Source organism: Alosa sapidissima, chromosome 21, assembly GCF_018492685.1.
Source record: "Alosa sapidissima isolate fAloSap1 chromosome 21, fAloSap1.pri, whole genome shotgun sequence".
In the NCBI taxonomy this organism is placed as follows: Eukaryota; Metazoa; Chordata; class Actinopteri; order Clupeiformes; family Clupeidae; genus Alosa; species Alosa sapidissima.
Genome location: NC_055977.1, coordinates 26,710,920 through 26,783,008, shown reverse-complemented (window position 1 = coordinate 26,783,008; position 72,089 = coordinate 26,710,920). Strand labels below are relative to the sequence as shown.

The window sequence follows — 72,089 nt, the reverse complement described above, 5'->3', positions numbered from 1 at the left end:
GTTATGGGCAGAGGGGGGTACTGGTAACCATACCTGAAAATTTGAAGAGTTTTGGAGTTACGGTTTAGGCTGCAGTATGACTTTTACAGAATTTTGGCCAAAAATGAACGGTACAGAAACAATAGGGGTCCTGCAGCTATGCTGCTCGGACCCCTAATAAATATAGCTGCAAGCAGCAATGAGGGGGCCAAGCAGGCAGTTCAGCAGTCCAGAAGTCCAGATTTGCCATGCAACTCAATGCCGTGGCATCAGGCATATAACATTAAGCAGTCACAACAAGTTCCATGTCAAACAACCCAAGATTGGCTGAGTTACAAGGTCAAGTTTCACATCAAAACATAACTGATTTTGTGGGGCTGAACCAGGGCTGAGTGTCGCCGCCCCCTCACCCAGCCAACCCACCGCCGCAACCGCCCCTGCCCGTCCCACCCCGCCCCACCCTTGCACGCACGCATTAGAATTAACTGGATGGAACTCGCTGTCATCAGTTTCACATCAAAAATAAAAGATTGACTGAGATATGATCACACTTGCTGTGATTTAAACATAGAGGTCAACAATTGACGTCATAGGGTGTGTTGAACTCGGCTTGGCCCAAGGATTCCAATGATACCTCATTTTGCCATTCGGGTCAACAGGTCAAAAGTTACGTCCGTAAACACAAGTCCAACTTTGGCCTGTTGGTGGCGCTAGAGCGCTTGAGGTGCCGGCATGAAACTTGGTGAAATGAATTATTGGACTGTCCCCAATTAGTGTGCAAAATTGTATAACTTTTTACCAGACGGTTCTATGGGCTGCCATTGACTTCCATTGCAAAATAATGCGCATCAGCAACTACTGGCCAAAATGCATTTTTGTCAATTACGGTGCCCCCTAGAGGTCAAATGTCACCAAATTTCTTGAGCGTCCTCCCGGTGGGGTCTGAGGTACATGTACTAAATTTGGTTTTGATACATGAAAGCGTTGCTGAGATATGAAATCACTTCCTGTTTGGCGGCTTCGCCGCAAATTTCGATTGGCTGGTACAGGTCAATGCTTCTGTCAATTGTTCCAGAAAGCAATGCACTCATCAGGCATGGTCTGAAGATGGTCTCTACCAATTTTGGTGAAGAACAGATGAAATTTGTGACCTGCGAAAACTTGTACGTGTTTTTGATTAAATCCAATATGGCGGCCGAATCAGTTACGATGACATCACAAGTTGGCTTGGGTCGACCTAAGGACCTCCAACAGTATTAACAGACACCACTAGTGCATTTTAATTCTAAACACAACTGCAGCTACAGGCCAAAAGGCATGTTTCTTAATTACAGCGCCCCCTAGAGGTCAAAGGTCACCAGATTTCTTGAGCGTCCCCCTGATTGGGTCCTGAGTACATGTACTAAGTTTGGTTATGACAGATGAATGGGTTGCTGAGATATGAGCTCACTTCCTGTTTGGCGGCTTCGCCGCAAACTTCGATTGGCTGTTACGCGCGAACGGTTTTAGTTCCGAAGACAAAAAACAATGCATTAATGAGGCATGGTCTGAAGATCATGTGTGTCAAGTTTGGTGACGATCGGACAAAATTTGTGACCTGTGAAAAATTAGTTTCACTTTCACTAAAATCCAATATGGCGGAAAATCCATCATGGCGGAAAATGACGTCATAGAGTGCGTTGAACTCGACTTGGTCCAAGGATTCCAACGGTACCTCATTTTTCAAAATCGGATCAACAGGTCAAAAGTTACGTGCGTGAACGCACGTCCAACTTTGGCCTGTTGGTGGCGCTAGAGCGCTGGAGGTGCCGGCATGAAACTTGGTGCAATTAATTATTGGCCTGTCCCCAATCAGTGTGCCAAATTTCACAACTTTTTACCAGACGGTTCTATGGGCTGCCATAGACTCCCATGGCGGAAGAAAGATGTTAAATAATAATAAGAAATCATAGAAACACAATGGGTGCTTCGCAGCTTCGCTGCTTGGCCCCCAATAATAGGGAAGAAAACATAGAATCACTATGGGTTGCCTCGCAGCTTCGCTGCTTGGCCCCCAATAATAAGAAAACTAACAAACACAATGGGTGCCTTCGCAGCTTCGCTGCTTGGCCCCCAAATATAGCTGCAAGCAGCAATGAGGGGGCCAAGCAGAATAGGCCGGAGTAGCTACGGCGACAAGATAGAATTCAGCAGACACCCGCGATCAACAGGGCTGAAAAAGGGCTGAGTATTGCCACGCCTCCGCCAACCAGCCCCCCCCCACCTAATCACCCCAGCCCGTCCCACCCCGTCCTGCCATGCCCTTGCATGCACGCATTAGAATTAACTGGATGGAACATGAGGTCATCAGTTTCACATCAAAAAATAAAAGATTGATAAAACACATCAGCAACTACACATCAAAATGCAATATTGCTAATTGCAGCACCTCCTACAGGTCAAAGGTCACCAAATTTTTTGAGCGTCCTCCTAATGGGGTCATGAATCCATATAGTAAGTTTGGTTATGATACATGGCAGGGTTGTTGAGATATGAGCTCACTTCCTGTTTGGAGCTTCGCCACCAATTTTGATTGACTGTTACAAGCGAAAGCTTTTGCCAATTGTTCCAGAAAGCAATATATTGATAGATTATGGTCTGAAGATGGTCTCTGCCAATTTTGGTGAGAATCCGCTGAAATTTGTGACCTGTGAAAACTTGTACGTGTTTTTGATTAAATCCAATATGGCGGCCGAATCAATTACGATGACATCACAAGTTCACTTGGGTCGGCCTAAGGACCTCCAACAGTGTTACCAGACACCACTAGTGCATTTTAATTCCAAACACAACAGCAGCTACAGGCCAAAAGGCATGTTTCTTAATTACAGCGCCCCCTAGAGGTCAAAGGTCACCAGATTTATAGAGTGTCCCCCTGATTGGGTCCTGAGTCTATGCACCCAGTTTGGCTTTGATACATGCAAGGGTTGCTGAGATATGAGCTCACTTCCTGTTTGGCGGCTTAGCCGCAAATTTCGATTGGCTGTTACAGCCGAATGCTTCTGTCAATTGTTCCAGAAAGCAATGCACTGATAAGGCATGGTCTGAAGATGATCTCTGCCAATTTTGTTGAGGATCCACTGAAATTTGTGACCTGCGAAAATTCGTACGTGTTTTTGATTAAATCCAATATGGCGGCCGAATCAATTACGATGACATCACAAGTTGGCTTGGGTTGGCCTAAGGACCTCCAACAGTATTACCAGACACCACTAGTGCGTTTTAATTCTAAGCACAACTGCTGCTACAGGCCAAAAGGCATGTTTCTTAATTACAGCGCCCCCTAGAGGTCAAAGGTCACCAAATTTCTTGAGCGTCCCCCAGATTGGGTCCTGAGTCCATGGAATAAGTTTGGTTATGATAGATCAATGGGTTGCTGAGATATGAGCTCACTTCCTGTTTGGCGGCTTCGCCGCATATTTCGATTGGCTGTTACGGGCGAACGGTTTGAGTTCCGAAGACGAAAAAGAGTATCTTTTATGAGGCTTGGGCTGAATATCATGTGTGTCAAGTTTGGTGACGATCGGACAAAATTTGTGACCTGTGAAGTTTTAGTTTCACTTTCACTAAAATCCAATATGGCGGAAAATCCATCATGGCGGAAAATGACGTCATAGGGTGCGTTGAACTCGGCTTGGTCCAAGGATTCCAACGATACCTCATTTTTGACAATCGGGTCAACAGGTCAGAAGTTACGTGCGTGAACGCAAGTCCAACTTTGGCCTGTTGGTGGCGCTAGAGTGCTTGAGGTGCCATCATGAAACTTGGTGACATTAATCATGGGACTGTCCCTAATCAGTGTGCCAAATTTCACAACTTTTCACCAGACGGTTCTATGGGCTGCCATTGACTTTAATGGCGGAATAATAATAATAATAATAATAATAATAATAATAAGAACAAATAGAAAAACAATGGGTGCCTTCGCAGCTTCGCTGCTTGGCCCCCAATAATAATAATAATAATAATAAGAAAAAATAGAAACACAATGGGTGCCTTCGCAGCTTCGCTGCTTGGCCCCCAATAATAATAATAATAAGAAAAAATAGAAACACAATGGGTGCCTTCGCAGCTTCGCTGCTTGGCCCCCAATAAATATAGCTGCAAGCAGCAATGAGGGGGCCAAGCAGTGAGATCAGCAGGCCAGATTTGCCATGTAAGTCAATGCCGTTGCATCAGAAATATAGCCTTAAGCAGTCACAGCAAGTTCCATGCCATACAACCCAAGATTGGCTGAGTTACAAGGTCAAGTTTCACATCAAAACATAACTGATTTTGTGGGGCTGAACCAGGGCTGAGTGTCGCCACCCCCTCCCCCAGCCAGCCCACCGCCGCAACCGCCCCTGCCCATCCCATCCCGTCCCACCCTTGCACGCACACATTAGAATGAACTAGATGGAACTTGCTGTCATCAGTTTCACATCAAAAATAAAAGATTGACTGAGATATGATCACACTTGCTGTGATTTAAACACAGAGGTCAAAAATTGACGTCATAGGGTGTGTGGGGGTGTGAACTCAGCTTGGCCCAAGGATTCCAATGATACCTCATTTTGCCATTCGGGTCAACAGGTCAAAAGTTACGTCGGTGAACAGAAGTCCAACTTTGGCCTGTTGGTGGCGCTAGAGCGCTTGAGGTGCCGGCATGAAACTTGGTGAAATGAATTATTGGACTGTCCCCAATTAGTGTGCCAAATTGTATAACTTTTTACCAGACGGTTCTATGGGCTGCCATTGACTTCCATTGCAAAATAATGCGCATCAGCAACTACTGGCCAAAATGCATTTTTGTCAATTACGGAGCCCCCTAGAGGTCAAATGTCACCAAATTTCTTGAGCGTCCTCCCGATGTGGTCTGAGGTACATGTACTAAGTTTGGTTTTGATACATGAAAGCGTTGCTGAGATATGAGCTCACTTCCTGTTTGGCGGCTTCGCCGCAAGTTTCGATTGGCTGTTACAGCCGAATGCTACTGTCAATCGTTCCAAAAAGCGATGCACTGATAAGGCATGGTCTGAAGATGTTCTCTGCCAATTTTGGTGAGGATCCGCTGAAATTTGTGACCTGCGAAAATTCGTACGTGTTTTTGATTAAATCCAATATGGCGGCCGAATCAATTACGATGACATCACAAGTTGGCCTGGGTCGGCCTAAGGACCTCCAACAGTATTACCAGACACCACTAGTGCGTTTTAATTCTAAGCACAACAGCAGCTACAGGCCAAAAGGCATGTTTCTTAATTACAGCGCCCCCTAGAGGTCAAAGGTCACCAGATTTCTTGAGCCTCCCCCTGATTGGGTCCTGAGTCCATGCACCAAGTTTGGCTTTGATACATGCAAGGGTTGCTGAGATATGATCTCACTTCCTGTTTGGCGGCTTCGCCGCATATTTCGATTGGCTGTTACGGGCGAACGGTTTGAGTTCCGAAGACGAAAATGAATAACTTTTGTGAGGCTTGGTCTGAAGATCAAGTGTGTCAGATTTGGTGTCGATCGGACAAAGTTTGTGACCTTTGAAGACTTTTTAGTGTTTTTGATGAAATCCAAAATAGCGGAAAATCCATCATGGCGGAAATTGACGTCATAGGGTGCGTTGAACTCGGCTTGGTCCAAGGATTCTAACAATACCTAATTTTTGACAATCGGATCAACGAGTCAAAAGTTACGTGCGTGAACGCACATCCAACTTTGGCCTGTTGGTGGCGCTAGAGCGCTCAAGGTGCCGGTATGAAACTTGGTGAAATTAATCATGAGACTGTCCCCAATCAGTGTGCCAAATTTCAGAACTTTTCACCAGACGGTTCTATGGGCTGCCATTGACTTCAATGACGGAAGCGTAATAATAAATATAGCTGCAAGCAGCAATGAGGGGGCCAAGCAGAATAGGCCGGAGTAGCTACGGCGACAAGATAGAACTCAGCAGACACCCGCGATCAACAGGGCTGAAACAGGGCTGAGTATTGCCATGCCTCCGCCAACCAGCCCCCCCCACCTAATCACCCCAGCCCGTCCCACCCCGTCCTGCCATGCCCTTGCACGCACGCATTAGAATTAACTGGATGGAACATGATGTCATCAGTTTCACATCAAAAAATAAAAGATTGATAAAACACATCAGCAACTACACATCAAAATGCAATATTGCTAATTGCAGCACCTCCTACAGGTCAAAGGTCACCAAATTTTTTGAGCGTCCTCCTAATGGGGTCATGAATCCATATAGTAAGTTTGGTTATGATACATGGCAGGGTTGTTGAGATATGAGCTCACTTCCTGTTTGGCGGCTTCGCCACCAATTTTGATTGACTGTTACAAGCGAATGCTTTTGCCAATTGTTCCAAAAAGCAATATATTGATAGATTATGGTCTGAAGATGGTCTCTGCCAATTTTGGTGAGAATCCGCTGAAATTTGTGACCTGTGAAAACTTGTACGTGTTTTTGATTAAATCCAATATGGCGGCCGAATCAATTACTATGACATCACAAATTCGCTTGGGTCGGCCTAAGGACCTCCAACAGTATTACCAGACACCACTAGTGCATTTTAATTCCAAACACAACAGCAGCTACAGGCCAAAAGGCATGTTTCTTAATTACAGCGCCCCCTAGAGGTCAAAGGTCACCAGATTTATTGAGTGTCCCCCTGATTGGGTCCTGAGTCTATGCACCCAGTTTGGCTTTGATACATGCAAGGGTTGCTGAGATATGAGCTCACTTCCTGTTTGGCGGCTTTGCCGCAAATTTCGATTGGCTGTTACAGCCGAATGCTTCTGTCAATTGTTCCAGAAAGCAATGCACTGATAAGGCATGGTCTGAAGATGATCTCTGCCAATTTTGGTGAGGATCCACTGAAATTTGTGACCTGCGAAAATTTTTACGTGTTTTTGATTAAATCCAATATGGCGGCCGAATCAATTACGATGACATCACAAATTGGCTTGGGACGGCCTAAGGACCTCCAACAGTATTACCAGACACCAGTAGTGCGTTTTAATTCTAAGCACAACAGCAGCTACAGGCCAAAAGGCCTGTTTCTCAATTACAGCGCCCCCTAGAGGTCAAAGGTCACCAGATTTCTTGAGGGTCCCCCTGATTGGGTCCTGAGTCCATGTACTAAGTTTGGTTATGATAGATGAATGGGTTGCTGAGATATGAGCTCACTTCCTGTTTGGCGGCTTCGCCGCAAACTTCGATTGGCTGTTACGCGCGAACGGTTTTAGTTCCGAAGACAAAAAGCAATATATTAATGAGTCATGGTCTGTAGATGATATCTCTGAAATTTGGTGTCGATCGGACAAAATTTGTGACCTGTGAAGACTTTTAAGTGTTTTTGATGAAATCCAATATGGCGGAAAATCCATCATGGCGGAAATTGACGTCATAGGGTGCGTTGAACTCGGCTTGGTCCAAGGATTCCAACGATACCTCATTTTTGACAATCGGCCATACGGGTCAAAAGTTACATGCGTGAACGCAAGTCCAACTTTGGCCTGTTGGTGGCGCTAGAGTGCTTGAGGTGCCATCATGAAACTTGGTGACATTAATCATGGGACTGTCCCTAATCAGTGTGCCAAATTTCACAACTTTTCACCAGACGGTTCTATGGGCTGCCATTGACTTTAATGGCAGAGGAATAATAATAATAATAATAAATATAGCTGCAAGCAGCAATGAGGGGGCCAAGCAGGCAGTTCAGCAGTCCAGAAGTCCAGATTTGCCATGCAACTCAATGCCGTGGCATCAGGCATATAGCATTAAGCAGTCACAACAAGTTCCATGTCAAACAACCCAAGATTGGCTGAGTTACAAGGTCAAGTTTCACATCAAAACATAACTGATTTTGTGTGGCTGAACCAGGGCTGAGTGTCGCCGCCCCCTCACCCAGCCAGCCCACCGCCGCAACCGCCCCTGCCCGTCCCGTCCCACCCCGCCCCACCCTTGCACGCACGCATTAGAATTAACTGGATGGAACTCGCTGTCATCAGTTTCACTTCAAAAATAAAAGATTGACTGAGATATGATCACACTTGCTGTGATTTAAACATAGAGGTCAACAATTGACGTCATAGGGTGTGTTGAACTCGGCTTGGCCCAAGGATTCCAATGATACCTCATTTTGCCATTCGGGTCAACAGGTCAAAAGTTACGTCCGTAAACACAAGTCCAACTTTGGCCTGTTGGTGGCGCTAGAGCGCTTGAGGTGCCGGCATGAAACTTGGTGAAATGAATTATTGGACTGTCCCCAATTAGTGTGCAAAATTGTATAACTTTTTACCAGACGGTTCTATGGGCTGCCATTGACTTCCATTGCAAAATAATGCGCATCAGCAACTACTGGCCAAAATGCATTTTTGTCAATTACGGTGCCCCCTAGAGGTCAAATGTCACCAAATTTCTTGAGCGTCCTCCCGATGGGGTCTGAGGTACATGTACTAAATTTGGTTTTGATACATGAAAGCGTTGCTGAGATATGAAATCACTTCCTGTTTGGCGGCTTCGCCGCAAATTTCGATTGGCTGGTACAGGTCAATGCTTCAGTCAATTGTTCCAGAAAGCAATGCACTCATCAGGCATGGTCTGAAGATGGTCTGTACCAATTTTGGTGAAGAACAGATGAAATTTGTGACCTGCGAAAACTTGTACGTGTTTTTGATTAAATTCAATATGGCGGCCGAATCAATTACGATGACATCACAAGTTGGCTTATGTTGACCTAAGGACCTTCAACAGTAGTACCAGGCACCACTAGTGTGTTTTAATTCTAAGCACAACTGCTGCTACAGGTCAAAAGCCATGTTTCTTAATTACAGCGCCCCCTAGAGGTCAAAGGTCACCAAATTTCTTGAGCATCCCTCTGATTGGGTCCTGAGTCCATGTACTTAGTTTGGTTATGATAGATGAAAGGCTTGCTGAGATATGAGCTCACTTCCTGTTTGGCGGCTTCGCCGCATATTTCGATTGGTTGTTACGGGCGAACGGTTTTAGTTCCGAAGACAAAAATCGATAACTTTTGTGCGGATTGGTCTGAAGATCATATGTATTAAGTTTCGTTAAAATCGGACAAACTATGTGAGGCGTGAAACTTTAGTTTCACTTTCGATAAAATCCAATATGGCGGAAAATCCATCATGGCGGAAAATGACGTCATAGGGTGCGTTGAACTCGGCTTGGTCCAAGGATTCCAACGATACCTCATTTTTGACAATCGGACAAACGGGTCAAAAGTTACGTGCGTGAACGCACGTCCAACTTTGGCCTGTTGGTGGCGCTAGAGCGCTGGAGGTGCCGGCATGAAACTTGGTGCAATTAATTATTGGCCTGTCCCCAATCAGTGTGCCAAATTTCACAACTTTTTACCAGACGGTTCTATGGGCTGCCATAGACTCCCATGGCAGAAGAAGGTATAATAATAATAAGAAAAGATAGAAACACAATGGGTGCCTTCGCAGCTTCGCTGCTTGGCCCCCAAATATAGCTGCAAGCAGCAATGAGGGGGCCAAGCAGAATGGGCCGGAGTAGCCACGGCGACAAGATAGAACTCAGCAGACACCCGCGATCAACACTTGCAACAAGTGTCACATCAAAACATAGCTGATTTTGTAGGGCTGAAACAGGGCTGAGTATTGCCACCGCCTCCGCCAGACAGCCTAATCAGCCCTGCCCGTCCCACCCCGTACTGCCCCGCCCTGCCCTTGCACGCACGCATTAGAATTAACTGGATGGAACATGTTGTCATCAGTTTCACATCAAAAAACAAAAGATTGATAAAACACATCAGCAAATACAGATCAAAATGCAATATTGCTAATTGCAGCACCCCCTACAGGTCAAAGGGCACCAATTTTTTTGAGCGTCCTCCTAATGGGGTCATGAATCTATGTTGTAAGTTTGGTTTTGATACATGGCAGGGTTGCTGAGATATGAGCTCACTTCCTGTTTGGCGGCTTCACCGCAAATTTCGATTGGCTGTTACAGGCGAACGCTTCTGTCAATTGTTCCAGAAAGCAATGCACTCATCAGGCATGGTCTGAAGATGGTCTCTGCCAATTTTGGTGAGGAACAGATGAAATTTGTGACCTGCGGAAATTCGTACGTGTTTTTGATTAAATCCAATATGGCGGCCGAATCAATTACGATGACATCACAAGTTGGCTTAGGTCGGCCTAAGGACCTTCAACAGTAGTACCAGACACCACTAATGGGTTTCAATTCTAAGCACAACTGCTGCTACAGGCCAAAAGGCATGTTTCTTAATTACAGCGCCCCCTAGAGGTCAAAGGTCACCAAATTTCTTGTGCGTCCCCCTGATTGGGTCCTGAGTCCATGGACTAAGTTTGGTTATGATAGATCAATGGGTTGCTGAGATATGAGCTCACTTCCTGTTTGGCGGCTTCGCCGCAAATTTCGATTGGCTGTTACGCGCGAACGGTTTTAGTTCCGGAGACAAAAAGCAATGCATTAATGAGGCATGGTCTGTAGATGATATCTGTGAAGTTTGGTGTCGATCGGACAAAATTTGTGACCTCTGATACGTTTTAAGAGATTTTGATGAAATCCAAAATGGCGGAAAATCCATCATGGCGGAAAATGACGTCATAGGGTGCGTTGAACTCGGCTTGGTCCAAGGATTCCAACGGTACCTAATTTTTCAAAATCGGATCAACAGGTCAAAAGTTACGTGCGTGAACGCACGTCCAACTTTGGCCTGTTGGTGGCGCTAGAGCCCTCGAGGTGCCGGCATGAAACTTGGTGAAATTAATCATGGGCCTGTCCCCAATCGGTGTGCCAAATTTCACAACTTTTTAACAGACGGTTCTATGGGCTGCCATAGACTCCCATGGCGGAAGAAAGATGTTAAATAATAATAATAACAATAAGAAATCATAGAAAAACAATGGGGCTTCGCAGCTTCGCTGCTTGGCCCCCAAATATAGCTGCAAGCAGCAATGAGGGGGCCAAGCAGTGAGATCAGCAGGCCAGATTTGCCATGCAACTCAATGCCGTGGCATCAGGCATATAGCATTAAGCAGTCACAACAAGTTCCATGTTAAACAACCCAAGATTGGCTGAGTTACAAGGTCAAGTTTCACATCAAAACATAACTGATTTTGTGGGGCTGAACCAGGGCTGAGTGTCGCCGCCCCCTCCCCCAGCCAGCCCACCGCCGCAACCGCCCCTGCCCATCCCACCCCGTCCCACCCTTGCACGCACACATTAGAATGCACTAGATGGAACTTGCGGTCATCAGTTTCACATCAAAAATAAAAGATTGACTGAGATATGATCACACTTGCTGAAACACAGAGGTCAAAAATTGACGTCATAGGGTGTGTGGGGGTGTGAACTCGGCTTGGCCCAAGGATTCCAATGATACCTCATTTTGCCATTCGGGTCAACAGGTCAAAAGTTACGTCCGTGAACACAAGTCCAACTTTGGCCTGTTGGTGGCGCTAGAGCGCTTGAGGTGCTGGCATGAAACTTGGTGAAATGAATTATTGGACTGTCCCCAATTAGTGTGCAAAATTGTATAACTTTTTACCAGACGGTTCTATGGGCTGCCATTGACTTCCATTGCAAAATAATGCGCATCAGCAACTACTGGCCAAAATGCATTTTTGTCAATTACGGAGCCCCCTAGAGGTCAAATGTCACCAAATTTCTTGAGCGTCCTCCCGATGTGGTCTGAGGTACATGTACTAAGTTTGGTTTTGATACATGAAAGCGTTGCTGAGATATGAAATCACTTCCTGTTTGGCGGCTTCGCCGCAAATTTTGATTGGCTGGTACAGGCCAAAGCTTCTGTCAATTGTTCCAGAAAGCAATGCACTCATCAGGCATGGTCTGAAGATGGTCTCTGCCAATTTTGGTGAGCGACAGATGAAATGTGTGACCTGCCAAAACTTTTTTGTGTTTTTGATTTAATCCAATATGGCGGCCGAATCAATTACGATGACATCACAAGTTGGCTTGGGTCGGCCTAAGGACCTTCAACAGTAGTAGCAGACACCACTAGTGGGTTTCAATTCTAAGCACAACTGCTGCTACAGGCCAAAAGGCATGTTTCTTAATTACAGCGCCCCCTAGAGGTCAAAGGTCACCAAATTTGTTGAGCGTCCCCCTGATTGGGTCCTGAGTCCATGGACTAAGTTTGGTTATGATAGATCAATGGGTTGCTGAGATATGAGCTCACTTCCTGTTTGGCGGCTTCGCCGCAAATTTCGATTGGCTGTTACGCACGAACGGTTTTAGTTCCGGAGACAAAAAGCAGTGCATTAATGAGGCATGGTCTGTAGATGATATCTGTGAAGTTTGGTGTCGATCGGACAAAATTTGTGACCTCTGATACGTTTTAAGACATTTTGATGAAATCCAAAATGGCGGAAAATCCATCATGGCGGAAATTGACGTCATAGGGTGCGTTGAACTCGGCTTGGTCCAAGGATTCTAACAATACCTAATTTTTGACAATCGGATAAACAGGTCAAAAGTTACGTGCGTGAACGCACATCCAACTTTGGCCTGTTGGTGGCGCTAGAGCGCTCAAGGTGCCGGTATGAAACTTGGTGAAATTAATCATGAGAATGTCCCCAATCAGTGTGCCAAATTTCAGAATTTTTCACCAGACGGTTCTATGGGCTGCCATTGACTTCAATGACGGAAGCGTAATAATAATAATAAATATAGCTGCAAGCAGCAATGAGGGGGCCAAGCAGTGAAAATCAGCAGGCCAGATTTGCCATGTAAGTCAATGCCGTTGCATCAGACATATAGCCTTAAGCAGTCACAGCAAGTTCCATGCCATACAACCCAAGATTGGCTGAGTTACAAGGTCAAGTTTCACATCAAAACATAACTGATTTTGTGGGGCTGAACCAGGGCTGAGTGTCGCCGCCCCCTCCCCCAGCCAGCCCACCGCCGCAACCGCCCCTGCCCATCCCACCCCGCCCCACCCTTGCACGCACACATTAGAATGAACTAGATGGAACTTGCGGTCATCAGTTTCACATAAAAAATAAAAGATTGACTGAGATATGATCACACTTGCTGTGATTTAAACACAGAGGTCAACAATTGACGTCATAGGGTGTGTTGAACTCGGCTTGGCCCAAGGATTCCAATGATACCTCATTTGGCCATTCGGGTCAACAGGTCAAAAGTTACGTCCGTGAACACAAGTCCAACTTTGGCCTGTTGGTGGCGCTAGAGCGCTTGAGGTGCCGGCATGAAACTTGGTGAAATGAATTATTGGACTGTCCCCAATTAGTGTGCAAAATTTTATAACTTTTTACCAGACGGTTCTATGGGCTGCCATTGACTTCCATTGCAAAATAATGCGCATCAGCAACTACTGGCCAAAATGCATTTTTGTCAATTACGGTGCCCCCTAGAGGTCAAATGTCACCAAATTTCTTGAGCGTCCTCCCAATGGGGTCTGAGGTACATGTACTAAATTTGGTTTTGATACATGAAAGCGTTGCTGAGATATGAAATCACTTCCTGTTTGGCGGCTTCGCCGCAAATTTCGATTGGCTGGTACAGGTCAATGCTTCTGTCAATTGTTCCAGAAAGCAATGCACTCATCAGGCATGGTCTGAAGATGGTCTCTACCAATTTTGGTGAAGAACAGATTAAATTTGTGACCTGCGAAAACTTGTACGTGTTTTTGATTAAATTCAATATGGCGGCCGAATCAATTACGATGACATCACAAGTTGGCTTGGGTCGGCCTAAGGACCTCCAACAGTATTACCAGACACCACTAGTGGGTTTCAATTCTAAGCACAACTACAGCTACAGGCCAAAAGGCATGTTTCTTAATTACAGCGCCCCCTAGAGGTCAAAGGTCACCAAATTTGTTGAGCGTCCCCCGGATTGGGTCCTGAGTCCATGGGATAAGATTGGGTATGATAGATCAATGGGTTGCTGAGATATGAGCTCACTTCCTGTTTGGCGGCTTCGCCGCAAATTTCGATTGGCGGTTACGCGCGAACGGTTTTAGTTCCGAAGACAAAAAGCAATGCATTAATGAGGCATGGTCTGTAGATGATATCTATGAAGTTTGGTGTCGATCGGACAAAATGTGTGACCTCTGATACGTTTTAAGTGATTTTGATGAAATCCAAAATGGCGGAAAATCCATCATGGCGGAAAATGACGTCATAGGGTGCGTTGAACTCGGCTTGGTCCAAGGATTCCAACGATACCTCGTTTTTCAAAATCGGATCAACAGGTCAAAAGTTACATGCGTGAACGCACGTCCAACTTTGGCCTGTTGGTGGCGCTAGAGCGCTTGAGGTGCCATCATGAAACTTGGTGACATTAATCATGGGACTGTCCCTAATCAGTGTGCCAAATTTCACAACTTTTCACCAGACGGTTCTATGGGCTGCCATTGACTTCCATGGCGGAAGAAGGTATAATAATAAATATAGCTGCAAGCAGCAATGAGGGGGCCAAGCAGAATAGGCCGGAGTAGCCACGGCGACAAGATGGAACTAAGCAGACACCCGCGATCAATACTTTCAACAAGTGTCACATCAAAACATAACTGACTTTGTAGGGCTGAATCAGGGCTGAGTATTGCCGCTGCCTCCGCCCGCCAGCCAGCCCCCCCACCTAATCACCCTTGCCCGTCCCACCCCGTCCTGCCACGCACACATTAGAATGAACTGGATGGAACATATTGTCATCAGTTTCACATCCAAAAATAAAAAATCGATAAAACACATCAGCAACTACAGATCAAAATGCAATATTGCTTTTTGAAGCACCCCCTACAGGTCAAAGGTCAACACATTTTTTGAGCGTCCTCCTAATGGGGTCATGAATCTATGTAGTAAGTTTGGTTATGATACATGGCAGGGTTGCTGAGATATGAGCTCACTTCCTGTTTGGCGGCTTCGCCACCAATTTCGATTGGCTGTTACGGGCGAATGCTTCTGTCAATTGTTCCAGAAAGCAATGCACTGATAAGGCATGGTCTGAAGATGGTCTCTGCCAATTTTGGTGAGGATCCGCTGAAATTTGTGACCTGCGAAACGTGTACGTGTTTTGATTAAATCCAATATGGCGGCCGAATCAATTACGATGACATTACAAGTTGACTTGGGTCGGCCTTAGGACCTCCAACAGTATTACCAGACACCACTAGTGCGTTTTAATTCTAAGCACAACTGCAGCTACAGGCCAAAAGGCATGTTTCTTAATTACAGCGCCCCCTAGAGGTCAAAGGTCACCAGATTTCTTGAGCGTCCCCCTGATTGGGTCCTGAGTCCATGGACTAAGATTGGTTATGATAGATGAATGGGTTGCTGAGATATGAACTCACTTCCTGTTTGGCGGCTTCGCCGCATATTTCGATTGGCTGTTACGGGCGAACGGTTTGAGTTCTGAAGACGAAAAGGAATAACTTTTATGAGGCTTGATGTGAATATCAAGTGTGTCAAGTTTGGTGTTGATCGGACAAAATTTGTGACCTTTGAAGACTTTTTAGTGTTTTTGATGAAATCCAATATGGCGGAAAATCCATCATGGCGGAAATTGACGTCATAGGGTGCGTTGAACTCGGCTTGGTCAAAGGATTCCAACGATACCTAATTTTTGACAATCGGCCATATGGGTCAAAAGTTACGTGCGTGAACGCACGTCCAACTTTGGCCTGTTGGTGGCGCTAGAGTGCTCTAGGTGCCATCATGAAACTTGGTGACATTAATCATGGGACTGTCCCTAATCAGTGTGCCAAATTTCACAACTTTTCACCAGACGGTTCTATGGGCTGCCATTGACTTCCATTGCAAAATAATGCGATCAGCAACTACTGGCCAAAATGCATTTTTGTCAATTACGGAGCCCCCTAGAGGTCAAATGTCACCAAATTTCTTGAGCGGCCTCCCGATGTGGTCTGAGGTACATATACTAAGTTTGGTTTTGATACATGAAAGCGTTGCTGAGATATGAAATCACTTCCTGTTTGGCGGCTTCGCTGCAAATTTTGATTGGCTGGTACAGGCGAAAGCTTTTGTCAATTGTTCCAGAAAGCAATGCACTCATCAGGCATGGTCTGAAGATGGTCTCTGCCAATTTTGGTGAGGAACAGATGAAATTTGTGACCAGCCAAAACTTTTTTGTGTTTTTGATTTAATCCAATATGGCGGCCGAATCAATTACGATGACATCACAAGTTGGCTTGGGTCGGCCTAAGGACCTTCAACAGTAGTACCAGACACCACTAGTGGGTTTCAATTCTAAGCACAACTGCTGCTACAGGCCAAAAGGCATGTTTCTTAATTACAGCGCCCCCTAGAGGTCAAAGGTCACCAAATTTCTTGAGCGTCCCCCTGATTGGGTCCTGAGTCCATGGAATAAGTTTGGTTATGATAGATGAATGGGTTGCTGAGATATGAGCTCACTTCCTGTTTGGCGGCTTTGCCGCAAATTTCGATTGGCTGTTACGCGCGAACGGTTTTAGTTCCGAAGACAAAAAGCAATGCATTAATGAGGCATGGTCTGTAGATGATATCTATGAAGTTTGGTGTCGATCGGACAAAATGTGTGACCTCTGATACGTTTTAAGAGATTTTGATGAAATCCAAAATGGCAGAAAATCCATCATGGCGGAAAATGACGTCATAGGGTGCGTTGAACTCGGCTTGGTCCAAGGAGTCCAACGGTACCTCATTTTTCAAAATCGGATCAACAGGTCAAAAGTTACGTGCGTGAACGCACGTCCAACTTTGGCCTGTTGGTGGCGCTAGAGCGCTCGGGGTGCGGACTTGAAACTTGGTGAAATTAATCATGGGGCATTGCCTAATTAGTGTGCCAAATTTCACAACTTTTCACCAGACGGTTCTATGGGCTGCCATAGACTTCAATGGCAGAGGAAAGATGTGTAATAATAATAGGAAAAGCTAGAAACACAATGGGTGCCTTCGCAGCTTCGCTGCTTGGCCCCCAATAAGAAAAGCTAGAAACACAATGGGTGCCTTCGCAGCTTCGCTGCTTGGCCCCCAATAATAATAAGAAAACATAGAAACACAATGGGGCTTCGCAGCTTCGCTGCTTGGCCCCCAATAATAATAAATATAGCTGCAAGCAGCAATGAGGGGGCCAAGCAGTATAGGCTGGAGTAGCCATGGCGACAAGATAGAACTCAGCAGACATCCGCGATCAACACTTTCAACTAGTGTCATATCAAAACATAACTGATTTTGTAGGGCTGAAACAGGGCTGAGTATTGCCACCGCCTCCGCCAGCCAGCCCCCCACCTAATCACCCCTGCCCGTCCCACCCCGTCCTGCCCCGCCCCGCCCTTGCACGCACGCATTAGAATGAACTGGATGGAACATGTTGTCATCAGTTTCACATTAAAAAATAAAACATTGATAAAACACGTCAGCAACTACAGATCAAAATGCAATATTGCTAATTGCAGCAACCCCTACAGGTCAAAGGTCACCGAAGTTTTTGAGCATCCTTCTAATGGGGTCATGAATTCATGTAGTAAGTTTGGTGATGATACATGGCAGGGTTGCTGAGATATGATCTCACTTCCTGTTTGGCGGCTTCGCCACAAATTTCGATTGGCTGTTACGGGCGAATGCTTCTGTCAATTGTTCCAGAAAGCAATGCACTGATAAGGCATAGTCTGAAGATTGTCTCTGCCAATTTTGGTGAGGATCCGCTGAAATTTGTGACCTGCAAAAACTTCTACGTGTTTTTGATTAAATCCAATATGACGGCCGAATCAATTACGATGACATCACAAGTTGACTTGGGTAAACCAAAGGACCTCCAACAGTATTACCAGACACCACTAGTGCGTTTTAATTCTAAGCACAACTGTAGCTACAGGCCAAAAGGCATGTTTCTTAATTACAGCGCCCCCTAGAGGTCAAAGGTCACCAAATTTCTTGAGCGTCCCCCTGATTGGGTCCTGAGTCCATGGAATAAGTTTGGTTATGATAGATCAATGGGTTGCTGAGATATGAGCTCAGTTTCTAAGCACAACACCAGCTACAGGCCAAAAGACATGTTTCTTAATTACAGCGCCCCCTTGAGGTCAAAGGTCACCAGATTTCTTGAGCGTCCCCCTGATTGGGTACTGAGTCCATGCACCAAGTTTGGCTTTGATACATGCAAGGGTTGCTGAGATATGAGCTCACTTCCTGTTTGGCGGCTTCGCCGCAAGTTTCGATTGGCTGTTACAGCCGAATGCTTCTGGCAATTGTTCCAGAAAGCAAAGAACTGATAAGGCATGGTCTGAAGATGATCTCTGCCAATTTTGGTGAGGATCCGCTGAAATTTGTGACCTGCGAAAATTTTTATGTGTTTTTGATTAAATCCAATATGGCGGCCGAATCAATTACGATGACATCACAAGTTGGCTTGGGTCGGCCTAAGGACCTTCAACAGTAGTACCAGACACCACTAGTGGGTTTCAATTCTAAGCACAACTGCTGCTACAGGCCAAAAGGCATGTTTCTTAATTACAGCGCCCCCTAGAGGTCAAAGGTCACCAAATTTCTTGAGCGTCCCCCTGATTGGGTCCTGAGTCCATGGAATAAGTTTGGTTATGATAGATCAATGGGTTGCTGAGATATGAGCTCACTTCCTGTTTGGCGGCTTCGCCGCAAATTTCGATTGGCTGTTACACGCGAACGGTTTTAGTTCAGAAGACAAAAAGCAATACATTAATGAGTCATGGTCTGTAGATGATATCTCTGAAATTTGGTGTCGATCGGACAACATTTGTGACCTGTGAAGACTTTTAAGTGTTTTTGATGAAATCCAATATGGCGGAAAATCCATCATGGCGGAAATTGACGTCATAGGGTGCGTTGAACTCGGCTTGATCCAAGGATTCCAACGATACCTCATTTTTGACAATCGGCCATACGGGTCAAAGGTTACGTGCGTGAACGCACGTCCAACTTTGGCCTGTTGGTGGCGCTAGAGTGCTTGAGGTGCCATCATGAAACTTGGTGACATTAATCATGGGACTGTCCCTAATCAGTGTGCCAAATTTCACAACTTTTCACCAGACGGTTCTATGGGCTGCCATTGACTTCAATGGCAGAGGAATAATAATAATAATAATAAGAAAACTAACAAACACAATGGGTGCCTTCGCAGCTTCGCTGCTTGGCCCCCAATAATAATAATAAGAAAATATAGCTGCAAGCAGCAATGTGGGGGCCAAGCAGGCAGTTCAGCAGTCCAGCAGTCCAGATTTGGCATGAAACTCAATGCCGTGGCATCAGGCATATAGCATTAAGCAGTCACAGCAAGTTCCATGTCAAACAACCCAAGATTGGCTGAGTTACAAGGTCAAGTTTCACATCAAAACATAACTGATTTTGTGGGGCTGAACCAGGGCTGAGTGTCGCCGCCCCCTCCCCCAGCCAGCCCACCGCCGCAACCGCCTCTGCCCGTCCCACCCTTGCACGCACACATTAGAATGAACTAGATGGAACTTGCTGTCATCAGTTTCACATCAAAAATAAAAGATTGACTGAGATATGATCACACTTGCTGTGATTTAAACACAGAGGTCAACAATTGACGTCATAGGGTGTGTTGAACTCGGCTTGGCCCAAGGATTCCAATGATACCTCATTTTGCCATTCGGGTCAACAGGTCAAAAGTTACGTCCGTAAACACAAGTCCAACTTTAGCCTGTTGGTGGCGCTAGAGCGCTTGAGGTGCCGGCATGAAACTTGGTGAAATGAATTATTGGACTGTCCCCAATTAGTGTGCAAAATTGTATAACTTTTTACCAGACGGTTCTATGGGCTGCCATTGACTTCCATTGCAAAATAATGCGCATCAGCAACTACTGGCCAAAATGCATTTTTGTCAATTACGGTGCCCCCTAGAGGTCAAATGTCACCAAATTTCTTGAGCGTCCTCCCGATGGGGTCTGAGGTACATGTACTAAATTTGGTTTTGATACATGAAAGCGTTGCTGAGATATGAAATCACTTCCTGTTTGGCGGCTTCGCCGCAAATTTCGATTGGCTGGTACAGGTCAATGCTTCTGTCAATTGTTCCAGAAAGCAATGCACTCATCAGGCATGGTCTGAAGATGGTCTCTACCAATTTTGGTGAAGAACAGATGAAATTTGTGACCTGCGAAAACTTGTACGTGTTTTTGATTAAATCCAATATGGCGACCGAATCAATTACGATGACATCACAAGTTGGCTTGGGTCGGCCTAAGGACCTCCAACAGTATTAACAGACACCACTAGTGCATTTTAATTCTAAACACAACTGCAGCTACAGGCCAAAAGGCATGTTTCTTAATTACAGCGCCCCCTAGAGGTCAAAGGTCACCAGATTTCTTGAGCGTCCCCCTGATTGGGTCCTGAGTACATGTACTAAGTTTGGTTATGACAGATGAATGGGTTGCTGAGATATGAGCTCACTTCCTGTTTGGCGGCTTCGCCGCAAATTTCGATTGGCTGTTACGCGCGAACGGTTTTAGTTCCGAAGACAAAAAACAATGCATTAATGAGGCATAGTCTGTAGATGATGTCTATGAAGTTTGGTGTCGATCGGACAAAATGTGTGACCTCTGAAACGTTTTAAGTGATTTTGATGAAATCCAAAATGGCGGAAAATCCATCATGGCGGAAAATGACGTCATAGGGTGCGTTGAACTCGGCTTGGTCCAAGGATTCCAACGGTACCTTATTTTTCAAAATCGGATCAACAGGTCAAAAGTTACGTGCGTGAACGCACATCCAACTTTGGCCTGTTGGTGGCGCTAGAGTGCTCAAGGTGCCGGTATGAAACTTGCTGAAATTAATCATGAGACTGTCCCCAATCAGTGTGCCAAATTTCAGAATTTTTCACCAGACGGTTCTATGGGCTGCCATTGACTTCAATGACGGAAGCGTAATAATAATAATAATAAGAAAACATAGAAACACAATGGGGCTTCGCAGCTTCGCTGCTTGGCCCCCAAAAATAGAAACACAATGGGTGCCTTCGCAGCTTCGCTGCTTGGCCCCCAATAATAAATATAGCTGCAAGCAGCAATGAGGGGGCCAAGCAGTATAGGCCGGAGTAGCCACGGCGACAAGATAGAACTCAGCAGACACTCGCGATCAACACTTTCAACAAGTGTCACATCAAACATAACTGATTTTGTAGGGCTGAAACAGGGCTGAGTACTGCCACCGCCTCCGCCAGCCAGCCCCTCCACCTAATCACCCCTGCCCATCCCACCCCGTCCCGCCCCGCCCTACCACGCACGCATTAGAATGACTGGATGGAAAATGTTGTCATCTGTTTCACATCCAAAAATAAAAGATCGATAAAACACATCGCAACTACAGATCAAAATGCAACATTGCTAATTGCAGCACCCCCTACAGGTCAAAGGTCACCAAATTTCTTGAGCGTCCTCCTAATGGGGTCATGAATATATGTAGTAAGTTTGGTGATGATACATGGCAGGGTTGCTGAGATATGAGCTCACTTCCTGTTTGGCGGCTTCGCCGCAAGTTTCGATTGGCTGTTACAGCCGAATGCTACTGTCAATCGTTCCAAAAAGCGATGCACTGATAAGGCATGGTCTGAAGATGTTCTGTGCCAATTTTGGTGAGGATCCACTGAAATTTGTGACCTGCGAAAATTCGTACGTGTTTTTGATTAAATCTAATATGGCGGCCGAATCAATTACGATGACATCACAAGTTGGCCTGGGTCGGCCTAAGGACCTCCAACAGTATTACCAGACACCACTAGTGCGTTTTAATTCTAAGCACAACAGCAGCTACAGGCCAAAAGGCATGTTTCTTAATTACAGCGCCCCCTAGAGGTCAAAGGTCACCAGATTTCTTGAGCGTCCCCCTGATTGAGTCCTGAGTCCATGCACCAAGTTTGGCTTTGATACATGCAAGGGTTACTGAGATATGAGCTCACTTCCTGTTTGGCTGCTTCGCCGCATATTTCGATTGGCTGTTACGGGCGAACGGTTTGAGTTCCGAAGACGAAAATGAATAACTTTTGTGAGGCTTGGTCTGAATATCAAGTGTGTCAGATTTGGTGTCGATCGGACAAAATTTGTGACCTTTGAAGACTTTTTAGTGTTTTTGATGAAATCCAAAATGGCGGAAAATCCATCATGGCGGAAATTGACGTCATAGGATGCGTTGAACTCGGCTTGGTCCAAGGATTCTAACAATACCTAATTTTTGACAATCGGATCAACGGGTCAAAAGTTAAGTGCGTGAACGCAAGTCCAACTTTGGCCTGTTGGTGGCGCTAGAGCGCTCAAGGTGCCGGTATGAAACTTGGTGAAATGAATTATTGGACTGTCCCCAATTAGTGTGCAAAATTTTATAACTTTTTACCAGACGGTTCTATGGGCTGCCATTGACTTCCATTGCAAAATAATGCGCATCAGCAACTACTGGCCAAAATGCATTTTTGTCAATTACGGTGCCCCCTAGAGGTCAAATGTCACCAAATTTCTTGAGCGTCCTCCCGATGGGGTCTGAGGTACATGTACTAAATTTGGTTTTGATACATGAAAGCGTTGCTGAGATATGAAATCACTTCCTGTTTGGTGGCTTCGCCGCAAATTTCGATTGGCTGGTACAGGTCAATGCTTCTGTCAATTGTTCCAGAAAGCAATACACTCATCAGGCATGGTCTGTTGATGGTCTCTGCCAATTTTGCTGAGGATCCGCTGAAATTTGTGACCTGCAAAAACGTGTACGTGTTTTTGATTAAATCCAATATGGCGGCCGAATCAATTACGATGACATCACAAGTCGGCTTGGGTCGGCCTAAGGACCTCCAACAGTATTACCAGACACCACTAGTGCATTTTAATTCTAAGCAAAACAGCAGCTACAGGCCAAAAGGCATGTTTCTTAATTACAGCGCCCCCTAGAGGTCAAAGGTCACCAGATTTTTTGAGCGTCCCCCTGATTGGGTCCTGAGTCCATGTACTAAGTTTGGTTATGATAGATGAATGGGTTGCTGAGATATGAGCTCACTTCCTGTTTGGCGGCTTCGCCGCATATTTCGATTGGCTGTTACGGTCAAACGGTTTGAGTTCCGAAGACGAAAAGTGATAACTTTTGTGCGGCTTGGTCTGAAGAGCATGTGTGTCAAGTTTGGTGACGATCGGACAAAATTTGTGACCTGTGAAGTTTTAGTTTCACTTTCACTAAAATCCAATATGGCGGAAAATCCATCATGGCGGAAAATGACGTCATAGGGTGCGTTGAACTCGGCTTGGTCCAAGGATTCCAACGATACCTCATTTTTCAAAATAGGGTCAACAGGTCAAAAGTTACGTGCGTGAACGCACGTCAAACTTTGGCCTGTTGGTGGCGCTAGAGCCCTCGAGGTGCCGACATGAAACTTGGTGAAATTAATCAATGTACTATCCCCAATCAGTGTGCCAAATTTCACAACTTTTTACCAGACGGTTCTATGGGCTGCCATAGACTTCAATGGCAGAGGAAAGATGTTAAATAATAATAATAAGAAAATATAGCTGCAAGCAGCAATGAGGGGGCCAAGCAGGCAGTTCAGCAGTCCAGAAGTCCAGATTTGCCATGCAACTCAATGCTGTGGCATCAGGCATATAGCATTAAGCAGTCACAACAAGTTCCATGTCAAACAACCCAAGATTGGCTGAGTTACAAGGTCAAGTTTCACATCAAAACATAACTGATTTTGTGTGGCTGAACCAGGGCTGAGTGTCGCCGCCCCCTCACCCAGCCAGCCCACCGCCGCAACCGCCCCTGCCCGTCCCACCCCGTCCCACCCTTGCACGCACGCATTAGAATTAACTGGATGGAACTCGCTGTCATCAGTTTCACATCAAAAATAAAAGATTGACTGAGATATGATCACACTTGCCGTGATTTAAACATAGAGGTCAACAATTGACGTCATAGGGTGTGTTGAACTCGGCTTGGCCCAAGGATTCCAATGATACCTCATTTTGCCATTCGGGTCAACAGGTCAAAAGTTACGTCCGTAAACACAAGTCCAACTTTGGCCTGTTGGTGGCGCTAGAGCGCTTGAGGTGCCGGCATGAAACTTGGTGAAATGAATTATTGGACTGTCCCCAATTAGTGTGCAAAATTGTATAACTTTTTACCAGACGGTTCTATGGGCTGCCATTGACTTCCATTGCAAAATAATGCGCATCGGCAACTACTGGCCAAAATGCATTTTTGTCAATTACGGTGCCCCCTAGAGGTCAAATGTCACCAAATTTCTTGAGCGTCCTCCCGATGGGGTCTGAGGTACATGTACTAAATTTGGTTTTGATACATGAAAGCGTTCCTGAGATATGAAATCACTTCCTGTTTGGCGGCTTCGCCGCAAATTTTGATTGGCTGGTACAGGCCAAAGCTTCTGTCAATTGTTCCAGAAAGCAATGCACTCATCAGGCATGGTCTGAAGATGGTCTCTGCCAATTTTGGTGAGGAACAGATGAAATTTGTGACCTGCCAAAACTTTTTTGTGTTTTTGATTTAATCCAATATGGCGGCCGAATCAATTACGATGACATCACAAGTTGGCTTGGGTCGGCCTAAGGACCTTCAACAGTAGTACCAGACACCACTAATGGGTTTTAATTCTAAGCACAACTGCTGCTACAGGCCAAAAGGCATGTTTCTTAATTACAGCGCCCCCTAGAGGTCAAAGGTCACCAGATTTCTTGAGCATCCCCCTGATTGGGTCCTGAGTCCATGGACTAAGTTTGGTTATGATAGATGAATGGGTTGCTGAGATATGAGCTCACTTCCTGTTTGGCGGCTTCGCCGCAAATTTCGATTGGCTGTTACGCGCGAACGGTTTTAGTTCTGAAGACGAAAAGGAATAACTTTTGTGCGGCTTGGTCTGAAGAGCATGTGTGTCAAGTTTGGTGACGATCGGACAAAATTTGTGACCTGTGAAGTTTTAGTTTCACTTTCACTAAAATCCAATATGGCGGAAAATCCATCATGGCGGAAAATGACGTCATAGGGTGCATTGAACTCGGCTTGGTCCAAGGATTCCATCGATACCTCATTTTTGACAATCGGCCATACGGGTCAAAAGTTACGTGCATGAACGCACGTCCAACTTTGGCCTATTGGTGGCGCTAGAGTGCTCTAGGTGCCATCATGAAACTTGGTGACATTAATCATGGGACTGTCCCTAATCAGTGTGCCAAATTTCAAAACTTTTCACCAGACGGTTCTATGGGCTGCCATAGACTTCCATGGCGGAATAATAATAATAATAGGGAAGAAAACATAGAAACACAATGAGGTCCTCGCAGCTTCGCTGCTTGGCCCCCAAATATAGCTGCAAGCAGCAATGAGGGGGCCAAGCAGAACAGGCCGGAGTAGCTACGGCGACAAGATAGAACTCAGCAGACACCCGCGATCAACAGGGCTGAAACAGGGCTGAGTATTGCCACGCCTCCGCCAACCAGCCCCCCCCCACCTAATCACCCCAGCCCGTCCCACCCCGTCCTGCCATGCCCTTGCACGCACGCACTAGAATTAACTGGATGGAACATGATGTCATCAGTTTCACATCAAAAAATAAAAGATTGATAAAACACATCAGCAACTACACATCAAAATGCAATATTGCTAATTGCAGCACCTCCTACAGGTCAAAGGTCACCAAATGTTTTGAGCGTCCTCCTAATGGGGTCATGAATCCATATAGTAAGTTTGGTTATGATACATGGCAGGGTTGTTGAGATATGAGCTCACTTCCTGTTTGGCGGCTTCGCCACCAATTTTGATTGACTGTTACAAGCGAATGCTTTTGCCAATTGTTCCAAAAAGGAATATATTGATAGATTATGGTCTGAAGATGGTCTCTGCCAATTTTGGTGAGAATCCGCTGAAATTTGTGACCTGTGAAAACTTGTACGTGTTTTTGATTAAATCAAATATGGCGGCCGAATCAATTACTATGACATCACAAATTCGCTTGGGTCGGCCTAAGGACCTCCAACAGTATTAACAGACACCACTAGTGCATTTTAATTCCAAACACAACAGCAGCTACAGGCCAAAAGGCATGTTTCTTAATTACAGCGCCCCCTTGAGGTCAAAGGTCACCAGATTTATTGAGTGTCCCCCTGATTGGGTCCTGAGTCTATGCACCCAGTTTGGCTTTGATACATGCAAGGGTTGCTGAGATATGAGCTCACTTCCTGTTTGGCGGCTTCGCCGCAAATTTCGATTGGCTGTTACAGCCGAATGCTTCTGTCAATTGTTCCAGTAAGCAATGCACTGATAAGGCATGGTCTGAAGATGATCTCTGCCAATTTTGGTGAGGATCCACTGAAATGTGTGACCTGCGAAAATTTTTACGTGTTTTTGATTAAATCCAATATGGCGGCCGAATCAATTACGATGACATCACAAATTGGCTTGGGACGGCCTAAGGACCTCCAACAGTATTACCAGACACCAGTAGTGCGTTTTAATTCTAAGCACAACAGCAGCTACAGGCCAAAAGGCCTGTTTCTCAATTACAGCGCCCCCTAGAGGTCAAAGGTCACCAGATTTCTTGAGCGTCCCCCTGATTGGGTCCTGAGTCCATGTACTAAGTTTGGTTACGATAGATGAATGGGTTGCTGAGATATGAGCTCACTTCCTGTTTGGCGGCTTCGCCGCAAACTTCGATTGGCTGTAACGCGCGAGCGGTTTTAGTTCTGCAGACAAAAAGCAATACATTGATGGGGCATGGACTGCAGATGATATCTTTGAAGTTTGGTGTCGATCGGACAAAATTTGTGACCTGTGAAGACTTTTTAGTGTTTTTGATGAAATCCAATATGGCGGAAAATCCATCATGGCGGAAATTGACGTCATAGGGTGCGTTGAACTCGGCTTGATCCAAGGATTCCAACGATACCTCATTTTTGACAATCGGCCATACGGGTCAAAGGTTACGTGCGTGAACGCACGTCTAACTTTGGCCTGTTGGTGGCGCTAGAGTGCTTGAGGTGCCATCATGAAACTTGGTGACATTAATCATGGGACTGTCCCTAATCAGTGTGCCAAATTTCACAACTTTTCACCAGACGGTTCTATGGGCTGCCATTGACTTCAATGGCAGAGGAATAATAATAATAAATATAGCTGCAAGCAGCAATGAGGGGGCCAAGCAGGCAGTTCAGCAGTCCAGAAGTCCAGATTTGCCATGCAACTCAATGCCGTGGCATCAGGCATATAGCATTAAGCAGTCACAACAAGTTCCATGTCAAACAACCCAAGATTGGCTGAGTTACAAGGTCAAGTTTCACATCAAAACATAACTGATTTTGTGTGGCTGAACCAGGGCTGAGTGTCGCCGCCCCCAGCCAGCCCACCGCCGCAACCGCCCCTGCCCGTCCCACCCCGCCCCACCCTTGCGCGCACGCATTAGAATTAATTGGATGGAACTCGCTGTCATCAGTTTCACATCAAAAATAAAAGATTGACTGAGATATGATCACACTTGCTGTGATTTAAACATAGAGGTCAACAATTGACGTCATAGGGTGTGTTGAACTCGGCTTGGCCCAAGGATTCCAATGATACCTCATTTTGCCATTCGGGTCAACAGGTCAAAAGTTACGTCCGTAAACACAAGTCCAACTTTGGCCTGTTGGTGGCGCTAGAGCGCTTGAGGTGCCGGCATGAAACTTGGTGAAATGAATTATTGGACTGTCCCCAATTAGTGTGCAAAATTGTATAACTTTTTACCAGACGGTTCTATGGGCTGCCATTGACTTCCATTGCAAAATAATGCGCATCAGCAACTACTGGCCAAAATGCATTTTTGTCAATTACGGTGCCCCCTAGAGGTCAAATGTCACCAAATTTCTTGAGCGTCCTCCCGATGGGGTCTGAGGTACATGTACTAAATTTGGTTTTGATACATGAAAGCGCTGCTGAGATATGAAATCACTTCCTGTTTGGCGGCTTCGCCGCAAATTTCGATTGGCTGGTACAGGTCAATGCTTCTGTCAATTGTTCCAGAAAGCAATGCACTCATCAGGCATGGTCTGAAGATGGTCTCTACCAATTTTGGTGAAGAACAGATGAAATTTGTGACCTGCGAAAACTTGTACGTGTTTTTGATTAAATCCAATATGGCGGCCGAATCAATTACGATGACATCACAAGTTGGCTTGGGTCGGCCTAAGGACCTCCAACAGTATTAACAGACACCACTAGTGCATTTTAATTCTAAACACAACTGCAGCTACAGGCCAAAAGGCATGTTTCTTAATTACAGCGCCCCCTAGAGGTCAAAGGTCACCAGATTTCTTGAGCGTCCCCCTGATTGGGTCCTGAGTAGATGTACTAAGTTTGGTTATGACAGATGAATGGGTTGCTGAGATATGAGCTCACTTCCTGTTTGGCGGCTTCGCCGCAAACTTCGATTGGCTGTTACGCGCGAACGGTTTTAGTTCCGAAGACAAAAAACAATGCATTAATGAGGCATGGTCGGAAGATCATGTGTGTCAAGTTTGGTGACGATCGGACAAAATTTGTGACCTGTGAAAAATTAGTTTCACTTTCACTAAAATCCAATATGGCGGAAAATCCATCATGGCGGAAAATGACGTCATAGAGTGCGTTGAACTCGGCTTGGTCCAAGGATTCCAACGGTACCTCATTTTTCAAAATCGGATCAACAGGTCAAAAGTTACGTGCGTGAACGCACGTCCAACTTTGGCCTGTTGGTGGCGCTAGAGCGCTGGAGGTGCCGGCATGAAACTTGGTGCAATTAATTTTTGGCCTGTCCCCAATCAATGTGCCAAATTTCACAACTTTTTACCAGACGGTTCTATGGGCTGCCATAGACTCCCATGGCGGAAGAAAGATGTTAAATAATAATAATAAGAAATCATAGAAACACAATGGGTGCTTCGCAGCTTCGCTGCTTGGCCCCCAAATATAGCTGCAAGCAGCAATGAGGGGGCCAAGCAGGCAGTTCAGCAGTCCAGAAGTCCAGATTTGCCATGCAACTCAATGCCGTGGCATCAGGCATATAGCATTAAGCAGTCACAACAAGTTCCATGTCAAACAACCCAATATTGGCTGAGTTACAAGGTGAAGTTTCACATCAAAACATAACTGATTTTGTGTGGCTGAACCAGGGCTGAGTGTCGCCGCCCCCTCCCCCAGCCAGCCCACCGCCGCAACCGCCCCTGCCCATCCCACCCTGTCCCACCCTTGCACGCACGCATTAGAATTAACTGGATGGAACTCGCTGTCATCAGTTTCACATCAAAAATAAAAGATTGACTGAGATATGATCACACTTGCTGTGATTTAAACATAGAGGTCAACAATTGACGTCATAGGGTGTGTTGAACTCGGCTTGGCCCAAGGATTCCAATGATACCTCATTTTGCCATTCGGGTCAACAGGTCAAAAGTTACGTCCGTGAACACAAGTCCAACTTTGGCCTGTTGGTGGCGCTAGAGCGCTTGAGGTGCCGGCATGAAACTTGGTGAAATGAATTATTGGACTGTCCCCAATTAGTGTGCAAAATGTTATAACTTTTTACCAGACGGTTCTATGGGCTGCCATTGACTTCCATTGCAAAATAATGCGCATCAGCAACTACTGGCCAAAATGCATTTCTGTCAATTACGGTGCCCCCTAGAGGTCAAATGTCACCAAATTTCTTGAGCGTCCTCCCGATGTGGTCTGAGGTACATGTACTAAGTTTGGTTTTGATACATGAAAGCGTTGCTAAGATATGAAATCACTTCCTGTTTGGCGGCTTCGCCACCAATTTCGATTGGCTGTTACGGGCGAATGCTTTTGTCAATCGTTCCAGAAAATTAAACACTGATAAGGCATGGTCTGAAGATGGTCTGAGCCAATTTTGGTGAAAGTCAGATGAAATTTGTGACCAGTGAAAATGTTTTATTGTTTTTGATTAAATTCAATATGGCGGCCGAATCAATTATGTTGACATCATAAATTGGCCTGGGTCAGCCTAAGGACATCCAAAAGTACTACCAGACACCACTAGTATGTTTTAATTCTAAACACATCAACAGCTACAGGCCAAAATGCATTTTCGCTAATTACAGCGCCCCCTAGAGGTCAAAGGTCACCAGATTTTTTGAGTGCTCTACAGATGGGGATATAAGTCCATGTACTAAGTTTGGTTATGACAGATGAAAGGGTTGCTGAGATATGAGCTCACTTCCTGTTTGGCGGCTTCGCCGCATATTTCGATTGGTTGTTACGGGCGAACGGTTTTAGTTCCGAAGACAAAAATCGATAACTTTTGTGCGGATTGGTCTGAAGATCATATGTATTAAGTTTCGTTAAAATCGGACAAACTATGTGAGGCGTGAAACTTTAGTTTCACTTTCGATAAAATCCAATATGGCGGAAAATCCATCATGGCGGAAAATGACGTCATAGGGTGCGTTGAACTCGGCTTGGTCCAAGGATTCCAACGATACCTCATTTTTGACAATCGGGCAAACGGGTCAAAAGTTACTTGCGTGAACGCACGTCCAACTTTGGCCTGTTGGTGGCGCTAGAGCCCTCGAGGAGCCGACATGAAACTTGGTGAAATTAATCATGGGCCTGTCTCCAATCGGTGTGCCAAATTTCACAACTTTTTACCATACGGTTCTATGGGCTGCCATAGACTCCCATGGCGGAAGCGTAATAATAATAATAGGGAAGAAAACATAGAATCACTATGGGTTGCCCTGCAGCTTCGCTGCTTGGCCCCCAATAATAAGAAAACTAACAAACACAATGGGTGCCTTCGCAGCTTCGCTGCTTGGCCCCCAAATATAGCTGCAAGCAGCAATGAGGGGGCCAAGCAGGCAGTTCAGCAGTCCAGAAGTCCAGATTTGCCATGCAACTCAATGCCGTGGCATCAGGCATATAGCATTAAGCAGTCACAACAAGTTCCATGTCAAACAACCCAAGATTGGCTGAGTTACAAGGTCAAGTTTCACATCAAAACATAACTGATTTTGTGTGGCTGAACCAGGGCTGAGTGTCGCCGCCCCCTCACCCAGCCAGCCCACCGCCGCAACCGCCCCTGCCCGTCCCACCCCGCCCCACCCTTGCACGCACGCATTAGAATTAACTGGATGGAACTCGCTGTCATCAGTTTCACATCAAAAATAAAAGATTGACTGAGATATGATCACACTTGCTGTGATTTAAACATAGAGGTCAACAATTGACGTCATAGGGTGTGTTGAACTCGGCTTGGCCCAAGGATTCCAATGATACCTCATTTTGCCATTCGGGTCAACAGGTCAAAAGTTACGTCCGTAAACACAAGTCCAACTTTGGCCTGTTGGTGGCGCTAGAGCGCTTGAGGTGCCGGCATGAAACTTGGTGAAATGAATTATTGGACTGTCCCCAATTAGTGTGCAAAATTGTATAACTTTTTACCAGACGGTTCTATAGGCTGCCATTGACTTCCATTGCAAAATAATGCGCATCAGCAACTACTGGCCAAAATGCATTTTTGTCAATTACGGAGCCCCCTAGAGGTCAAATGTCACCAAATTTCTTGAGCGTCCTCCCGATGGGGTCTGAGGTACATGAACTAAGTTTGGTTTTGATACATGAAAGCGTTGCTGAGATATGAAATCACTTCCTGTTTGGCGGCTTCGCCGCAAATTTCGATTGGCTGGTACAGGTCAATGCTTCTGTCAATTGTTCCAGAAAGCAATGCACTCATCAGGCATGGTCTGAAGATGGTCTCTACCAATTTTGGTGAAGAACAGATGAAATTTGTGACCTGCGAAAACTTGTACGTGTTTTTGATTAAATCCAATATGGCGGCCGAATCAATTACGATGACATCACAAGTTGGCTTGGGTCGGCCTAAGGACCTCCAACAATATTAACAGACACCACTAGTGCATTTTAATTCTAAACACAACTGCAGCTACAGGCCAAAAGGCATGTTTCTTAATTACAGCGCCCCCTAGAGGTCAAAGGTCACCAAATTTCTTGAGCGTCCCTCTGATTGGGTCCTGAGTCCATGTACTTAGTTTGGTTATGATAGATGAAAGGGTTGCTGAGATATGAGCTCACTTCCTGTTTGGCGGCTTCGCCGCATATTTCGATTGGTTGTTACGGGCGAACGGTTTTAGTTCCGAAGACAAAAAACAATGCATTAATGAGGCATGGTCTGAAGATCATGTGTGTCAAGTTTGGTGACGATCGGACAAAATTTGTGACCTGTGAAAAATTAGTTTCACTTTCACTTAAATCCAAAATGGCGGAAAATCCATCATGGCGGAAAATGACGTCATAGGGTGCGTTGAACTCGGCTTGGTCCAAGGATTCCAACGGTACCTCATTTTACAAAATCGGACCAACAGGTCAAAAGTTACGTGCGTGAACGCACGTCCAACTTTGGCCTGTTGGTGGCGCTAGAGCGCTGTAGGTGCCGGCATGAAACTTGGTGCAATTAATTTTTGGCCTGTCCCCAATCAATGTGCCAAATTTCACAACTTTTTACCAGACTGTTCTATGGGCTGCCATAGACTCCCATGGCGGAAGAAAGATGTTAAATAATAATAATAAATATAGCTGCAAGCAGCAATGAGGGGGCCAAGCAGTGAGATCAGCAGGCCAGATTAACCATGTAAGTCAATGCCGTTGCATCAGACATATAGCCTTAAGCAGTCACAGCAAGTTCCATGCCATACAACCCAAGATTGGCTGAGTTACAAGGTCAAGTTTCACATCAAAACATAACTGATTTTGTGGGGCTGAACCAGGGCTGAGTGTCGCCGCCCCCTCCCCCAGCCAGCCCACCGCCGCAACCGCCCCTGCCCATCGCACCCAGTCCCACCCTTGCACGCACACATTAGAATGAACTAGATGGAACTTGCTGTCATCAGTTTCACATCAAAAATAAAAGATTGACTGAGATATGATCACACTTGCTGTGATTTAAACACAGAGGTCAAAAATTGACGTCATGGGGTGTGTTGAACTCGGCTTGGCCCAAGGATTCCAATGATACCTCATTTTTCCATTCGGGTCAACGGGTCAAAAGTTACGTCCGTGAACACAATTCCAACTTTGGCATGTTGGTGGCGCTAGAGCGCTTGAGGTGCCGGCATGAAACTTGGTGAAATGAATTATTGGACTGTCCCCAATCAGTGTGCAAAATTGTATAACTTTTTACCAGACGGTTCTATGGGCTGCCATTGACTTCCATTGCAAATTAATGCGCATCAGCAACTACTGGCCAAAATGCATTTTTGTCAATTACGGAGCCCCCTAGAGGTCAAATGTCACCAAATTTCGTGAGCGTCCTCCCGATGTGGTCTGAGGTACATATACTAAGTTTGGTTTTGATACATGAAAGCGTTGCTGAGATATGAGCTCACTTCCTGTTTGGCGGCTTCGCCGCAAGTTTCGATTGGCTGTTACAGCCGAATGCTACTGTCAATCGTTCCAAAAAGCGATGCACTGATAAGGCATGGTCTGAAGATGTTCTCTGCCAATTTTGGTGAGGATCCGCTGAAATTTTTGACCTGCGAAAATTCGTACGTGTTTTTGATTAAATCCAATATGGCGGCCGAATCAATTACGATGACATCACAAGTTGGCTTGGGTCGGCCTAAGGACCTTCAACAGTAGTACCAGACACCACTAATGGGTTTCAATTCTAAGCACAACTGCTGCTACAGGCCAAAAGGCATGTTTCTTAATTACAGCGCCCCCTAGAGGTCAAAAATCACCAAATTTCTTGTGCGTCCCCCTGATTGGGTCCTGAGTCCATGGACTAAGTTTGGTTATGATAGATCAATGGGTTGCTGAGATATGAGCTCACTTCCTGTTTGGCGGCTTCGCCGCAAATTTCGATTGGCTGTTACGCGCGAACGGTTTTAGTTCCGAAGACAAAAAGCAATGCATTAATGAGGCATGGTCTGTAGATGATATCTGTCAAGTTTGGTGTCGATCGGACAAAATGTGTGACCTCTGATACGTTTTAAGTGATTTTGATGAAATCCAAAATGGCGGAAAATCCATCATGGCGGAAAATGACGTCATAGGGTGCGTTGAACTCGGCTTGGTCCAAGGATTCCAACGGTACCTCATTTTTCAAAATCGGACCAACAGGTTAAAAGTTACGTGCGTGAACGCACGTCCAACTTTGGCCTGTTGGTGGCGCTAGAGCGCTTAAGTTGCCGACATGAAACTGGGTGACATTAATCATGGGACTGTCCCCAATCGGTGTGCCAAATTTCACAACTTTTTACCAGACGGTTCTATGGGCTGCCATAGACTCCCATGGCGGAATAATAATAATAATAAGAAAACTAACAAACACAATGGGTGCCTTCGCAGCTTCGCTGCTTGGCCCCCAAATATAGCTGCAAGCAGCAATGAGGGGGCCAAGCAGAGAGTTCAGCAGTCCAAATTTGTCATGCAACTCAATGCGGTTACATAAGCAGTCACAGCAAGTTCCATGCCAAACAACCCAAGATTGGCTGAGTTACAAGGTAATTTCCTGTTTGGCGGCTTCGCCACCAATTTCGATTGGCTGTTACGGGCGAATGCTTTTGTCAATCGTTGTAGAAAATGAAACACTGATAAGGCATGGTCTGAAGATGGTCTGAGCCAATTTTGGTGAAAATCAGATGAAATTTGTGACCAGTGAAAACGTTTTAATGTTTTTGATTAAATCCAATATGGCGGCTGAAACAATTATGTTGACATCACAAGTTGGCATGGGTAAGCCTAAGAACATCCAAAAGTATTACCAGACACCACTAGTATGTTTTAATTCCAAACACATCAACAGCTACAGGCAAAAATGCCTTTTTGCTAATTACAGCGCCCCCTAGAGGTCAAAGGTCACCAGATTTTTTGAGTGCCCTACTGATGGGGTTATAAGTCCATGTACTAAGTTTGGTTATGACAGATGAAAGGGTTGCTGAGATATGAGCTCACTTCCTGTTTGGCGGCTTTGCCGCAAACTTCGATTGGCTGTTACGCGCGAACGGTTTTAGTTCCGAAGACAAAAAACAATGCATTAATTAGGCATGGTCTGAAGATAATGTGTGTCAAGTTTGGTGACGATCGGACAAAATTTGTGACCTGTGAAAAATTAGTTTCACTTTCACTAAAATCCAATATGGCGGAAAATCCATCATGGCGGAAAATGACGTCATAGGGTGCGTTGAACTCGGCTTGGTCCAAGGATTCCAACGATACCACAATTTTGACAATCGGGTCAACGGGTCAAAAGTTACGTGCATGAACGCATGTCCAACTTTGGCCTGTTGGTGGCGCTAGAGGGTTCGACGGGGAGGCATGAAACTTGGTGAAATAAATTATTGGAGTGTCACCAATCAGTGTGCTAAATTTCACAACTTTTGACAAGACGGTTCTATGGGCTGCCATAGACTCCCATGGCGGAGGAAAGATGTTAAATAATAAATATAGCTGCAAGCAGCAATGAGGGGGCCAAGCAGGCAGTTCAGCAGTCCAGAAGTCCAGATTTGCCATGCAACTCAATGCCGTGGCATCAGGCATATAGCATTAAGCAGTCACAACAAGTTCCATGTCAAACAACCCAAGATTGGCTGAGTTACAAGGTCAAGTTTCACATCAAAACATAACTGATTTTGTGTGGCTGAACCAGGGCTGAGTGTCGCCGCCCCCTCACCCAGCCAGCCCACCGCCGCAACCGCCCCTGCCCGTCCCACCCCGCCCCACCCTTGCACGCACGCATTAGAATTAACTGGATGGAACTCGCTGTCATCAGTTTCACATCAAAAATAAAAGATTGACTGAGATATGATCACACTTGCTGTGATTTAAACATAGAGGTCAACAATTGACGTCATAGGGTGTGTTGAACTCGGCTTGGCCCAAGGATTCCAATGATACCTCATTTTGCCATTCGGGTCAACAGGTCAAAAGTTACGTCCGTAAACACAAGTCCAACTTTGGCCTGTTGGTGGCGCTAGAGCGCTTGAGGTGCCGGCATGAAACTTGGTGAAATGAATTATTGGACTGTCCCCAATTAGTGTGCAAAATTGTATAACTTTTTACCAGACGGTTCTATGGGCTGCCATTGACTTCCATTGCAAAATAATGCGCATCGGCAACTACTGGCCAAAATGCATTTTTGTCAATTACGGTGCCCCCTAGAGGTCAAATGTCACCAAATTTCTTGAGCGTCCTCCCGATGGGGTCCGAGGTACATGTACTAAATTTGGTTTTGATACATGAAAGCGTTGCTGAGATATGAAATCACTTCCTGTTTGGCGGCGTCGCCGCAAATTTCGATTGGCTGGTACAGGTCAATGCTTCTGTCAATTGTTCCAGAAAGCAATGCACTCATCAGGCATGGTCTGAAGATGGTCTCTGCCAATTTTGGTGAAGAACAGATGAAATTTGTGACCTGCGAAAACTTGTACGTGTTTTTGATTAAATCCAATATGGCGGCCGAATCAATTACGATGACATCACAAGTTGGCTTGGGTCGGCCTAAGGACCTCCAACAGTATTAACAGACACCACTAGTGCATTTTAATTCTAAACACAACTGCAGCTACAGGCCAAAAGGCATGTTTCTTAATTACAGCGCCCCCTAGAGGTCAAAGGTCACCAGATTTCTTGAGCGTCCCCCTGATTGGGTCCTGAGTACATGTACTAAGTTTGGTTATGACAGATGAATGGGTTGCTGAGATATGAGCTCACTTCCTGTTTGGCGGCTTCGCCGCAAACTTCGATTGGCTGTTACGCGCGAACGGTTTTAGTTCCGAAGACAGAAAACAATGCATTAATGAGGCATGGTCTGAAGATCATGTGTGTCAAGTTTGGTGACGATCGGACAAAATTTGTGACCTGTGAAAAATTAGTTTCACTTTCACTAAAATCCAATATGGCGGAAAATCCATCATGGCGGAAAATGACGTCATAGAGTGCGTTGAACTCGGCTTGGTCCAAGGATTCCAACGGTACCTCATTTTTCAAAATCGGATCAACAGGTCAAAAGTTACGTGCGTGAACGCACGTCCAACTTTGGCCTGTTGGTGGCGCTAGAGCGCTGGAGGTGCCGGCATGAAACTTGGTGCAATTAATTATTGGCCTGTCCCCAATCAATGTGCCAAATTTCACAACTTTTTACCAGACGGTTCTATGGGCTGCCATAGACTCCCATGGCGGAAGAAAGATGTTAAATAATAATAATAAGAAATCATAGAAACACAATGGGTGCTTCGCAGCTTCGCTGCTTGGCCCCCAAATATAGCTGCAAGCAGCAATGAGGGGGCCAAGCAGTTAGTTCAGCAGTCCAAATTTGCCATGTAACTCAATGCAGTTGCATCAGGTATATAGCATTAAGCAGTCACAGCAATTTCCATAACAAACAACCCAAGATTGGCTGAGTTACAAGGTAATTTCCTGTTTGGTGGCTTTGCCACCAATTTCGATTGGCTGTTACGGGCGAATGCTTTTTCTTGCGAATTTCTTTTAATTCTGTGTCCACAGGCTACGGCAATCCCGGGGGGTACGACGTGATCCTGTCCCACGGCAGCAGAGTGGAGCCGTCGGATGACCTGCCATTCCTGCGGAGGGAGCCTCGGTCCGCTGGCAAGATGACCGTCGAGGAGGTTTTGGGTCTTGGTCCGAGGCAGCGAGTAAGTGTGGCGCTTCTGGAAAGCCTTTGAGCTGAGTGAAAATGAGAAGGCGTTTGGCGAGAGGCTCGGTCTGTAGTAGGCTAATGCGACTTTTGTTTGTGCCTGTGTTGTTTTCAACAGGTGGGCGTGATCGAGGCCAAGATGCTCCAGGCCACGGCCAGCAGGATCGTTCCAGTCAACGGCCTGCCCTGCGAACTGAAATCGTTCGAGATCTGCGACTCCACCGGGCAGACAGCGCTGACCGTGTGGGAACACCACATCTTGTCCGTGCATGAGGGCAGATCGTACCGCTTCGCCACTTTGTCCACCAGGAAGGAGGAGGACCGGACCGTCCTGACGACCACTCCATCCACGGTAATCACGGCCATCGCGGAGGTGGGGCAGCCCGCGTCGCTGAGGTCGGTGTCCGCCAGGGCCAGTCAGACCGTGAGCGGACCTGTGACGGGGGTGCAAATCGTCGCCAAGCTGAGATGGCATAGGTGTCACGCAAGCAAGGAAAACGTGGCCCCCAGGTCGCCCACTCACCGCTGCGACCGCTGCGGTCTCCTCCAGCGTGCAAACTCCTACACCATTTCCTATTCTGGAGTGCTGGTCGTGATCGGGGGACACGGGGAGGAGCGCACCATGACCCTGACAAATTCCTCAGTGTTCAATTACGTCAGGGACAACTACCTCACCTGCAGCGCTCACGACGGACGAGCTTTGGAGGACCAGGTGATGTCACTGTCCAAGTTGGACGTGACCGTGAACGAAGGGGGTCTGGTTGTGCGGTTCGGGAAACAAGCAGAAGAAGTCCGCGGCGCCGCGAAAGAAACCGAGCCAAGCGATCAGGGGAATGCCCCGGACGCGAGAACGGACTCAAATGTGCCGGAGCAATTGTTGGCCCAGGACGCGGACCCAAATGCGCTGGAGCAATTGATGGCCCAGTCCAAGGACTTTGACTGATGGGTGTTTTTTTTTGTCATGCCAATGTGTTTTAGGGGGAAAATCCATGCGGTTGTTTGAAAATGTTTGACTTATGTTGCGAGCGCTTTTGGCATTTCATGTTTTTTGGGACTTAAACTGGTGTTCTTGCCTGTTCATTGCATTAATAAAGTTTTGTGTTTGTTAAGCAATTGTTTTGCGTTTTGACTCAAAGGTGAAAATGGTCACTCAAAGGTGAAAATGGTCACAGTTAGACTAACACATTTTGATGAAGCTTAGCTTTTGGTCGTTGAGTTGTGAAAATTTTAATAGCCTATTGAATGCACAGAATTAATTGCATTTTCTCATATTGCCTAGCGGTAAACCTTGAATTGAATGAAAGAACAATGAAAAAAGGACGCAAATGTGTATAGGTAATGCAAAGTCTCAGTCTAAATTGAGTTTATTTGGCTTGTATTATCATATGTAGACCTCATTTAGTATTAGGTCATCTGTAGTGCCAACATCACATGAATCCCACTGAACTCCTACATAGAAAAACAATGCACAGGCTTGTTGCCATGTCAATCGAGGGCCACAAGCAGGATTCATTTAGCGTAGCCTTAGTAGTCAATATGAACTAATTGATTTTAAAACAATAAAAGCTTCATATTTAGTCTACATGACTACTGTATAGGCCATTATATAATTAATGCTTTTGGGGTTTTGCCTTTTAGTTTATTGACTAAAGGTAGCTGGGCTACGAAGCTGTAGCCTATTTAGAGCGAAGGATGGTTCATTTATAAAGTAGGCCTACAAGACCTCAGGCAGATATCGGTGTGACTTGATGTGGAAGATTTTTTAATTGATTTTACATTTGACTATTCCATGATTTATCTAGCCTACAAGAAAACTGAAAAGCCGTAATAACTCAAAATTGTAGATGCATTTTAGATGCAACACTGCGTGATATATTAAGCTAAGCAGACTTAGGTTAAGCAAAGCTATACTTTGTGTTTCTATAGTTTATGCAATAGTGTTTTTGAGTTTGACTCTCCAGATTAAATAATCTGGTATTTTTATTGTCCAGTTGGTGGCAGCAAAGCTCTTCCGTAGGCTGTTAGCTGTGGGCAAAGTGCGAACATGACAGTGCAGGGATTTGCAATGGTTGGTTATACTTACATAAGTAGCCACTCTAGTTAAACAACATGAATTGATTTTTTATAAAATGAATAGCCTAAAGAGAAACACATTTAGTATATTTGCCATAAACCATGGAGAATAGAAGTCTCATGCAAAATCTGGTGCTTTTATTTAGCTGGTAGCCTAACTGAAATGTTCATTTTTAGTAATTTTATTTAATCCACTGTGTGGATGGTACATTTGGTTATCTTTTGAATATTTTGATATCAGGAGATGGCAAATTAAGTTGAAAAAGGTTTAGGGACTTTTATTATGACGAGTAATAATAGTTCGCCTGTAATCACGAGCCATCTTCCTTTTCGGTGATTGCTGGCTGAAGGTAAGACGTGTCTGTAATGTCTCGTGAAAATTAATTGATATGTCGGTATATTTGGTTTTGAGGTAACGTTATTTATAACAGAATAAACTCACGAAAATATTAAAATATGTTTATATGCCTCTAGATAGCCACCTTTGTTACATTTGTTAACGTGTTCGTGTCACACTATGAACGATAAACTCAGGCAGGAACGGTAGCGGTTGTGTAAATGTGAATTCGTAACGTTAATAAATCAAAAATGTTAATCCGATTGAGAACTGGCCGTTATCTCATGAACAACGTTGTATCAAATACAGTCAAAGGTTATTAGCAGCTAACGTTATTACTGGGACGATGCTTCAGCCATGCTGTAGGCTAGCGTTGTTGGATAGCAATTAACGTCAACCTTGTATTGTTTGAACTCACATCTGCTTCTTCAATAACCGTGTTAGAAAACGTGTTAGCTGCTACATTATTAGTCGGTTGAGTTGGTTTTTGAGTCATCTCAGTTAGGAATGCAAGTTCACGTTGTCTGCTATTAAAATCAGAGGCAGACTAGCAGTGTTTGCAGCTAAAGGGAGAACATAACGTTAGCGAAGATGAGTTGATATTGGCTCAGCAAGACCATTTGTGAAGGCAGGCAAGCATGTGTAATTCTTAAGAAACAGTTATTTAATTAATCGTAAATCTTTAATTAATCTTGATATAGCCTAGGTTAAATTGGTGTGGTTTGGCAGCAAGCATTCAAACGCGAGGGGGGAATGTTTCTGGCGGTAAATATATTGCTATGAGGGTAAGTTATGGCGAAAAGACTCTTGAACTGGCGTATTGCGAAAGGTCACACAAGGCGACAAACAGTTTCGTTGCACGCTACCTGGTCTAAATTATTATTATATGCATTTGTCAAACGCCCTATTGCACAATAGTATTTTTTAGGGGTAAATTAAATGTATAACGTTTTTATCTCTGACAACCAATGCCATGACTATTATGAGGTGTCTTGTTTGGGTTTAGATCATGGCTTTAGATATGGGACTAGATGTATATTTTGGTGTTAACAGTCTTGAATGCAATGCCATACAGTCCTGTATGATTAGTAGTTTGGGTGTATTCAATGAAAATATGCATGTTTTATAATGAAACATATCTATGAGTTATGAGGCTGTCAGTAAATTTTGAAGGCATAGTATACAGATTTCCTCCTGGCTCAATACAGAATGTGGCAGGTCCTGCATGCCTTTTAGGTAGCTAATTTCCTAGTTTTACATCAATTTAACAATTCTGCTAGTTTTCATGTTAACTGAATGTTTCAAGCATGTTTATGTATACATTGGAAGAGTTTATTGGTGGATTTTAAGAATGGTTACAAGCCAAACCACACGTTTAAAGTACATATCTGTCATTGTAAATGCTAAGTTTGTAACTTTCATAACCTATATATATATATTAAATGCTTTCCAGATTTTGGATTGCTTTTTGACCTATAGTAAAGGTAAGTGCTAAAAGTTTCAGGGCTTTTATGTTGCATACTATCACATAAACAGTACAACTTCTAGGGGAATTTAGAAACCTTTTACGCTGGATTGACAGATACATTAGTTTTATTCCTGTGTCATATGCCTTCTACTTTAGCTCAAGAATGTGCATGCCTAACTCTGGTGTAGCTGTAAATGTGTGCAACAGGTTCGATTTCATGCTACTTGTGTGTAGGCTTAATGGTATGTAACAATCCTCCAGATGTCAATTCGTTTTGCAGATTAATAATAGCTATAAAGCAACATATCACCCCTTTTGATGAATGCAGTGTGGGCTACCCTTGCACATGAAATCAGAGAAGCAAAATTGTAGGTTGTGGAGAGATGCTGTAGCACAAATTGATACATTTGGCACTGTTCTGTTTAAGGATGTAAGTGAAATGGTGTTACTAAGCCACCACTATTCAGTGTTCATGTTCAGGAACAGCACTATCTTATCAAAACAGTGAGGTGGAACAGGTTGACACCTGAGTTTTTTTTTATTTTGTTTGTTTGTTTTTAGGTTAGCATTTTGATAAATGTTAGATATGAAATATTGTACATTGAGATAGCAAAATCTAGAGTACTTCTACTGAAACTACTTGCGCGGTAGCAGAACTTGCAGGGCAGCCTAATTTGACACAGCACTGTCTTTGGCATTGCCACCAATGTGTCAACGACAGTTCAAGGCTGTGTGAGGTGACTGTAATTTGCACTTGTGACATAGTTGACAAGTGATTCGACACCTTGTTTTTCAATTATTTAAAATGTTTGAACATCTGGTCAGTGTTTTGCACTATGTAAGTAGTAATTATTGTGTGTAGGATTTTATTGTGAAACATGTTAAACATCTGATGCTAAGCTTGATTCTTTATCTGAGAAAAGATTAGTATTTTTTGCTTTCAGTATGCTTTGCTCATGTTTTTAATTGTTGTATAGTTGAACTTTTGAATGTACTTGGTTTAAATTAAGTAGAAGAAGGCTGTCTTAAGTTGAGAATTTAGAGTCCTTATGATGTAAATATGTACATTGTTATTGCCTGTTCAACCAGGCTTGTGCAAAATTCAGAATTGAATTGAGAATGACTCCTAAATTCCAATTCAATTCTTGAATTTGAATTGAGGTCAAAAACAGGATGTAGAATTACAATTCAAATTTGAATTAAAGGAAGTAGAATTGAAATTCAAATAAATTCATATGCATAATTTAAGGGTAGTGTTTAACAATGAAGTTTCACAATATATGTCAGATATGATCGCAACAAACACACAACTTATAATTGAAAACAGTAACCAATTACATTTCCAAACTAACCTTCCCAAAACTGAATGTATGTGAGATTCAATACATTTGTCCTGTTGTGTGTTGCCATGAATTTGAATTCCACTTCCTGTCATTCAAATTCAACATCCTGTGGGGTGGGGCCAATTCTAATTCATTAATTGAATTGAATTCTAAAATTTGGAATTGTGCACAAGCCTGCTTTCAACAGAACTGATGAAAATATTTCAGTGTAACGTATGCGATTTCTGATGTGTTTTCTGTGTGTTTTTCAGATGGCGCCTCCTAACAAGCGGTCCAAGGCGGCCAAGAAGAGACAGGCTGACTTGAGGTCTACTGAGGTCAGGCTGTTGAGCTGAACTATCTGTCCTGATGTATTATGATTGTGTCTAATAGGAAACATGTAATGTTGAGCACATTTTATGTTTCTCCCAATTCCTATTTACAGTAGTTTGTATGTTTACTTGAAATGCCGCTTACATTTTGAATGTATTTTAATGAAGGATGTGCTGCATGTCTAATTTAAAGGAGAAATCCAGCGAGTTCTTACATAGATCTACGTTTCTCAAGGTGACCAAGTATTGACGGTACAAAAAATGAAAACGTTTGTTTTTACCGGTAGCTGCTGGTTGTAGCAACTCGAGCTAGGAAAAACTGATTGTTTTGATTTTGTTTCATAACAACAGTACTCGGTGACCCATGAGAAACGGAGATCTATATGAAAACTCGCCATATTTCCTTTTAAGAAGTTGCTGAATATTTATGATCTAAATATATATGCATTACTGTTCTGAAAGTATGTGTATATTAGTTGCTTTAATGATGAAATTATTAAAGAAGTATGATATGTTAGACTTGGTAACCTTATGATGGGTTTTCTGTGTTACAGGTGCCGAGCAAGAGGTCCCCGGTGGCGCAGGTTGACTTGGTCTCCTGTGACGAGGTTGGGCGTCCTCGTAAAAAAGCCCACACACAGTCTTCGGACGCTATACAGTCTTCGGACTGCCAGTTACAATGCCAGTTACAATGCCAGTTACAATGCCAGTTACAGTCTTCGGACGCAATACAAGCAAACTCTACCAACTCTCAAACAAACTCTACCAACTCTCTGAATATGTGCCATGACTCTGTTGTAAACTCATTGTCAAGTAATGTGAAAGAAAATAATGCTACTGATTGTTCTTTGAATGAATCTGTTGACTTCCCAGAGAGATCTGTGCTGATGGGGTCCTTTCATCAAGGCGATTCACGGTTTGGAAATGTGCGCAACAAGCAGTGTGGTGCCATCAGTTTGACTGCTGTTTTGAAGTCCAAGATGAAGAACGTGTGGAGTTGGGAAACTCGAGATCTTGATGATGTTTTGATTAAGGGAACTGTTCTTTACAGGTCAATGAGTGCACAGGGTAAAATAAGAGACCAAGGAAGGGGTTACATTGCTGTGTCTGAATTGCCTAGACAATATGAAGTGTGGAATTGTGATTTCTCAATAAACTTTGCTGATTCTTACACTGGATTTATTCAGGTTGAGGACTATGACGATGCTTTGCGTGATGTTGCCATGCCTTTTGATGTAGCACTGCAGCGGGCGCTGTTTAGCAATGATGCTTGTTTGTTAACCATTTGTGCTAACACATGTGCTGTAGTGAATGCAGGAGCAAGGTTTGCGTTTGTTGATTCACACGCTAACAGATACATCAACCAGAAAGGTGAGAGGACAAGTTGTGTTGCATACTTAAGCTCTATACACTCCCTGGTCACATTTGTTTACGACTTCGCAAGATCTTTTGGCGTGAGCACACCAAGGTTTGAGGTAACTGGAGTCACAGTAATAACTGATACCAATGCCCAGATGGACGATTCATCCAGCTGTTCAACGAGCTCTGCAAGTTGCCGTCCACTATACAGCGATGTGGTGAAGCCTAAAGTGTGTGAACGAGTTGTAAGTGGGTCGTCTACAGTTGCAGCTAATTTCACAAGTGGCACAGAATGTTCACAGACCATACCAGACACAAATGGTTCTAATGTAAACAGTAGACCACTCTACAGTGACGTTTTGAGACGAGTTCCCAGTAAGGGTGTTAAGCGAAACAAAATTGCAACAGACGATGTCATTCTTATTGATGCAGGAACGGACGAACAGTCTTTTCAACCTTTAAAGTGTAATTTGCAGGCAACTGATGTCATTATAAGTGATGTAAGAGTTCCCAAACATGCTTTTAAACCTTTAACTCGTCAGGACCAGGATGCACTGTGCACATGTTTAGAGCTTCAACATGGAAATGTTGATGTAGGCCTAATGGCAACAACTGATATTGATGACATGGGATGTCCCTGTAAGATAAAAAGTATAAAACCTGATGGGAATTGCTTTTACCGTAGCCTAGCCTTTAGTATTTGCCACAATGAAGACAAGCATTTGAAAATAAGACGGGCTGTCGTGCAACACCTTCAGAGAAACGGAACCAAATTTGAAACATATCTGAGGGAAGAATACACATCTGTGCAGGATTATGTCACTAAATCAAGGATCTATTACTGTGGTTCATGGGCAAAAGAAATTGATATTTTTGCTGCTGCTGACTTGTTGCAAACAACTATCTTCACTTTCAATGATGGAAGATGGAATATGCACAGGCCTACAGACTCACAGACATGTAGAGATAATTGCGTCTATTTAAATCACACTGGCAATCATTATGAGGTTGTAACATGTGTTCAACACAAAGATGCAAGACGTTGCGCAGGAACATGCCAGCCTGTAAATATTGATGACAAGTTGAGGTTAACACGAAAAAGAAAGTTGAACGATGAATCAGAAAATGTGAAAGCAAAAAAAGATCGCCGGCGATATCACAATGACAGCGATTACAGAGAGAAAAAGCGTGCATATGTTCGGAATAAGTATTTGTCTGATCCTGAATATCTGAAATTGAAGTGTGACAGCTCTAAAATGAAATATAAGAACAATTCCACCTTTCAAGAAATGGTACGTAGGTATTCAAGAGCCAAATATAAGACAAACAAGACATTCCAGAATCTCGTCCGTGGTTACTCTAAAGCCAAATATAAAACCAACAGGCCATTCCAGAATCTCGTCCGTGGTTACTCTAAAGCCAAATATCAGACAAACATGCCTTTCCAGAAAATTGTCCGTGATTACTCTAAAGCCAAATATAAGACAAACAATACATTTCAGACCCTTGTCCGTGGTTATTGTCGTACCAAATACAATAACAGCATTAGCTTTCAAAAACAAAAAAAAGAGGCAAGCAAGAAGGCATACAGAGAAAACAACATCCGTGCAAATAAAATAAAACGTAGTTGTGACAGTTATGCAAAGTGGCAAAAGAAACAGGAAGACATTAACTTTGCTGTTGGTCATTTTCGTCAGGAGGTCAGCCGTGGTCCTGAATATGTATGCTCAGTCTGTCACCGTTTACTCTTCAGGAAGCAAGTGGTTGAGTGTAAAAGACATTGCTATGAAAGCAAACGAGTAGAAGTGGCTGCATTGGCTAATAGATGCATAACATTGCAATATTTACATGTGTGTGGTGTTGGATGTGAGCAGAGGTGCCATTTGTCTGATAGTCCATCAAGCAAATTATGGATTTGCCATACATGTCATCGAAAAATACTTGGAGGAAAACTTCCCGAAGAGAGTGTCACCAACAACATGCATTTGGATGATATTCCAGCAGAACTTAAATGTCTGAATTCTTTGGAACAACATCTCATTGCACGTCACATTCCCTTCATGAAGTTGTTGTGTTTGCCTCGAGGCCGCCAGAGAGCTTGCCATGGTCCTTGCGTCTCTGTTCCTGTTAATAACACAACTGTGACAAATATACTCCCAAGAAATGAATGTGATGACAAGATGGTAAGAGTGAAACTGAAACGCAAATTGACATATAAAGGTCATTATGAGTACATGTATGTCCACACTGATCGTGTCAGAAATGCACTGAGGTATTTGATGGCAAACAATAAGTGGTATGGTGATGTGACTATGAATGACGAATGGGCAAACTCTCTGAATGGCACTGACCAGCATGAGGAAAGTACCAAACAGGAAACACCTGATAACAGTGATGATGAAAATGTTCCTGAAGAGCAAGCAGAGGAAGACGTAACTTATGTCAAAGACCAGAATGGGCTTTTGTCAGATACATCATTACAACCTGTCGATCTGGGTTCAGAGATCATTGATCAGAATTTTCAGGATATACTTAATGTGGCACCAGGTGAAGGTAACAGTCCAGTGAGGTTGCTGTCTGATAAAACCAACGAGGCAAAATGTTTCCCTGTTTTGTATCCATCTGGTGGACCTACATTCCATGATGAAAGAGAGTCCAAAATAACTCTGTCACGTTACCTGAATACACGCATTCTGAATGCAGATGGCCGTTTTGCACAGAACACAGACTTCATTTTTTACGCACAATACATATCAGAGGTGCATCAAGTTGTATCTAGTGTATCAGTGGCATTACGCAAAGGTGGCGGCAACTCCTTTCTGAAAGATGCATCGCCAGACATGTTGTTGGACTCAGATTCATTGGGTAAAATATTGCGCAATGACGAAGGATACAAGTTCTTACGAGGAATTCGTGGCACACCTCCATACTGGATGTCAGTTCAGAAAGATTTATTTGCCATGATAAGACAACTCTCCATACCCACATTCTTTGCATCTTTTAGCTCTGCAGATTTGAGATGGCCTGAAATGCTGAACTCTATTCTAAGAATAGAAGGTAAACAAACGTCTGTTGACGATCTTGATTGGTCTGACAAATGTGGACTCATACGTCGAAACCCTGTGACAGTGGCAAGAATGTTTGATCACCGATGGCATTGCTTTCTCCGTGATGTAATCATGTCACCAGCAGAACCCATAGGGAAAATAAAGGACTACTTTTATCGTGTTGAATTTCAACAGCGTGGTTCTCCTCATGTCCACTGTCTCTTTTGGGTTGAAAATGCTCCCAAGATTGATAAAGAGAGTGATGATGAAGTGGCACAGTTCATAGATACATACATCACCTGTGAGATTCCACCAGAAACTGATGCAGAGCTTAACGAGGTTGTGAGCAGCGTACAAAGGCACAGCACAAGACACTCTAAGACTTGCCGCAAGAAAAACACAGTGTGCAGGTTCAACTTCCCACGGCCACCATCAAGCTGTACTTTCATCACAAGAGGCGGTAACTGTGAGGACTTGAATGGCAATGATGACAATACAAGTGCGGGTGCAATAATAAAGAATGTTAAAACTGCGTTGACCATGCCTGACATGAATTTTGATACAGCCGATGCATTTTTTGAGTCTCTGGGGATAGATCAAGGTTTGTTTGAAAGGGCATACAACATATGTTCCAAAAAGAAAAGCATTGTCCTGAAACGAAATCCTGGAGACATTTGGGTGAACCAGTACAACAAGGACTTACTCCGTGCTTGGCAAGGCAACATGGATATCCAGTATGTCACAGATGCCTTTTCAGTTGTGGTCTACATACTGTCGTACATCACAAAAGCAGAACAGGAAATGGGTTTGCTCTTACAACGTGCCCAAGACGAGTCAATGAATGGCAACCTTGATGCAAAAGCAGCATTCAAACAGCTTGGAAGTGTATACCTACACAACAGAGAAGTTTCAGCCCAAGAAGCAGTGTATCGATTAACACACATGCACTTGAAAGAATGCTCTCGTGACGTACAGTTCATTCCAGTAGGTGATAATCCTGTTAGGATGAGTTTTCCATTGCATGTCCTCCAAACTAAAGCTCAGTGTAATGATGAAAGCAGCATTTGGATGACCAATGTGATTGAGAGGTATAAGAGCAGACCCCAGAATGAACAATTTGAGGATTTATGCCTGGCCAGTTTTTGTTCTGAATACAGGGTTCTATCAAAGTCACAGGTTCCGACTGAAAAAGATTCACATGACATTATACAGCTCAACAACAATTGTGGTTTTGTGAAACGAAGGACCCGAACTGAACCTGCTGTCGTGAGGTATCCCAGATTTTCTCCCACAAAAAACCCTGAAAAGTACTTCCATTCGTTGCTGCAACTGTTTCTGCCTTACTATGAAGATTGTCACCTCAAACCGCCCCAGTTTGATACATATGAACATTTCTATAAAAATGGTGCAGTGAAATGTGGTGTTGATATTCAAAGAGTGCAGTCGATTGTGGATACCAACAAAGCTTTATTTGAAAAAGAAAGTGATGAGATTGACAGAGCTAAACAGCTGCTGGAAGACAAAATTGATTTGGAAGATGCCTGGGCTCAAATATGTCCTGAAACAGAAAGGGAGCGTCTTCGTTGTTTGGATCTGATGAAAGAAAAAGTTGTAGATGATGAAGGTGATGATGATGACAAACTCATTCCTGACCTGACAGCAAACCCACAGACTACATGCAGTTTGGAAACAAATCATGTGTCAATGCCCAGACAGGATGCATTGCATTTATTGCGATCATTAAATGAAGAACAGTCTGCCATATTCTATGCTGTTCGTAAGTGGTGTTTGCAGAAACTGTTTGGACAAAATCCTGAACCGTTGCGATTATTCATTACTGGTGGAGCAGGAACGGGGAAAAGCCATTTAATCAAAGCGATACATTACGAATCTACAAGGCTGTTGTCACAGATTGCTGAAAATCCTGAGGACCTCACTGTGCTTCTAACAGCACCTACAGGAGTGGCTGCATATAACATTGGCGCTGCAACAATTCACAATACATTCTCCATTGGTGCAAATGTCAAACTGCCATATCAACCACTAGGTGATGAGAAAGTCAATTCTTTGCGAACCAAAATGGGCAGCTTGCAAATTCTGATCATTGATGAAGTGTCCATGGTCGACCACCGTCTTTTGGCTTACATTCATGGTAGACTGCGTCAAATCAAGCAGACTGGTGATTATTCCTTGTTTGCAAAAGTTTCCCTGATTTGTGTGGGTGATTTTTTTCAACTCAAACCTGTGAAAGGCACGCCTCTTTTTGCTGAAAACAAAGGAGCCAACCTGTGGGACAACAACTTTGAGGTTGCAGAACTGACTAAAGTTGTTAGACAAGAAAATGCAGCATTTGCAGAAATGCTTAATCGTCTCAGAGTCCGTAAAAAGAACGAACCTCTCACCGACTGTGATGTTCTCACATTGAGGCAGCGTGAAACTGGTGAGGAATCTACAGACATTCATGTGTATGCTACAAATGCAGAGGTTGATGAATATAACGTGAAGAGACTGCAAGAGACCTGCCCAGACGCAATCAGCATACGTGCTCAAGATTTTGTCCGAAATCCCAAAACTGGAAGAATGGAACGGAAAGTTGGCTTTCACACAAAAGTTTTCAACTCTTGCTTGCCTAAATGTGTTTCGTTGGGTGTTGGAGCAAGGGTCATGTTGAAGAAAAACATAGACGTGTCTGATGGCCTTGTCAACGGAGCATGTGGCACAGTCGTGGAAATCATTCAAAGTCAACAAGACGATGACATGCCTGCAGCTATCCATGTGGAGTTTGAAGACCCTAATGTAGGAAAGATCCAGAGGTCAAAAGCAAAAAGGGTTTCTGAACGTTCAACGATAGTAGAAGTGCAAGAGGAACAAGTGGCTAATAATGGTGGTGTACGAAGGCAACTGCCGATTAGCCTGGCCTGGTCAGTAACTGTACATAAATGTCAAGGGCTTACTGTTGAAAGGGCTGTTGTATCACTCAAGAAGATCTTTGCTCCAGGGCAAGCATATGTTGCATTGAGTCGTGTGAGAACTCTCGGTGGGCTGATAATTGAGGACTTCAAAGAATCTGCCATATTTTGTGATAACAAAGTAGATTCGGCTATGAAAAGCTTGCCTGAGTTTAACTTTGGAATGTCTGTTTCATCCAACATGAACCCTGTGTGCACAGTAGCACTTCACAATGTGCAGAGTTTGAATGCTCACATTCAGGATGTTCAATCCCACAAAGCTCTAATGAACGCTGACTGTATTTGCTTAACAGAGACGTGGCTCAATGTAGACACTGAAGAAGAGCCACAACTTCCAGGATACGTCTTCAAACACAATCCGAGGGGGAACTGTTATGATGACTCCGAGCCAGCCTTTGCAGCGCTGAAACAACAACAAAGAGGTGGAGTTGGTGTGTATTGTTCAGAAAACATTGATGTGCAGGTGTCAATTCCAGAAAGATGCAATTTGGAATGTCTGTATTTTGAAATATCTCATGCAAATTTGATTGCTGCTGTGTTGTACAGGCCCAGCTCTTATAAGATTGACATGTTTCGAGAACAGTTATTACAGGTCATCTTTGAACTTGAGAAGCATCCAGGGAGGAAACTCATCATGGGAGACTTCAATGAGGACATCTTTGTATCGTCTACAATTCTCAAGTTACTGGAACGGCATGGGTACACTCAACATGTGCAAGCAGCTACAACTGAAAAAGGTACATTAATAGATCATGTCTACATTAAAGGCACAGAAGATGTTGTTGTTGAAGTTGTGCAGACATACTACAGTTTTCATGAAGCGATACTGATTTCACTTTTGTAATGTTTTCTGTGATTAATAATATTTGTCTTTGAATAGGTAGGCATTTATGTTCTGGGTATGTTACACATGACGTCATTATGAGTTCACTTCATATTCCGTCCGCTAAGTGGGGTTTGGGTGGGTGGGTGGTGGCAAGGAGAGAGCATAACACTGGACGGTCCTTGCAAGGGATGGGAGGGGTATGGGGGCCATTTTCCAAAAGAAGTTGCAAATAACGGTAAAGATATACAGATGAATATGTAAATATCAGGAAGCTATACAGTTGATTTATTATCTAGGCAACTATTTTTTTTTTTTTATGTCAGCAGATCATTCCTTAATTGTCTAAAGCATTTTAGACTATGTCTTGTTAATGTTTGTCAAATTATTTCATTTTGGTTACATTACACCACCATTACACCAAGTTATGCGTAATGCTTTAAATGCTAAAAAAAGTCCAAATTAAAGTTTTAATTAATGGACAGACATATCACTCTATTGAATGATTTTATCTTTACTGTTATTGTAAAACCTTAACATTATCAGTGAATTACAGTTAAGACGATAACAGTCAATAACAGCAAACACAGCAGTTCAATTTTAGTGTACAAAAAAAAGGATAACAGTAAAATAAAATTAACCATATTATTTGACACAGATATCATAGTCAGTTGAAGACTGGTATTATTATTGCAACACTGAATTAAAGGACAACAATACCTTAAATCTTCAATGAAGTGAAAAAATAATTTTGTATGAATGAATTGTCGAGATTATGTAAGAATGGTGAAAACTAACAAAGAAAACAAATCTTAAGTGCAACTTCTTTTGGAAAATGGCCCCCATACAGGGAACTTTTTTGTTCAACATTTTTATGAATTACGGAATTATACCAAGTGGACAGTCATGCCATTGCTGTTTATCATGCATATCGAAGGTGTCCAAATCACCACCAATTTGCAGCTAAGCTACAGTTTTCAACAGTTGTGTGGCACAAAAAGTGAACCTGGTTCACCCTTATTGGTGTCATACTGACAAATGCTTTGGTACAGTAAAATCATGATACCATGAAAATCACTTGAAATAGTGCTGATTACAGACAAACTCTTGTCATTTACTGTGGGATCAGTTATGTTCCCTTTAAGCTGACACAGGTCAGAGGCCCAGCCTCATCTCGCTGCAACACCACTATTTCTTGGAAAAGGGCAGAATCTCCAAGGACATTCTGTTTGGTGGAGTTGCCACCAGCACAAGGGCAGTTGAAGGACATGAAAGCCATGGACAGCAATGCAGTCTGCTGAGACAAGCATGTGAGTAAACACGCTTGCTGCAGACAGGTGATGTGTAAAGGGGGAAATTCAGAGGACACAGTCAGAAGAATACCATTTGGATTAAAAAAAAAAAAAACAGCCGCAACAGCCATTATTCCTGTGTCGGACTATACAGCCATTTTTAGCAGTGATTTCTATGTCTATGTCTATGACTGACAAGTGGCGTCTTAGCACTGTGTATCTTTCATACCAATTGAACTGAATAATAATAATAATAATAATAATAATAATATGTTTATTTTACTGTATATAGCGCCTTTCTCAAACCCAAGGTTGCTTTACATAGTAGAAGGAAAACACCTTACCATTTTTGTCTGAGTGATGAAAATACATGTTAGCAGTCATTTACATATTCAGCACTGTCCACTTGGTATGCAGTTCTGTTAACAGGGTCTAATACACATGGTGAATCAAAGTAAATTGCATTGTTAAAGTAGTTAAAATATGTATCAGTTGATTATTTTATTTACAAATCTGTTACAATATATTGACAGACTTTAGATCAATATTTTGTTTATGTAAAAATGCTATGTTTTGACACAAAGAATTCAGAGAAGAAAGTTTTCTAAGTTTTAGATTGGGTGAGGACAATTCAGTTGGCTACTTAATCAACCCAGGACAATTTCAGCCATTAGTCTTGTACAACTACTTGAAATAAGACATATTTAATGGTTTAACGCATCACACCTGTGTGATGCGTTGTTCGTTTTCCATTTGGGCCTGATTTTGTATTAGGCTGTTCTTTTGTGTTCTGTTCTTTTGTGTGGGACTGATTTGTTTTAGCTGTAACTGTACTATAAGTATTTTGTTATCACACCACAGACTAATTTAGATATTGTGTAACATGTTAGGCCTACTTTACTTGTTGATACATTGAATGAACTATTTGTATTTTGTTTTGTTTTGTTATGTTATTATCAATTATTGTGAAGTATGTTTTGGCATGGATAATTACAAAGAAGGAAAAAGTAGGAAGAGTTATTGATATTATATCAGAAAAGTTACTTATGCTCTATGAATTTCATTTCATATTGGCATATGGAATCTGTTCACTAACATATTGCTAAATTTCACTGCTGGATCTGTACAATTAACCACCACAAAACAATGGACTGAATATGGAGTGCAAGAAGTCCTACTTTGTAAGACAAAACTGAACCAACCACTACAGAGGTTTGGAGTCGGAAATTATGAGTATCCATTATATGATATATATAACTGTACATTTTTTCCAAGACAGGCATCCTAATTCTGATTCATGCACTTTTGACAGGATGTAAACTTTAAGAAAAAGACATGTTGGTTTATTTTACCTGTGTAACAACAGCATGTAGACTTTTATTGTAAATGTACATCTGCTGTCAAATAACCATACAGAAAATGTTGGCCAAGGCCCAGCAACGTAGCCTTTCGAGTGACCTGCATCAGACACAGGGCATGCTGAGGATCACGGACATCCACCAACAACGCAGCCTTCGGAGTGTCATGCACCAGTCCTGCTGCTGATCATGGACATCCGCCAGCAACGCAGCCTTCCGAGTGACCTGCACCAGTCCTGCTGTGGATCACGGACATCTGCCAGTAACGCGGATCACGGCCATCTGCCAGTAACGCAGCCTTCCGAGTGACCTGCACCAGTCCTGCTGAGGATCACAGACATCTGCCAGTAACGCAGCCTTCCGAGTGACCTGCACCAGTCCAGCTGCGTATCACGGACATCCACCAGCAACGCAGCCTTTTGCGTCACCTGCACCAGTCAAAGAGCCTGCTGAGGATCACAACCATCCACCAGCCTCAGAGCCTTCCGAGTGTCCTACATCATTTCTACTGAGTATCACGGACATCAGCCAGCCCCACATCCTTCCGAGTGACCTGCACCAGTCCTGCTGCGGATCACAGACATCCGCCAGCAACGCAGACTTCCCAATAAACTGCATCAGTCACAGAGCCTGCTGCGGATGACAAACAACTGCCAGCAACACAGCCTTTTGAGTGACCTGCACCAGACACAGGGCCTGCTGCGGACCACGGACATCCGCCAGCAACGTAGCCTTCCCAAATAACTGCACCAGTCACAGAGCCTGCTGCGGATGGTGGACATCTGCCAGCCATGCAGCCTTCCGAGTGAACTGCACCAGACACAGGGCCTGCTGAGGACCATGGACATTGTCCAGGAAGGCAGCCTTGCAAGGGACCTGCACCAATCACAGGGCCTGTTGAGAATCACAGACATCTACTAGCAATGCAGCCTATCAAGATCTTATATTAAGATTATGTAAGTATCCGTGTTTTTCTTTTGCCAAAAGATGCAAAAGATCTAAATGTTTATGCATATTTAGTAGGATGTACATTTTATACACTATTAATGAATAGACATTTTGCTTTCTAACACCTGTGCAACAAAATAATGTATACTTTTACTGTAAATTTACATGTGCTCTAAAACTACCTTACAGATAATGTTTACCAAGTCTCAAAGAATACCTGCTGAGAGACTTCAGAGCCGAGGTGTGGCCACTGCCACAGGTATGCACAGAGCTTGTCCATGCGTCTGTTCCCTGGGACACACCAATGGCGAGGACTGCTGAGGCTCATCCGCTCATCTGCCAGCCACACAACCTATCCAACCACCTGTACCAGACGGAGAGCCTGCTGAGACCCCTCCTTTTTCATTGTTGGTTGTGGTGGTGCAGAAGGACTTGTACTTGTCAAAGAGCCTGTTTAGGCTCATGGACCCTCATCAGCCTTGGTACCTGCTGAGGTTCATGTAGCTGATCTTGGCCATCTGCAACAGCACTACCAGACAGTATTATAAAGGGCAATGAGCTGTAGATGTGGCCATCTACTGACTACCGGTTAAGAAGATTGACTTTGTCCTGTAGATTGGTATAGGCCCATTTAGTAATACAAGCGAATTAGAAATAATTGGGGATTTAACGACTTCATGTTTTGCACTTGTATGGTCAAGTATTTATATATGTTTTTGCATTTCGTCAGTTTTAATTTTTACTATTTTGGGCATGTTTGTCTTTTGTTTTGTCATTGTTTTGTATGGAACTTTATTTTTCTTACATTAAATTTGATACAATAATTCTAAAAAAATATCATACTATCATACTATCCAGGAGGTTAGTTTTCAGGTTATTTGTTTGCATAATATCATGCAATTTATACCTCTGCAATTGGAACACTTATTGTTAATAATGTTTTTATTATAAACCAGAATAATTCTGGAAATGTGTTAATATGTTTATATCTTATGCAATTGAGTAGAAAACGTGTCATGAGAATCACATGAGAAATATTATGAATGTTTAAAGATTGTTCTTTCTACCAGAGTTGTAGCAGATTATCAATGACTGCAATAATGACTTTCAGTCCATAAATAGCCTGAAATGTAACCGACTAACCACACTTAGAGATTAACTAAGCTAAATGTGAAGGATTTAATTACATACCACTAGCTATGCTATAATGAAAGTGTTTTTAATAAAGTACACATACTTTGTGCCTTATCTTTCTTTAGTAAAAAAAGACTTTGATTATTCAGTGACTTTTATTAAATGAATGAACTTAAAACTTAAACTTAAAAGTTTTACATCCTTATACATGAACTGTTATGAATACAAATGACACTGACGTCAAACATTGGCACGTGTTGGCCAAAATAAATTGTTCAATATTATTACACAGTTAGTGAGTTTTAAATACAAACACATCAACAATTACAAGCCAAAATGTATTTGTGTATTTTTGCTACTTGTAGCGCACCCTTGAGGTCAAAGGTCGTGTGCCACCTCAAAATGGGATCCTGAGTTTGCGTAGTAAGTTTGGTATTGATGCATTAAAGTGTTGCAGAGATATGAGCTCACTTACTGTTTGGCGGCTTTACCGCTGATTTCAATGGTCAAATGCTTCAAATGTGTGACCTGGGACAGTTTAGTTTCACTTCTGCTAAAATCGAATATGGCAGAAAGGATGGGTCAAAGGTTAAGTGTGTGAAAGCGTGTCCAACTTTGACCTGATGGTGGCGCTAGAGCGCTCAAGGTGTCAACATAAAACTTGGTGAAATTAATTATGGAGCTATGCCCAAACAGTGTGCCAAATTTTACAACTTTGTACAAGACGGTCCTATGGGCTGCCATGGCGGAATAATACACATTGCAGCTACAGGCCAAAATACAATTTTGCTAATTGCAATGCCCCCTAGTGGTCAAAGGTCACCACATTTTTTGAGCATTTCCCTAATGGGACCATGAGTCTATCTACTAAGTTTGGATATGATACATGAAAGGGTTGCTGAGATATGAGCTCACTTCCTGTTTGGCGGCTTCGCCACCGATTTCGATTGGCTGTTACGGGCGAATGCTTTTGTCAATAATTGCAGAAAATTAGGCAGTGGTAAGGCATGGTCTGAGGATGGTCTGTGCCAATTTTGTTGAAAATCAGATGAAATTTGTGAACTGTGAAAACGTGTTTTTGATTAATTCCAATATGGCGACCGAATCAATTACGATGACATCACAAGTTGGCTTGGGTCGGCCTAAGGACCTCCAACAGTATTACCAGACACCACTAGTGCGTTTTAATTCTAAGCACAACTGCAGCTACAGGCCAAAAGGCATGTTTCTTAATTACAGCGCCCCCTAGAGGTCAAAGGTCACTAGATTTCTTGAGCGTCCCCCTGATTGGGTCCTGAGTCCATGCACCAATTTGGCTTTGATACATGCAAGGGTTTCTGAGATATGAGCTCACTTCCTGTTTGGCGGCTTTGCCGCAAGTTTCGATTGGCTGTTACAGCCAATGCTACTGTCAATTCGGAGTAGCCACGGTGACAAGATAGAACTCAGCAGACACCCGGGATCAACAGGGCTGAAACAGGGCTGAGTATTGCCACCTCCTCCGCCAACCAGCCCCCCCCACCTAATTACCCCAGCCCGTCCCACCCCGTCCTGCCCTGCCCTGCCCTTGCACGCACGCATTAGAATTAACTGGATGGAACATGTTGTCATCAGTTTCACATCAAAAAATAAAAGATTGATAAAACACATCAGCAACTACAGATCAAAATGCAATATTGCTAATTGCAGCACCCCCTACAGGTCAAAGGTCACCAACATTTGTGAGAGTCCTCCTAATGGGGTCATGAATGTAGTAAGTTTGGTTATGATACATGGCAGGGTTGCTGAGATATGAGCTCACTTCCTGTTTGGCGGCTTCGCCATCATTTTTGATTGGCTGTTACGGAAGAATGCTTTTGTCAATTGTTCCAGAAAGCAACATATTGATAGGTTATGGTCTGAAGATGGTCTGTGCCAATTTTGGTGAAGATCAGATGAAATTTGTGACTTGTGAAAACTTTTTGATGTTTTTGATTAAATCCAATATGGCGGCCGAATCAATTATGATGACATCACAAGTTGGCCTGGGTTGGCCTAAGGACGTCCAACAGTATTACCTGAAACCACTAGTGCATTTTAATTCTAAGCACAACAGCAGCTACAGGCCAAAAGGCATGTTTCTTAATTACAGCGCCCCCTAGAGGTCAAAGGTCACCAGATTTCTTGAGCGTCCCCCTGATTGGGTCCTGAGTCCATGTACTAAGTTTGGTTATGATAGATCAATGGGTTGCTGAGATATGAGCTCACTTCCTGTTTGGCGGCTTCGCCGCAAATTTCAATTGGCTGTTACGCGCGAACGGTTTTAGTTCCGAAGACAAAAAGCAATGCATTAATGAGGCATGTTCTGTAGACGATATCTGTGAAGATTGGTGTCGATCGGACAAAATTTGTGACCTCTGATACGTTTTAAGTGATTTTGACAAAATCCAAAATGGCGGAAAATCCATTATGGCGGAAATTGACGTCATAGGGTGCGTTGAACTCGGCCTGGTCCAAGGATTCCAACGATACCTCATTTTTGACAATCGGGCAAACGGGTCAAAAGTTACGTGCGTGAACGCACATACAACTTTGGCCTGTTGGTGGCGCTAGAGGGTTCGAGGTGCCGACAGGAAACTTGGTGAAATTAATCATTGGACTGTCCCCAATAAGTGTGCCAAATTTCAGAACTTTTTACCAGACGGTTCTATGGGCTGCCATTGACTTCCATTACAGAATTATGCACATTAGCAACTACTGGCCAAAATGCATTTTTGTCAATTACAGAGCCCCCTAGAGGTCAAAGGTCACCAGATTTCTTGAGTGTCCTCCCGATGGGCTCAAAGGTGCATGTACTACGTTTGGTTTTGATATATGAAAGCGTTGCTGAGATATGAGCTCACTTCCTGTTTGGCGGCTTCACCGCAAATTTCGATTGCCCGTTACGGGCCAATGCTTCTATCAATAATTCCAGAAAATTAGGCAGTCATAAGGCATGGTCTGAGGATGGTCTGTGCCAATTTTGGTGAAAATCAGATGAAATATGTGAACTGTGAAAACTTGTTCGTGTTTTTGATTAAATCCAATATGGCGGCCGAATCAATTACGATGACATCACAAGTTGGCCTGGGTCTTCCTAAGGACCATCAACAGTAGTACCAGACACCACTAGTGCGTTTTAATTCTAAGCACAACTGCTGCTACAGGCCAAAAGGCATGTTTCTTAATTACAGCGCCCCCTAGAGGTCAAAGGTCACCAGATTTCTTGAGCGTCCCCCTGATTGGGTCCTGAGTCCATGTACTAAGTTTGGTTATGATAGATGAATGGGTTGCTGAGATATGAGCTCACTTCCTGTTTGGCGGCTTCGCCGCAAATTTCGATTGGCTGTTACGCGCGAACGGTTTTAGTTCCGAAGACAAAAAGCAATGCATTCATGAGGCATGGTCTGTAGATGATATCTATGAAGTTTGGTGTCGATCGGACAAAATGTGTGACCTCTGATACGTTTTAAGTGATTTTGATGAAATCCAAAATGGCGGAAAATCCATCATGGCGGAAAATGACGTCATAGGGTGCGTTGAACTCGGCTTGATGCAAGGATTCCAACGGTACCTCATTTTTCAAAATCGGATCAACAGGTCAAAAGTTACGTGCGTGAACGCACGTCCAACTTTGGCCTGTTGGTGGCGCTAGAGTGCTGGAGGTGTTGGCATGAAACTTGGTGCAATTAATTATTGGCCTGTCCCCAATCAGTGTGCCAAATTTCACAACTTTTCACCAGTCGGTTCTATAGGCTGCCATAGACTTCAATGGCGGAAGCGTAATAATAATAATAGGGAAGAAAACATAGAATCACTATGGGTTGCCTCGCAGCTTCGCTGCTTGGCCCCCAATAAATATAGCTGCAAGCAGCAATGAGGGGGCCAAGCAGAGAGATCAGCAGGCCAGATTTGCCATGTAAGTTAATGCTGTTGCATCAGACATATAGCCTTAAGCAGTCACAGCAAGTTCCATGCCATACAACCCAAGATTGGCTGACTTACAAGGTCAAGTTTCACATCAAAACATAACTGATTTTGTGGGGCTGAACCAGGGCTGAGTGTCGCCGCCCCCTCCCCCAGCCAGCCCACCGCCGCAACCGCCCCTGCCCATCCCACCCCGCCCCACCCTTGCACGCACGCATTAGAATTAACTGGATGGAACTCGCTGTCATCAGTTTCACATCAAAAATAAAAGATTGACTGAGATATGATCACACTTGCCGTGATTTAAACATAGAGGTCAACAATTGACGTCATAGGGTGTGTTGAACTCGGCTTGGCCCAAGGATTCCAATGATACCTCATTTTGCCATTCGGGTCAACAGGTCAAAAGTTACGTCCGTAAACACAAGTCCAACTTTGGCCTGTTGGTGGCGCTAGAGCGCTTGAGGTGCCGGCATGAAACTTGGTGAAATGAATTATTGGACTGTCCCCAATTAGTGTGCAAAATTTTATAACTTTTTACCAGACGGTTCTATGGGCTGCCATTGACTTCCATTGCAAAATAATGCGCATTAGCAACTACTGGCCAAAATGCATTTTTGTCAATTACGGTGCCCCCTAGAGGTCAAATGTCACCAAATTTCTTGAGCGTCCTCCCGATGGGGTCTTAGGTACATGTACTAAATTTGGTTTTGATACATGAAAGCGTTGCTGAGATATGAAATCACTTCCTGTTTGGCGGCTTCGCCGCAAATTTCGATTGGCTGGTACAGGTCAATGCTTCTGTCAATTGTTGCAGAAAGCAATGCACTCATCAGGCATGGTCTGTAGATGGTCTCTGCCAATTTTGGTGAGGATCCGCTGAAATTTGTGACCTGCAAAAATGTGTACGTGTTTTTGATTAAATCCAATATGGCGGCCGAATCAATTACGATGACATCACAAGTCGTCTTGGGTCGGCCTAAGGACCTCCAACAGTATTACCAGACACCACTAGTGTGTTTTAATTCTAAGCACAACAGCAGCTACAGGCCAAAAGGCATGTTTCTTAATTACAGCGCCCCCTAGAGGTCAAAGGTCACCAGATTTCTTGAGCGTCCCCCTGATTGGGTCCTGAGTCCATGGACTAAGTTTGGTTATGATAGATGAATGTGTTGCTGAGATATGAGCTCACTTCCTGTTTGGCGGCTTCGCCGCAAATTTCGATTGGCTGTTACGCGCGAACGGTTTTAGTTCCGAAGACGAAAAAGAATAACTTTTGTGCGGCTTGGTCTGAAGAGCATGTGTGTCTAGTTTGGTGACGATCGGACAAAATTTGTGACCTGTGAAGTTTTAGTTTCACTTTCACTAAAATCCAATATGGCGGAAAATCCATCATGGCGGAAAATGACGTCATAGGGTGCGTTGAACTCGGCTTGGTCCAAGGATTCCAACGATACCTCATTTTTGACAATCGGGTCAACAGGTCAGAAGTTACGTGCGTGAACGCAAGTCCAACTTTGGCCTGTTGGTGGCGCTAGAGCGCTCAAGGTGCCGGTATGAAACTTGGTGAAATTAATTATGGGACTATCCCTAATCAGTGTGCCAAATTTCACAACTTTTCACCAGACGGTTCTATGGGCTGCCATTGACTTCAATGGCGGAATAATAATAATAATAAATATAGCTGCAAGCAGCAATGAGGGGGCCAAGCAGTGAGATCAGCAGGCCAGATTAACCATGTAAATCAATGCCGTTGCATCAGACATATAGCCTTAAGCAGTCACAGCAAGTTCCATGCCATACAACCCAAGATTGGCTGAGTTACAAGGTCAAGTTTCACATCAAAACATAACTGATTTTGTGGGGCTGATCCAGGGCTGAGTGTCGCCGCCCCCTCCCCCAGCCAGCCCACCGCCGCAACCGCCCCTGCCCATCCCACCCCGTCCCACCCTTGCACGCACACATTAGAATGAACTAGATGGAACTTGCTGTCATCAGTTTCACATCAAAAATAAAAGATTGACTGAGATATGATCACACTTGCTGTGATTTAAACATAGAGGTCAAAAATTGACGTCATAGGGTGTGTGGGGGTGTGAACTCGGATTGGCCCAAGGATTCCAATGATCCCTCATTTTGCCATTCGGGTCAACAGGTCAAAAGTTACGTCCGTGAACACAAGTCCAACTTTGGCCTGTTGGTGGCGCTAGAGCGCTTGAGGTGCCGGCATGAAACTTGGTGAAATGAATTATTGGACTGTCCCCAATTAGTGTGCAAAATTGTATAACTTTTTACCAGACGGTTCTATGGGCTGCCATTGACTTCCATTGCAAAATAATGCGCATCAGCAACTACTGGCCAAAATGCATTTTTGTCAATTACGGAGCCCCCTAGAGGTCAAATGTCACCAAATTTCTTAAGCGTCCTCCCGATGTGGTCTGAGGTACATGTACTAAGTTTGGTTTTGATACATGAAAGCGTTGCTGAGATATGAAATCACTTCCTGTTTGGCGGCTTCGCCGCAAATTTTGATTGGCTGGTACAGGCCAAAGCTTCTGTCAATTGTTCCAGAACGCAATGCACTCATCAGGCATGGTCTCAAGATGGTCTCTGCCAATTTTGGTGAGGAACAGATGAAATTTGTGACCTGCCAAAACGTTTTTGTGTTTTTGATTTAATCCAATATGGCGGCCGAATCAATTACGATGACATCACAAGTTGGCTTGGGTCGGCCTAAGGACGTTCAACAGTAGTAGCAGACACCACTAGTGGGTTTCAATTCTAAGCACAACTGCTGCTACAGGCCAAAAGGCATGTTTCTTAATTACAGCGCCCCCTAGAGGTCAAAGGTCACCAAATTTGTTGAGCGTCCCCCTGATTGGGTCCTGAGTCCATGGACTAAGTTTGGTTATGATAGATCAATGGGTTGCTGAGATATGAGCTCACTTCCTGTTTGGTGGCTTCGCCGCAAATTTCGATTGGCTGTTACGCACGAACGGTTTTAGTTCCGGAGACAAAAAGCAGTGCATTAATGAGGCATGGTCTGTAGATGATATCTGTGAAGTTTGGTGTCGATCGGACAAAATTTGTGACCTCTGATACGTTTTAAGACATTTTGATGAAATCCAAAATGGCGGAAAATCCATCATGGCGGAAATTGACGTCATAGGGTGCGTTGAACTCGGCTTGGTCCAAGGATTCTAACAATACCTAATTTTTGACAATCGGATCAACAGGTCAAAAGTTACGTGCGTGAACGCACATCCAACTTTGGCCTGTTGGTGGCGCTAGAGCGCTCAAGGTGCCGGTATGAAACTTGGTGAAATTAATCATGAGAATGTCCCCAATCAGTGTGCCAAATTTCAGAATTTTTCACCAGACGGTTCTATGGGCTGCCATTGACTTCAATGACGGAAGCGTAATAATAATAATAATAAATATAGCTGCAAGCAGCAATGAGGGGGCCAAGCAGTGAGATCAGCAGGCCAGATTTGCCATGTAAGTCAATGCCGTTGCATCAGACATATAGCCTTAAGCAGTCACAGCAAGTTCCATGCCATACAACCCAAGATTGGCTGAGTTACAAGGTCAAGTTTCACATCAAAACATAACTGATTTTGTGGGGCTGAACCAGGGCTGAGTGTCGCCGCCCCCTCCCCCAGCCAGCCCACCGCCGCAACCGCCCCTGCCCATCCCACCCCTTCCCACCCTTGCACGCACACATTAGAATGAACTAGATGGAACTTGCTGTCATCAGTTTCACATCAAAAATAAAAGATTGACTGAGATATGATCACACTTGCTGTGATTTAAACATAGAGGTCAAGAATTGACGTCATAGGGTGTGTTGAACTCAGCTTGGCCCAAGGATTCCAATGATACCTCATTTTGCCATTCGGGTCAACAGGTCAAAAGTTACGTCCGTGAACACAAGTCCAACTTTGGCCTGTTGGTGGCGCTAGAGCGCTTGAGGTGCCGGCATGAAACTTGGTGAAATGAATTATTGGACTGTCCCCAATTAGTGTGCAAAATTGTATAACTTTTTACCAGACGGTTCTATGGGCTGCCATTGACTTGCATTGCAAAATAATGCGCATCAGCAACTACTGGCCAAAATGCATTTTTGTCAATTACGGAGCCCCCTAGAGGTCAAATGTCACCAAATTGCTTGAGCGTCCTCCCGATGTGGTCTGAGGTACATGTACTAAGTTTGGTTTTGATACATGAAAGCGTTGCTGAGATATGAAATCACTTCCTGTTTGGCGGCTTCGCCGCAAATTTTGATTGGCTGGTACAGGCCAAAGCTTCTGTCAATTGTTCCAGAAAGCAATGCACTCATCAGGCATGGTCTGAAGATGGTCTCTGCCAATTTTGGTGAGCGACAGATGAAATGTGTGACCTGCCAAAACTTTTTTGTGTTTTTGATTTAATCCAATATGGCGGCCGAATCAATTACGATGACATCACAAGTTGGCTTGGGTCGGCCTAAGGACCTTCAACAGTAGTAGCAGACACCACTAGTGGGTTTCAATTCTAAGCACAACTGCTGCTACAGGTCAAAAGGCATGTTTCTTAATTACAGCGCCCCCTAGAGGTCAAAGGTCACCAAATTTGTTGAGCGTCCCCCTGATTGGGTCCTGAGTCCATGGACTAAGTTTGGTTATGATAGATCAATGGGTTGCTGAGATATGAGCTCACTTCCTGTTTGGCGGCTTCGCCGCAAATTTCGATTGGCTGTTACGCACGATCGGTTTTAGTTCCGGAGACAAAAAGCAGTGCATTAATGAGGCATGGTCTGTAGATGATATCTGTGAAGTTTGGTGTCGATCGGACAAAATTTGTGACCTCTGATACGTTTTAAGACATTTTGATGAAATCCAAAATGGCGGAAAATCCATCATGGCGGAAAATGACGTCATAGGGTGCGTTGAACTCGGCTTGGTCCAAGGATTCCAACGATACCTAATTTTTGACAATCGGATCAACAGGTCAAAAGTTACGTGCGTGAACGCACATCCAACTTTGGCCTGTTGGTGGCGCTAGAGCGCTCAAGGTGCCGGTATGAAACTTGGTGAAATTAATCATGAGAATGTCCCCAATCAGTGTGCCAAATTTCAGAATTTTTCACCAGACGGTTCTATGGGCTGCCATTGACTTCAATGACGGAAGCGTAATAATAATAATAATAAATATAGCTGCAAGCAGCAATGAGGGGGCCAAGCAGTATAGGCCGGAGTAGCCACGGTGACAAGATTGAATTCAGCAGATACCCGCCATCAACACTTTCAACAAGTTTAATATCAAAACATACTTGATTTTGTAGGGCTGAAACAGGGCTGAGTATTGTCACTGCCTCCGCCAGCCAGCCCCCCACCTAATCACCCCTGCCCGTCCCACCCCGTCCTGGCAGGCCCCGCCCCGCCCTTGCACGCACGCATTAGAATGAACTGGAAGGAACATGTTATCAGTTTCACATCAAAAAATAAAAGATCGATAAAACACATCAGCAACTATAGATCAAAATGCAATATTGCTAATTGCAGCACCCCCTACAAATCATAGATCACCAAAGTTTTTGAGTGTCCTCCTATTGGGGTGATGAATCCATGTAGTAAGTTTGGTTATGATACATGGCAGGGTTGCTGAGATATGAGCTCACTTCCTGTTTGGCGGCTTCGCCGCAAATTTCGATTGGCTGTTACGCACGAACGGTTTTAGTTCCGAAGACAAAAAGCAATGCATTAATGAGGCATGGTCTGTAGATGATATCTATGAAGTTTGGTGTCGATCGGACAAAATGTGTGACCTCTGATACGTTTTAAGTGATTTTGATGAAATCCAAAATGGCGGAAAATACATCATGGCGGAAAATGACGTCATAGGGTGCGTTGAACTCGGCTTGGTCCAAGGATTCCAACGGTACCTCATTTTTCAAAATCGGATCAACAGGTCAAAAGTTACGTGTGTGAACGCACGTCCAACTTTGGCCTGTTGGTGGCGCTAGAGCGCTGGAGGTGCCGGCATGAAACTTGGTGAAATGAATTATTGGACTGTCCCTAATTAGTGTGCCAAATTGTATAACTTTTTACCAGACGGTTCTATGGGCTGCCATTGACTTCCATTGCAAAATAATGCGCATCAGCAACTACTGGCCAAAATGCATTTTTGTCAATTACGGAGCCCCCTAGAGGTCAAATGTCACCAAATTTCTTGAGCGTCCTCCCGATGTGGTCTGAGGTACATGTACTAAGTTTGGTTTTGATACATGAAAGCGTTGCGGAGATATGAAATCACTTCCTGTTTGGCGGCTTCGCCGCAAATTTTGATTGGCTGGTACAGGCCAAAGCTTCTGTCAATTGTTCCAGAAAGCAATGCACTCATCAGGCATGGTCTGAAGATGGTCTCTGCCAATTTTGGTGAGGAACAGATGAAATTTGTGACCTGCCAAAACTTTTTTGTGTTTTTGATTTAATCCAATATGGCGGCCGAATCAATTAGGATGACATCACAAGTTGGCTTGGGTCGGCCTAAGGACCTTCAACAGTAGTACCAGACACCACTAGTGGGTTTTAATTCTAAGCACAACTGCTGCTACAGGCCAAAAGGCATGTTTCTTAATTACAGCGCCCCCTAGAGGTCAAAGGTCACCAAATTTCATGAGCGTCCCCCTGATTGGGTCTTGAGTCCATGGAATAAGTTTGGTTATGATAGATCAATGGGTTGCTGAGATATGAGCTCACTTCCTGTTTGGCGGCTTCGCCGCAAATTTCGATTGGCTGTTACGCGCGAACGGTTTTAGTTCCGAAGACAAAAAGCAATGCATTAATGAGGCATGGTCTGTAGATGATATCTATGAAGTTTGGTGTCGATCGGACAAAATGTGTGACCTCTGATACGTTTTAAGTGATTTTGATGAAATTCAAAATGGCGGAAAATCCATCATGGCGGAAAATGACGTCATAGGGTGCGTTGAACTCTGCTTGGTCCAAGGATTCCAACGGTACCTCATTTTTCAAAATCGGATAAACAGGTCAAAAGTTACGTGCGTGAACGCACGTCCAACTTTGGCCTGTTGGTGGCGCTAGAGCCCTCGAGGAGCCGACATGAAACTTGGTGAAATTAATCATGGGCCTGTCCCCAATCGGTGTGCCAAATTTCACAACTTTTTACCATACGGTTCTATGGGCTGCCATAGACTCCCATGGCGGAAGCGTAATAATAATAATAGGGAAGAAAACATAGAATCACTATGGGTTGCCTCGCAGCTTCGCTGCTTGGCCCCCAATAATAAGAAAACATAGAAACACAATGGGGCTTCGCAGCTTCGCTGCTTGGCCCCCAAATATAGCTGCAAGCAGCAATGAGGGGGCCAAGCAGTGAGATCAGCAGGCCAGATTAACCATGTAAGTCAATGCCGTTGCATCAGACATATAGCCTTAAGCAGTCACAGCAAGTTCCATGCCATACAACCCAAGATTGGCTGAGTTACAAGGTCAAGTTTCACATCAAAACATAACTGATTTTGTGGGGCTGAACCAGGGCTGAGTGTCGCCGCCCCCTCCCCCAGCCAGCCCACCGCCGCAACCGCCCCTGCCCATCCCACCCAGTCCCACCCTTGCACGCACACATTAGAATGAACTACAGTAGATGGAACTTGCTGTCATCAGTTTCACATCAAAAATAAAAGATTGACTGAGATATGATCACACTTGCTGTGATTTAAACATAGAGGTCAACAATTGACGTCATAGGGTGTGTTGACCTCGGCTTGGCCCAAGGATTCCAATGATACCTCATTTTGCCATTCGGGTCAACAGGTCAAAAGTTACGTCCGTAAACACAAGTCCAACTTTGGCCTGTTGGTGGCGCTAGAGCGCTTGAGGTGCCGGCATGAAACTTGGTGAAATGAATTATTGGACTGTCCCCAATTAGTGTGCAAAATTGTATAACTTTTTACCAGACGGTTCTATGGGCTGCCATTGACTTCCATTGCAAAATAATGCGCATCAGCAACTACTGGCCAAAATGCATTTTTGTCAATTACGGTGCCCCCTAGAGGTCAAATGTCACCAAATTTCTTGAGCGTCATCCCGATGGGGTCTGAGGTACATGTACTAAATTTGGTTTTGATACATGAAAGCGTTGCTGAGATATGAAATCACTTCCTGTTTGGCGGCTTCGCCGCAAATTTCGATTGGCTGGTACAGGTCAATGCTTCTGTCAATTGTTCCAGAAAGCAATGCACTCATCAGGCATGGTCTGAAGATAGTCTCTACCAATTTTGGTGAAGAACAGATGAAATTTGTGACCTGCGAAAACTTGTACGTGTTTTTGATTAAATCCAATATGGCGGCCGAATCAATTACGATGACATCACAAGTTGGCTTGGGTCGGCCTAAGGACCTCCAACAGTATTAACAGACACCACTAGTGCATTTTAATTCTAAACACAACTGCAGCTACAGGCCAAAAGGCATGTTTCTTAATTACAGCGCCCCCTAGAGGTCAAAGGTCACCAAATTTCTTGAGTGTCCCCCTGATTGGGTCCTGAGTCCATGGACTAAGTTTGGTTATGATAGATCAATGGGTTGCTGAGATATGAGCTCACTTCCTGTTTGGCGGCTTCGCCGCAAATTTCGATTGGCTGTTACGCGCGAACGGTTTTAGTTCCGAAGACAAAAAGCAATGCATTAATGAGGCATGGTCTGTAGATGATATATATGAAGTTTGGTGTCGATCGGACAAAATGTGTGACCTCTGATACGTTTTAAGTGATTTTGATGAAATCCAAAATGGCGGAAAATCCATCATGGCGGAAAATGACGTCATAGGGTGCGTTGAACTCGGCTTGGTCCAAGGATTCCAACGGTACCTCATTTTTGACAATCGGGTCAACGGGTCAGAAGTTACGTGCGTGAACGCAAGTCCAACTTTGGCCTGTTGGTGGCGCTAGAGCGCGGGAGGTGCCGACATGAAACTTGGTGACATGAATCATTGGACTGTCTCCAATCAGTGTGCCAAATTTCACAACTTTTTGCCAGACGGTTCTATGGGCTGCCATAGACTTCCATGGCGGAATAATAATAATAATAAGAAAACTAACAAACACAATGGTTGCCTCGCAGCTTCGCTGCTTGGCCCCCAATAATAAATATAGCTGCAAGCAGCAATGAGGGGGCCAAGCAGTATAGGCCGGAGTAGCCACGGCGACAAGATAGAACTCAGCAGACACTCGCGATCAACACTTTCAACAAGTGTAACATCAAACATAACTGATTTTGTAGGGCTGAAACAGAGCTGAGTATTGCCACCGCCTCCGCCAGCCAGCCCCCCCACCTAATCACCCCAGCCCGTCCCAGCCCGTCCCACCCCGTCCTGCCCTGCCCTGCCCTTGCACGCACGCATTAGAATTAACTGGATGGAACATGTTGTCATCAGTTTCACATCAAAAAATAAAAAGATTGATAAAACTCATCAGCAACTACAGATCAAAATGCAATATTGCTAATTGCAGCACCCCCTACAGGTCAAAGGTCACCAAATTTTTTGAGCGTCCTCCTAATGGGGTCATGAATATATGTAGTAAGTTTGGTGATGATACATGGCAGGGTTGGTGAGATATGAGCTCACTTCCTGTTTGGCGGCTTCACCACTAATTTGGATTGGCTGTTACAGCCGAATGCTTCTGTCAATTGTTCCAGAAAGCAATGCACTGATAAGGCATGGTCTGAAGATTGTCTCTGCCAATTTTGGTGAGGATCCGCTGAAATTTGTGACCTGCGAAAATTTTTATGTGTTTTTGATTATATCCAATATGGCGGAAAATCCATCATGGCGGAAATTGACGTCATAGGGTGCGTTGAACTCGGCTTGGTCCAAGGATTCCAACGATACCTCATTTTTGACAATCGGCCATACGGGTCAAAAGTTACGTGCGTGAACGCACGTCCAACTTTGGCCTGTTGGTGGCGCTAGAGTGCTCTAGGTGCCATCATGAAACTTGGTGACATTAATCATGGGACTGTCCCTTATCAGTGTGCCAAATTTCACAACTTTTCACCAGACGGTTCTATGGGCTGCCATTGACTTCCATTGCAAAATAATGCGCATCAGCAACTACTGGCCAAAATGCATTTTTGTCAATTACGGTGCCCCCTAGAGGTCAAATGTCACCAAATTTCTTGAGCGTCCTCCCGATGGGGTCCGAGGTACATGTACTAAATTTGGTTTTGATACATGAAAGCGTTGCTGAGATATGAAATCACTTCCTGTTTGGCGGCTTCGCCGCAAATTTCGATTGGCTGGTACAGGTCAATGCTTCTGTCAATTGTTCCAGAAAGCAATGCACTCATCAGGCATGGTCTGAAGATGGTCTCTACCAATTTTGGTGAAGAACAGATAAAATTTGTGACCTGCGAAAACTTGTACGTGTTTTTGATTAAATTCAATATGGCGGCCGAATCAATTACGATGACATCACAAGTTGGCTTGGGTCGGCCTAAGGACCTCCAACAGTATTACCAGACACCACTAGTGCGTTTTAATTCTAAGCACAACTGCAGCTACAGGCCAAAAAGCATGTTTCTTAATTACAGCGCCCCCTAGAGGTCAAAGGTCACCAAATTTCTTGAGCGTCCCCCTGATTGGGTCCTGAGTCCATGGACTAAGTTTGGTTATGATAGATGAATGGGTTGCTGAGATATGAGCTCACTTCCTGTTTGGCGGCTTCGCCGCAAATTTCGATTGGCTGTTACGCGCGAACGGTTTTAGTTCCGAAGACGAAAAAGAATAACTTTTGTGCGGCTTGGTCTGAAGAGCATGTGTGTCAAGTTTGGTGACGATCGGACAAAATTTGTGACCTGTGAAGTTTTAGTTTCACTTTCACTAAAATCCAATATGGCGGAAAATCCATCATGGCGGAAAATGACGTCATAGGGTGCGTTGAACTCGGCTTGGTCCAAGGATTCCAACGATACCTCATTTTTGACAATCGGGTCAACAGGTCAGAAGTTACGTGCGTGAACGCAAGTCCAACTTTGGCCTGTTGGTGGCGCTAGAGCGCTCAAGGTGCCGGTATGAAACTTGGTGAAATTAATTATGGGACTATCCCTAATCAGTGTGCCAAATTTCACAACTTTTCACCAGACGGTTCTATGGGCTGCCATTGACTTCAATGGCGGAATAATAATAATAATAAATATAGCTGCAAGCAGCAATGAGGGGGCCAAGCAGTGAGATCAGCAGGCCAGATTAACCATGTAAATCAATGCCGTTGCATCAGACATATAGCCTGAAGCAGTCACAGCAAGTTCCATGCCATACAACCCAAGATTGGCTGAGTTACAAGGTCAAGTTTCACATCAAAACATAACTGATTTTGTGGGGCTGAACCAGGGCTGAGTGTCGCCGCCCCCTCCCCCAGCCAGCCCACCGCCGCAACCGCCCCTGCCCATCCCACCCCGTCCCACCCTTGCACGCACACATTAGAATGAACTAGATGGAACTCGCTGTCATCAGTTTCCCATCAAAAATAAAAGATTGACTGAGATATGATCACACTTGCTGTGATTTAAACACAGAGGTCAAAAATTGACGTCATAGGGTGTGTGGGGGTGTGAACTCGGCTTGGCCCAAGGATTCCAATGATACCTCATTTTGCCATTCGGGTCAACAGGTCAAAAGTTACGTCCGTGAACACAAGTCCAACTTTGGCCTGTTGGTGGCGCTAGAGCGCTTGAGGTGCCGGCATGAAACTTGGTGACATTAATCATGGGACTGTCCCTTATCAGTGTGCCAAATTTCACAACTTTTCACCAGACGGTTCTATGGGCTGCCATTGACTTCCATTGCAAAATAATGCGCATCAGCAACTACTGGCCAAAATGCATTTTTGTCCATTACGGAGCCCCCTAGAGGTCAAATGTCACCAAATTTCTTGAGCGTCCTCCCGATGTGGTCTGAGGTACATGTACTAAGTTTGGTTTTGATACATGAAAGCGTTGCT

The 72,089-nt window shown here is 44.1% G+C and overlaps 1 protein-coding gene and 2 long non-coding RNA genes across 3 annotated transcripts; 2 read left to right on the top strand and 1 right to left on the bottom strand.

The window, feature by feature from the left end:
* Positions 1 to 40,066: 40,066 nt before the first annotated feature.
* On the top strand, positions 40,067 to 44,381 carry LOC121696050. The gene is made up of 4 exons (XR_006026225.1): positions 40,067 to 40,101; positions 41,542 to 41,572; positions 43,151 to 43,216; positions 43,765 to 44,381. It is a non-coding gene; the product is annotated as an uncharacterized LOC121696050 (long non-coding RNA).
* A 1,444-nt stretch (positions 44,382 to 45,825) lies between these two features.
* LOC121696191 lies at positions 45,826 to 50,896 on the top strand. Its single transcript, XM_042077537.1, has 3 exons — positions 45,826 to 45,861; positions 46,267 to 50,844; positions 50,879 to 50,896. The coding sequence occupies exons 1-3, from the start codon at positions 45,826 to 45,828 to the stop codon at positions 50,894 to 50,896; spliced, it is 4,632 nt and encodes a 1,543-aa protein (XP_041933471.1).
* A 3,150-nt stretch (positions 50,897 to 54,046) lies between these two features.
* Positions 54,047 to 54,544, bottom strand: LOC121696053. The gene is made up of 2 exons (XR_006026228.1): positions 54,428 to 54,544; positions 54,047 to 54,158 (listed from the first exon to the last, which is right to left on the bottom strand). It is a non-coding gene; the product is annotated as an uncharacterized LOC121696053 (long non-coding RNA).
* Between the last annotated feature and the right edge of the window lie 17,545 nt (positions 54,545 to 72,089).

What these genes read in the sequence shown, in the direction of transcription:
- LOC121696191 (XM_042077537.1), top strand. Translation starts at nt 45,826, where the DNA reads ATGAAATATAAGAACAATTCCACCTTTCAAGAAATG. An exon ending in ATTCCACCTTTCAAGAAATG is followed by an intron (nt 45,862 to 46,266) that starts GTACGTAGGTAT and finishes CATTTTCGTCAG; the next exon opens with GAGGTCAGCCGTGGTCCTGA.